A 60,978-nucleotide genomic window follows, 5' to 3' on the forward strand; every position below is an offset into this window, starting at 1 on the left:
GAAAGTCCAAAGGAAAATTTACAGCGAATGCAAGGAACTTAGAAAACTCAACTTGAAAACGGCGCAAACGCTTTCCATTTAATCTACATCCCTTAAAATTGATCAGTAACTCTGTTTGGTAGGTAATCTTATTTAGGTAGTGCGAATTTTTCCGAAGCCAAATATTTTAAGGGAAGTTAGTTGACGGACTGGCTAAGATCACCTACAAAAATGAATTTTATATAGTTTTAAAATGAGCCCTCGTGACAAAGTTTCAGCCAAGGTCTACAGTATCATTATGAAATTGAGTTTGTGCGGTAAAAAAATAAAAAGCAAACGTGTTTTAAATATCCAGTTCCATGTACGAATTTTTTCGAAGCTAAATAGGTCAAGATAGAAAAGTCATTTCCTCGCATCTGTTAGAAATTTTAAGGTTGTTATAAGGCAATGGTGCAAGAACGATTAGCGAATTTTTATGCTTTTTGTTTTTTAATCTAGAGCTTTGTCGAGAACTGAATTTCGTCAGCAGTTTCAGTGACAGAGCCTTCAACAAAAGCATCATCAGAAACGTAACGGTACAGGAGGAAGACCTGTGTCAGTGGAAGTGTTTTCTGGATGATACATGTAAATCCTACAACCTTGGACCACCTCAAGTGGGAGAAGAAGGAAAACGAGTTTGTGAACTTAGCAGCTCTCACCATGTTTTGCACCCAGAATATCTTGTGTCAAGACATGGCTTTATTCACCGCTCATCAGTGGTAAGGTTATTAGGGTGACTGAAAGATTCCGAAGATATTTACTTCTCATATCAGGAGAGCAAAACTGAAATTTCAATTCTTGAAATATCATGGATAATGTTCATTTTGGTGTTAATTCTGAAAATTGTTTTGATTCATTAGTTTAGATTGCATAACTCAGTAGATTAACAATAGTTTCTGTTTAAAAGTTTAGTAAAGACACTATACTTTTTTCTAAGAGTAGCACAAGGATGTTCTTAACGTATTTAATTATCGTATGAGGAGAATAAAACTGGAATTAATCGTATTGTGTGATCATCCTGGTGACAAACTTTACACGAGTCTTACAGCCAATAATATCACGGCTGAACTGACCAATCAACATCAACGGACCAGCCAGTTATAACATCATCGACTGACAACAACTTTTCACTTGACTCTGAAGATGACTTCCGCTCAGGTTGTCAGTCACCAACAACAGTTCTTCTCAGAACTACTCTGACCCGGATGATCACACAATACGACTTACTGATACTCCTGGGTTCAAACCATTTACTATAAAACTGGAATTGTTAAACTATTGTCATTGTGGTAGCATAGAGAAACAAGAAAACATATTCATTAAATAAAACATAATTTGGAAAAATGTGTTTCTTGTATCTCCAAATTTATTCAGTATAAATGAAACTTATAATGTCTGTAAAGCCTCCACGGCAAAATTGTTGTATTTCAGTGACAATCCTGTGCCAATTATGACGTCATACATTCTAAAAAGTCCGCCATCTTAGATCCGCAATCTTAGATTTCATTTTTCAACATTTTTCAACAAAAGATCTCCAAACTTGATTTCAAAAAACTGAGAAAAAACACGAGAATTCAAAAACTTTCCAAAAGGATTTTAGTCTGCACTCTTCATATAAACCAAAATCCACGGAAACTAAAAATCAACCTTAACAAAGTGGTGCCGTATGGTACCTGGAAAATTGTGTGTGTCTGAAACTGTTGAACTGATCTAGTAATCTCGAAAGCCATTGCGATGAGTCACAAAGTCTAGTTTTTGTGTGTTTGCTTGTTTTCTAGCCGAGGTCTCGGTTCAAACTAAAACATACCTCAGTTGTGGAAATTAAAGGGACTGTATCACGGATTTTAGCCAAATTAGGCATAGGAAATGACCAACAAATTCTGTGGAATATAAAAATAACCTCTTTTAACAGTGAAGGAACATTTCAATCACACAGCAAATACAAAAGAAGGTACGGATGGCCAAAAGTGACGAAGATTGAAATGGATTGCGATATGGGTTATTGAAATATTGTTGGGCTGAACAGTTTTCAAAGTTAGTCCTGTTTACTTGAAACACTAAATTATAACGCCCGGGAGACACATTTGGTTGCAACGAAGCTATGGTTTTGTCATTTAGATCCATAGAATTAATTTCTTTGCAAGCATTTCTAAATGCAAATTACTTTTTGCAAATTACTTGCTATGAATCTTTTAAATTACTTGCTATGAATCTTTTTAAAAGATTCATAGCAAGTAATTTGCAAAACGTAATAAAATAAACTTAACTCAGCCGTGACACAGTCCCTTTAATACATGCAGGTCTCGGGATTGTTTTTCTCCGCACTTCGTCTCGCGGTCTCGGATTCTAAATCAAGGGGCTCGGAGTCTCGACCAGTCTCGGATTTTACTATTCGACACCCCACCCAATTTCGATACACGTAGAGTATATACATAGAAACCTCAAGTGACGTGATAACCAAGAACTGAAAAGACACTTCTTCACTTCTTTTCTATCTTTTATTGACAGAATCCCTGTGGTGTTCCTTGTCCGGAGAAGCAATCATGTTTGTCAGCTGATAACACAGCAACATATTCCTGTTTGTGTGCTGATCCTGGATTCACGGGAAATACATGCTCTGAAGGTTAATGTGTTAAAAATATTTTCTGTCGTCTGGCAAATGAAGAAAAGAAATGTCCAGAGCCTTTCAGAATTTCGTGGCAGTGCTTTGTGTGTTTTATTGTTGATAACAAATACATTGCTTTCCAAAACTAAATAAAGATGATCAATTTCGTTGTTGGGTGCTACAATGATGTTACAAGTTAACGAGGACTGAGATCCCCAGTAAGGGAATAACCTGCTAGTTAAAATTATTTACAGTTTGTTTATTCGGCGTTGTTGTATTGCATACACCGTCCGTATGGTAAAAGCTTGTAAAGGTAATTTTCCCTAAACATTTCAATTGATTCAGCCACCTTCTGCACTACCTACAATGGGATCGGATCTCTTGGATCGTTCGTTGTGCACGCGTTCAAGTTGGTTGTATTCGGGGAAAAATGTAATTTTCGAAAGCATTTTTTTAAAATTTCCTTAGCTTCTAGAGGAATAAAGCCCTGTATACTGAAAAGTGTATCCACTGTGTTTTTAGATATAGATGAATGTGCGGCTAAGACGCATGACTGTGCGCTGAAGCTAACTGTACAAACACCGCAGGCTCGTTCATTTGTACGTGCCTTGACGGATACCGGGGAAACGGCAAAACTTGTGAAGGTACATAAATAAGAAAATAACTTAGGCCAATACTCACTACTTTGGAACCAAAAAACAATGGTTTACCCAACAAGGTATTTTTCAGATTTGCAAGCCGTCATACTGTATTCCTGGTTAGATCAATCCAGCATGAAATCTTTAAAATTTCTTCGTAAATAAAAGCATAACAATTTCTTTATCGTCTTCAAATTCACACTATAGCTCCTATTTGTGTGTCTGTTTTGGAATGATGTCTTTTAAAGGTCAAATAAAGCTCGAGTAACGCTCAGATTGGTTTCGCGTTGAGGATTAATTCAAATTTTCCGACCAGCATCCCAGCCTCCTAACATTGGAGTCTCTCCGGGAATGAAGCTTTTACTCGACCACCAGCAGTCGTTTTATTTCCTGAGTTTGATATCCCTATTCATGAGGGTTACTAGATGTGTTTGGGCAGTAATCAACTTTGCGGGAGCATTAACAAGACTATTCCTAGGATATAATAGAAAATAATTGACTTTATTAGAGGACCATTCTCACAACCAACTATTATCTATTTACTTGGACATTCGTCTACTCATTTCTGGAGTACAAACAAACAAAACAAAACTAAAATCAAAATTAGCACTGCTGTGCTAATTGAGGACACTGTAAATAAATAAACAAATTTTGTAAATGGAAGAGAAACTTGTTAAAAATATTCGAACTGGAAGGAGGCTGGCCAGTTGGCTATTAAGTGGCTATTTACAAAGCATGTTACCCGATATAGACGCTGAAGAAGAGATTTACAAAAAAATGCACTTCTCTAAATATTTTCAACAGATAATGATGAATGTCTAACAGACGAGCACGACTGTAACTCAGCTGAGGCGTGTGTGAACACGATTGGTAGTTTCACGTGCTCTTGTACTGAGGACGAAATTCAGGATGGGGACACATGTGTTGGTAAAACTTCTCTTTCTAAAAATAAGTGATTCATTATATGGGTCGCAAAGAAAAGCTGAGAGAGGCTAGAATTTCAATGTTCTCGTAGTCAAATTAGCAGCAAATTAGCAGCAATTTATTTCCTCATATAATATACTGTGGTTCCCTGTGTGGTGTTCCAGACTCTATCTATTTGCGCAGTGCCGGGACTAAAGAAAGTAAGAGGAATAGTGGCCTAATGGTTAGTGATTTGGAGTCTGGATCGAGCAGTCCAGGTTGAAGCGCTGACTTGGGTCATTCTGTTGAATCCTTGGGTCAGCACGTTTCTCTTGCACCGGTGAAAAAATAAGCGCGTGACATAGCTCGCTTTACGCCACGGAAACCAGGATGAGCTTCGGCATTGTCCAGCCGGTCGGAGAGAGTTAAACGTACTGAAACGATCTTTTGTGTATCTGCAGGATTTCCTTTTACTGGAAGCTCGATGGCACGGACCGACTTCTCAAGTAAGAACGTGATTTAAATTAACTGACCTGCTGCTTTTGAGAGTAAATTGGTTATTTTGTAAAAGTATAGTTAATGTTTTTTTCGTTGATTTCAATGGCGATTAAGGCAGCTTAAGGCAGTACCGTAAAAGAGTGTATTAACTGAATAACAACTTTATGTAGTAACGTAATTTGTAATTATAGGTAACGTCTTGTTTGACTTTTCTTGCAGTTTAAGCGGGACTGCAAAATTCGATGAGCAGAATGGACTAACAGTACTTTACCTGGACGGTAATCCATTGACGTATGCCGAGACGCCAGCTATTCCGATCCACAACACAGACCTGACAATAGCCGCATGGATCAAGTTGATGTCGTTGCCTACGATCCATATACCGATTTACGGCGACTGGTCGGTTACTCCATCATTCAGAATTGCCATTACTCCTCCGGGTAAACTATGTGTGCAAGCTATAAGGGCTGTCAATGATGGAGATGTTTTTCCACGTTGCTTTAGCTTTAGGTAAGCCCGCAACGCGCCCAACAGCTGACGGCGCGCATGTGCCGTCCTCAAAACTACACCTCAAGCGACAAGGAGTTCTTAAATTGACGAGGGTAAATAGAGTGTAGATTCTACGTGCAGGGCAAAACGAAATAAGATCGTTGCGAAATTTGACTCTTCAAAGGTAGTAATCATAACTATAATCAGTCAAAACCTGAAAACGGCTGAAACCTTCCGCTCCACAAACGATTATACGACTCAAATTTCGAATGTTCCGTCGATTGACACCCTCTCTACCCTAAAAATTATACGTGGGCGACAGCATAACAGGAGTGACTATATACCGTGGAACTACTTACTGAATTTTCGAAGGTGATATTTAACAATTATTCCATGAAAGTGCGTTGGATATGAGTTGGCTATAACTATCTCATGTTCAACACGAGCGAGTGGAATAATTTTTTTTATTTAAATTAAAACACCCACAGAATTGCAATATTTGAGCTCCCTGGCTGTTCTCACGGACGAGAACACCTTCCATATTTGTGGTCTATTGTATATGAGCTCATGTACCATGGCCCATAAGCTAAACAAAACTCAGGAATTGCAATATACTATCACAGGGAGCAGAGGAGCCAAATTCGACCTTTGCAAATATTAAAATGTTCGATCTATTTCGTAGGGCTTGTCATACGGTATCCGATCTTTTTGTTTACGCGACGGTCAAGCCAGCGGGAATCCTGTTGCGCTTGGCGTAGACGCAACCTCAATGACCGTGGGCGCCACAAGATCGTCTCTTTTTCTTCTCGGCACTTCGTGCCTCGCTCGGAAAGCCTCGGGCAACGAACAAATAGAATTACGCAACAGACTATTGAAAGAGTTTCCCGCTGGCTTAACCGTCGCGTAAACAGAAAGATCAGATAACGTATGACAAGCGCTATGAAATAGATCGAACATTTTAATATTCACAAAGGTCGAATTTGGCTCCTCTGCTCCCTGTGATACTATTGCTAGTTTTTAATAATTCCGGATACAATGATACTCAGGGGAAATTTGCGGGATGCTTGTTGTGTGCGCATTTTTGAAACCTTCCAGTCATGTTAGGCAGTAGTTGCAAAGACGATGTGCTATTAATAGACTTCAAAGAGTTTAGCGAATAAGCTAATAAGAAAAAGTAAGGAAGATTTATAGTCAGTGTGCGCTCATATATTGGCATATATTGATACTTGTTGATGGAAAGCCGGATGGTGTGGGTTTTACGGTATTTTTATTATAAAGGAGTTTGAATTACCTTAGGGCCTGTTTACATGGAGGGAGGGTGCCCCGGCTAACCGAGTTACCCGGCTAGAAGGGATAAAACCTAGCCCGCCTTTACATGCAGAATTCACAACCCTTCTACCCGAGATGAGACAGCGTCATTGAAGCGTGTCACGGCGTGGGAAAACAATGTAGCTCCAAATGATTGAAGAAAAATATGACTTTTTACTGAATAATCAAGGCTTTTCGTCTTCAAACCTATTTTAATTTGATGTGCAAGTTCTCAGAAATTTACTGCGTTCATTTTTGGCGAAATTCAATCGAAATTCAACCGTATTTGGCCACAAATTGAAATTAAATTTGTTGTGTCGTGAATTAGGATAATCATTCCCACGAAAATTTCGAATTAATTAGCTGTTGCTCAAAGAAATATTTCCAGCCGACCGATAAAACTAATTTTGATCAAATAGCAATGTTTGGGTCCAGAATTTATACATTTTATGCCATTAACTTCAAATTTAGTTTAAAAACACGCGCGAAAACTTATCCCGGCAAGCCGGGATAGCTCGGGCATAACCGTTTACATGGCAAAAAGGTATCCCGCCTAGAAGGGTGCCCCGGGCAAGTAGACCGAGTGCCCCGACAAGGCGGGTTACCCTTCTAGCATGTAAAGGCTTTAATACGTTTTCTTAAGAAACGTATGAAAAGTTGGCTCGCCCAGGGTAGCTCGGTTAGCCGGGTAACTCGGTTAGCCGGGGCACCCGCCTTCCATGTAAACAGGCCCTTAAGGTTGCTATTTTTAGCGACTACTAATTTTAGCGATTTTTTTCTGAGCAAGATTTAGCGACTATTAAATTTAGCGATTTTCCGAAAATTAAAAAAAAAAAAACAATTTTAATATATATATGTCTGAATTTATCAAAAAGGGGTCTAAATTTGGCATGGTTTTGTTGTGGTTTTTATGTTAATTTTATCTTTGGTTTAAATTTTTTTCAAACCAGTTTGATTTTTAATTTTCATTGTCTTACATTCATTATCACAATGTGAAACAAAGGGAAATAGAAATCAAACTGGTTTGAAAAATATTAAGCCAAAGACAAAGTTTAACCACAACAGTTATATTCTGCTTTTCCTGAGTGGAAAGTTCTTTAATCTGCTATTTAGCAGGAGAGGGAAGAAATCCGGTTAGCACTAGCTAACTATCCAAGTGACTACTTTGGTTATCTATTAATAAAAGCAGCTATCTTTTGTCAGTCACAGCTTGCTACACCATGAAATTCTACACTGATTGGACAAATTTTGGACTCCGCGGGCCCTGCTGTCGTCGGCCTTCAAGCCAGCCGCACGCGTAAAAATTGAGGGGGGGCTCCGTCACCGGAGGCTGTGCTGGTTAGCTTAGTCAATGACCTAACAGCCCAAGGGAGACCAGGGTCAGTCATTGATTTGTGGGCTTGCTGGGGGGGGGGGGTGGTCCTAGTAAGGGTTTGGTCACTTTCCAAAAGTGAGATTTTGGGGCTGAAATTAAGTCTTTGAACTTCCAGGTGGCGGCTGCGTGCAGGGTTGAGAAGCTGCCATGAGGCTTTCGCACACAAGCAAGGTTGGTGTGCATGCTAACAAGTGGCAGTTTGCTTTTGATTGATTGATTGACAAGGCCGGTGCTTTTGCTGAAAAAAGTGCAGAGCAGGCTTTGTGGTCTTGACCCGGTTTTGATAAATTCAGACATATATATAGCTAAGATGGAAATAAATGTTCAACAAAAGAACAAAGTCACTTGAAATTGAACGTACATTATCATTGTCAGAAAGAACAAAAGTGAATTGCAAACAAATGTTAGAAAGTGGGTCCTCGTCAGGGAAATCAGTCATATTCTCCACGATGCCGGCGATCCCAGCTCTCTCCCAACCCTTCTTAATTGTTGCCCAACCTTCTGACGTTGTCATACAGTTGAACAGGGTCACTATATTTAATTTTGTATTCCTCTGGCGGGTGGGGGTAATAATTTAACGCGTATTAAATTTGACCGAGATAAATTTTAGCGATTTTAGCCCAACTCGCTAAAATCGCTAAAATTAGTAGCCGCTAACAGTAGTTACCTTAAGGTAGTTTGACACACCTCTGACCCAAATGAAGGCTAAAAACCTAAATGCAGGCTTTCCACGAGCCAACTGACCTTGCCTTCTGTGACGCAAAGCAAAATAACGATCTACCAAAGGACACCAAACAAATCACCAATACTTTAAAGACATTTAAGACAGTGATCACTTCCTGAGCAACTTGCTCTGTTTTTGTACGATATAGCCTTACCTTTCTTGTCATGTACTTATATTAATATATATACATTTAATTCTAGCTTAATTTTTATATTAATATTTTGTGTTTATAATGTGGTAGAATAGCCCTCATTAGGGAGCCTCAAAAAAGTGTATGTACCGTATTTTCTCGATTTAACGACGCCGGTGACCCCGATTAAACGCCGGCCTCGTATAAACGCCGGGTCAAAACTGCTATTTTTTAAATAAACGCCGGGGGCGTTTAATTGAGGTCCGGGCGTTTATTTGAAGTCGAGCTAACACTGATATAACTTATTTCTTTGTACCCAAAAAATTTACCCTCTCTTATAGTGTTCATGTTTGTCACAAATCTTGATTGCAACATACACGTGCCGTATGCAATACTGTACCTTTCGGTAATAATCATCCATAGAGACACAGGGAGAGTTTGTCAAGGCGGGACGAAGGGAAAAAATCGTCCCAACTTGAAAAACTACCCCTGGGTCTCCGAGAATTGGTAGTGATGGATAAATCAACCTGAAAAAATGACAGAAAATTGCACTTCGTTAATAAACGCCGGGCCCCGATTAAACGCCGGCTTCAAGTAAAAGCCGGGTCCACCAAGCCAAGTTCGAAATAAACGCCGGGGGTGTTTAATTGAGAAAATACGGTATGTGTGTATGTTTGAATTATATCCCATATAAGGCAGCCTCATTGTCTATTGCAGTAATCTCATAAACGTCCCAACGGATAAATGGATTCACGTAGCGATGACTTGGAAACGCGGAGACAGTGGTAAATTGAAAATTTATGCAAACGGAGACAAGAAAGTTGAACTTGTTGTCGATGGAAATGCAATTCTCGATTTCAAGAATTCGGGGCGTTCAGTTTACGACATTGGTTTGAGGAAGGATGCTGGAGAGACAATACACGCATACATTAGCGATCTTGTCATCTTCAATCGCGAGCTTCCAGAACAAGAACTGAAAGAGCAGTGGGTTCTCAATCACGCACTTTACAACTTTATTTAACTATTATAACGCAGGGACACTCTATATTTAAATTGCAGGTCTCCTCAGCCTAGTGCCTAGGCGTTCTCTTCCAACTCGATCGGGCACGAAAATTCATGACGTCACCGAGTGGACACACAACGGTTTTTCAGGCCTTTAACTTTCGCTCGCCCGTGAGAGGAAGAGAACGTCAAGGAACAAGGTTGCGTTTTCCTAAAGTATACAGTTCTGATTTGTCAATTATAGCGCAAGAGATAACAGAGACCTTCAGACCGGAGTATGAGTGCTAGTACGAGATCGACTACGGCCCCGTTTACACGGGTCCGGACAAATTTTTGCACGGACAAAAACTTGCACGGTTCCACCTTGCGTTTACACGGGACCGGCGGAACTGGACGAATTTTTGAACGGCTAAGTGTGCAAGTTTGGGACCTGAAAAAAGCAGGTCAACTTTTTGACCGGCACGGTTCCATATTTCGTACGGACCCGTGTAAACACCCGAACCGTGCAACTTTTTGCTCAGATAGCGTTGTTAAGGCCTGGAATCTAGTTATGTTTTGCCTGGTTGCCTATCGAAAATGAAACATTTTGTTCCATTTTGTTAAATTTAAGACAAAAGAAACAAATGCAGATATGAGGAGACGAGCGGCAGCAGCATGCATCGCTATTTTGGCCGGATTAGGCGGGCTTTTGCAGTACACGTTGCTGCAAATGGCTTTTGTTTCCGATCTTCTTCATCGATCGAGGCATCTTACACGTTTGAATTTCTTTGTGAGGAAAAAGTCACGGGCCAGAAAGCCAAAGCCAAAGTTTTTGTCTGCCGCCATGTTTGATTTGTCGCGTACTGCATCAGCTGCAACATGATTGGCTTAAAACATTAGCGATAACCAATCACAACAGAGACGTAAAAAAGCCATTCACATGCCGCGACTGGTCTAAAATTTGCACGGATCCGTGTAAACACCACTGCAATCTGTAACAGAATTTGCACGGATCCATGTAAACAGGCGGTCCAGGAACAAAATTCGTCCATGCAAAAATTTGTCCGGACCCGTGTAAACGGGGCCTACGAGTACTACTTTCGAATCCAGTCTAGTTTCGTTCCCAGAGCCCTTGGGGGTCCTCACTCCTCACTAATTGCTGTCTAGTTAAAAAGAAGACTATCGGCATGAGACTTTATGAATTGTGATGATCAAAACTGCATAAGCACTGGGTTTGAAAAGTCGTATAGTACTCCGATCTGAAGGTCGCTAATAACTCCAAATTAGCAGCAAATAAATTGTTGAGGTTTTCTTTTCAAATTGTTTTCGCTTTTTGGTTAATTATTTTGTAAAATTTCACGAAGCATTAATTAAATTTACGATATTTAGTCAGCGTTTGCGGTTAACCTTTACACCTTTTCACCGATAACTGTAAATACAGGAGTATTTGTATTACACAAGACTGGTTTAACAGGCTCCGTTATTCTTCCTGTCCACGCAAAAGACTCAAAAATGGGGGAAAGCCAGGATACCGGGAAAAGAAAGTGTTGAATCATAAATTTCTTCATATAAGATATTTTTAGGATATAGTATCGCTGCACTCGTCATTTCTATTTTGGCTTGTCCTTCGGGCTCGCCAAAAAAATGCAAGAGTCGTAATAATATACAGGAATTGTTCACACTTTAATGTCTAAGAAGATAAATGTAACCACCTTAACTCATAATGGCGCATTAGGGCTTTCCGATCTAGCGGAAAATCAGGCCGATTTTCCGCTCACTTAAAGCGACGCGTGCACTTTAATATACGTGTGCTTGAATATCACAACTTGTCGTTACTTTTAATTTGACAGACCTTTTAAATTCAAATTCAAATCAGGACGGTAAACAAATAACTGCACAGATAATTTGTTTGCGAACTGAAATTTTGTTCTCCAGTTGGGACTCTATCTTCGTTTGTTAATATTCAAAACCCGTTTATAAAAAATTCATACACAGTCACTACGTACTACTCTTCTTTTGTTTAATTTTCAACATTGACATTCTGAAATTTAAAAAAAACCGTACATATATGTCAAACCATGTTGCATTAAAGCCAACTGAACCTAATTTCTTAATCTTCGCGCTTGACATTCATCTTCGCGCTTGCCAGATAAACAAAAAAGAAAAGAAAAGAAAAGGACTACTATTTTCATAGGTATGTTCGCACCGCAGTGCCATGGCCTCGCGTGCTACATAAATTAGCACCTTTTGCCTTTAGATGCCGCTGTATTGAGCACAGTATTTTTAAGTTCTCTCGACTTTAGGGCGTTCTCATATGCGTTCGTGCTCCAAAAGTTCAGTTTAGCTACTGTTTTGCCCCTCTCTCCTGCCCTCAGCGACGGAAACTTCCATCCTGCTTCGATCCTTCGAATGCGCGGAAATTATTTTCGCTCATATCTTAGTATCTCCACGTGTACCACAGAGGTGCAGCATGACATAGTAAATTCTTTTTCTGTTCTACAGGCTTTGACAACAATGAAAAGCCATTTCTTTTAAAAAATGGTTAATAAAGCTATTGTTCTATAAAGTAATGGAAGAACAATACCTTCCACTTCCGTTGATTTTCCGATTTTTTTAGAAGAAAGTCCCTCATTCACTTGGGAATTATCAGCGCACAAAATGCTGTGTTTAATTGTAAACCACTTTTGAACAACAACAAAAATCTTCTCTCGCGTTATATTGTAAAACTAATGTCACTTGGGATTTATATAAGAAGTATTTGCTTATTTTCCTTCGGATAACAGTTCGTTTCTTTTTTTCAATCAACTAATTAAAATTGCGTTAATGCACCTAAACGCTGGTCCTAGAAAAAGTTTGATTAGCATTTTTTGACATATCTTGACAACTTTTGTAATGGGTTCCGCTTGATCCGACCAATCAAAATCTCGGAATTCACTAGAGGGGTATTTGACACGGTGGCATGGCTGCGGCGTAAACTCCAACATAAACACTTCTGAATATCTTCTGTTGGTCAAATCAAACGAAATCTATGAAGAGCTTGTCAAAAAAATATCAAAAACTTGGCAACGTTGATAACCCATTACGATATACCATTGTAATAATTTATTATGTATTTATGAGAAAACGTTACTGAATCGACAAGTGTAAACACAGCTTTTGAAAGCTCCAGAGATCGATCAATAAAACTCAATAATACCTTACATGTCAACTGCATGTCCTGTCGTGCTTTAATAAAGATTTTTTTCAAACAGTCTTAAAAACAATGTCTATAATAATAAAGCAGTATTATTTTAATCATAACGTGATCGAATTAAGAGCAAAATCTTTTGTATTGAAATTCAATACAAGAGTTCCTGTTTAGAGATAATTATTAAGGAACTTTTCAGCGTGTCTTCAAGGATGGCACATCAGCGAACGATGAACTTTAAATTATTAAACTAGCTAAACCGGATCGTGCCCTCTACAGCCATAGCTACCAGCTTTGTGGACAATTTTAAGGGCTGAGATTCTTTTCTCCTGACGTTCGTTAAATTGATATTTTTTGCTTTTCAAAATAGAGTAAAGAAGAAGAAAAGAAAGTGTTAATATTTAGATTAAGAAATTTGACTTCAATTCTTTAAAATTTAAAATTAATTCTGCTAATTAAAAATTTATAAGTAACAATGGAAAACACCAGCTGTTTTCCCAAAAGTTAAAAGAATTGCTCTACACACGAAAGAGTGTATTTCCCTGCTGACATTGATGAGAAATACAACATGTGATTCTAGATAAGAGTGAGTGATTTCACAGTCAAAACTACTCTTACAAACATGAGAAGGCGGTATTCCTCGGTTCTAGCAATTGCTGTGTTTTTCTTTTGGGGAATTTGGCTTCACTGCATCTTAGTTGCGACCCAAGGTAAGTAAAATTAAACAACTACAGCTGTTGACAGAAAAAAATTAAGAATCGATTTCATTCTGAGCTTTTTTCTATAAACTCGCAACTAAATTAAGAGAGCTGTTAAAAGTCTATCTAAATTCGATTGCGCTACATAATGAAATACACATCTCGCGTTTTTAGACAGTTTTAAACATAAAAACATGAGTAAGATCTTTTGGTAGTTGTTTTGTTTACATAATCAGCTAATATTTTCGAGAAACCGATTTTAAGGGAAATAATTTGACACACGTTCTTGTACAAGTTCTATAACATATTTGGCACCATTTTTAGGCAAGGGCGTCTTTCTATTTATATGTTACATAGCTTTTAAATTTAACCTCTTGAAGAAATTTTAGTGGTAAAACTGATGGAAAGCAAACTTATCTCTATATCAAGTCTCTTGACTTAATATCTGATTTACCTGCGTATACAAATTCCTTTAAAAGTTTGGTACTACAAAGATGAAATCAAGTTTAATATTGTTTTATCAAAGTGCAATGTTGGTACGCAAGTTTATTGCAGTGACTCAGGTTTACTACTTCCTAAGCGGTTCTTTTGTGCATGTTTTTTTCAATCCTTTTTTTCTCTTGTCCAGAGCTTTGTCGCGAGTTGAATTTCGTGGGCGTTTTTAGGGACAAAGCCTTCAACAAAAGCATCATCAGTAACGTTACCGTACAGGACGAAGAACTGTGTCAGTGGAAGTGTTTTCTGGATGACAGCTGTAAATCCTACAACCTTGGACCACCTCAGGTGGTAGAAAAAGGAAAACGAGTTTGTGAACTAAGCAGCTCTCACCATGTTTTACACCCAGAATATCTCGTGTCAAGACCTGGTTTTATTCACCGCTCATCAGTGGTAAGTTTATTTCTTAAAGGAGCTATGTCACGGTGATCTCGCAGATTTTTGGTCTAAACTGTTCTGAAATAAGTGATAGGCAACTAAACCCATAAAAAACATTATCTTTAATCATCTAAAGGGAGACATAGCCTTAATTTGCGCATAGGAATCAGCCTACGGCTATAAATATCGATTTTTTTTTATGATGCGCGGACACAACTTGAAAACGTTAGACTAACTTTTGCGAGTTGCATCCGTTTCCATCCGAGCCATCCGGAGCAAAAGATGCTAGTTAACAGTTTCATTGCTCTAATATAGCAATTTTAATAAAAGCGGACTATTATTTTTAGGTTTCCTGCGACACAAAAATCTGGTAAAATCCGTGAAATAGTCCATTTGAGACACTGAAAGATTTAACCTCATGCCCTTACGTGATTAGAGAGAGTGCTGTACAGTTTGGCGATAATCTTGAGAAAAGAGGAAACATTCTTTTAATCATATGCATAATTCGGAAAACTGCTTTGAAACATAATTTAATTTCGTAGCGTAAGTAGATAGTAAACTAGTTTGACAATCGTGCGATTCAGTGCTTAATTCACAGCTTTTCGCTAAATATAACCCGGTAATGGCGTTCTCGATAATTTAGTTGACTTAATTCAAGAAGAGTTCTGGTTGAGTCATGTTGGCCTGAACATTGTATCAATTATGCATACAATTACCAAGAAGTACTATCAGCCTCTCTCGCAAGTCATGATATGTTCTTTACGCAAGCACGGGTTTATTTCTTTACTTTTGACTATTCACCCTAGACAAAAAATGATACTATATCGGGTAGACTCTGTTTTGTAGAATAAGAAACTGGCAAAGAATTGTCTAATTGATTTTTTACCTTTTGACAGAATCCGTGCGGCGTTCCTTGCCCGGAAAAGAAATCATGCTTGTCAGCTGATAACACGGCAACATATTCCTGTTTGTGTGCTGATCCTGGATTCACGGGAAATACATGCACTGAAGGTTGATGTGTTCAAAATACTTTCTGTTTCTTTGTTGGATATTTTGCCTCATTATTGTGCATGATGTAACTAGTAACCTGATTTCAATAAGATAAAGAAAAGTCTAGAACTTTCCAAAACTTCTTAAAGCCTCTATAATAGGTCCGTTACATCTACTATGACAACACCGAAGCAAAAACCTATAGCACACAAACTAGCAAATTTAACAAAGCAGATATCGATTTCTCTTTGGCTTACAGTTCTAATCTTTATATTTACTAAAATAAAAATGGGGCACTATAATGAGCAGGGTACCCGAGTAGGCAAAACGAAACACTGATAAGAATGATCGAATCAGGACCTGAAAAACCATTGAACTAAAGAAATAACACTTTTTAATGAGGATAACAGTGTTTCTGTCAATAAAACAACAGAGGCACTGCCACACCGCGAAAAAAAGGAATAAAAATCAAGGCTCAATGTGGGGGAATTTTGCCCGCTTTAACTTGCAACGGGGGTAGCAAATGGCACCTGGAAAACTTTAAATCAAGACTTTTAATGTGATCTCGAAATCTCGAATGCCTTTGCAATGAGTTTTTGTGTGTTTGTTTCTGTTCGAGAGTCTCGAACTTTTTGCCGAAAGGTCCCGGAGCTTCGGATTGTTTTTTGTTTTTTTAGGTAGATGATTCACTGAGTTCAAATAAATGTATCTCAGTTATGGAAAAAAATACATGTTAGTCTCGCGGTCTCGGATTTTAAATCAATGAACTTGGCGTCTCGACCAGTCTCAGATTTTACCATTCCCCACCCCTTTTAGTGATTGCGCCAACTTTGCACAAAACGTGGAATGGGGTCAGCCTCTCTGGAACCATTCGTAGTGACAAGTGCTTTTAATAAGCTTGTACTCTAAGGAGAAACGTTATATAGTTTTCTGAAGCCCTTAGTTCCCAAAAATCTGTTGTACTTCTCAAAGTGTCCTTTATGTGTTTAGACATAGATGAATGTGCGGCTAATACGCATGATTGTGCTGCTGAAGCTGTCTGTACAAACACCGCAGGCTCATTCATTTGTACCTGTCTTGACGGATACCAAGGAAATGGCAAAATTTGTCAAGGTACAGAAATGAGCAAATAACTAAGGCTGACACTCATCACTTATGGATCAATTATTTGATCAGTTGGTTTCATAACTTAACCTCACTCGTTTTTTCTGTAATTATTCTAGACAATTCAATTAAATTTGTTCGAACTTTAATAATTTGTATACAACTGATATAAAATTCATAAAGTGAGACCAGATTTGTTGCCGGCCGGCAGTTATTTTATTTCCTCCGATATCTCGTTTCACGATGGATACTGTAGTATCAGTAATTCCTGGTAAAACCTTGCGAAATTTATAGCTGCATGGAACATTGAAAAAGACGACGGAAATTATCAGTGCGCCAATCAAACACTCATCATTCATTTATCCGCGCTTTCATGAATATTTCTTTCAGAGCTTGCCTTTATCTTTATATGAATTTTGACATAGAAATACTGATTCCTAAAATGCATTTATTCTAACATTTTCCAACAGACAAAGATGAATGCTCAACAGACGAACACAACTGTAATTCAGCTAAGGCTTGTGTGAACACGATTGGTAGTTTCACGTGCTCCTGTACTGAGGACGAAATTCAGGATGGGGACACATGTGTTGGTAACTAAAGACTTCTCTTCCTCTAAAACTAATTGATAAAAGATATCAGTGACTTACAAAGAAAATCCGGGACAGGCCTAAGTGGTCTGGTAGTCGTGGTAAAGGTTTATAGCAAAACTAATTTGTTTCCTAATATTTCAGTAACAGGTTTCAGAATGGTTATTCAGACCCTGTTTCTTGCTATGTGTTTGGTAAAGTAAAACCCTAATCAAACGGCAATGCAAGTAGACGCAAGTTGAAAACTTGCGTCTACTTGCGTCTCTGTTTGGCCAGGACTTGCGTGAAGTGCGTTGACTTGCGTACACTTGCTACACTTGCATTTACTTGCGTTCACTTTAGTCGAGACCAAATTTGCATTAAAGTTAATTTCACAGTTTGGCCACCCATCGGAAGTGAACGTATTTTGCAGTTAACTTCAAATACTGAATTGCTTTCTGCAAACTTGCGTGCACTTGAGACTAAACTTGAGTGTCCGTTTGGCCAGTCAGCGCAAGTCTGTACGCAAGTTGAACTTGCGACGACTTGCATCCACTTGCGTTATCGCTTGGCCAATGCTTAAGAGGGAGATTAGTAAGTTGGATATTTAATCCAAAAAAAAAAAAAGTTGGATATTTGATCAATTATTCCGGTTGGGGCCATTTGCAGGGACTTTGCTTCAAAAGTGCTTTTTTCCACTCTCTCCGCACAGGAATGTACAGAAACTCGGATAAGCGTCGACTTTTGCCCCGAGCCGGCTGTACAGACTTTAAGGTACTGAGAAAATCTGTTGTTTTTTTGCAGGATTTCCTTTCCACTGGAAGCTCGATAGTACGGACAAACTTCTTAAGTAAGACTATGATCTTTAACAAGTTAAATAATACTTAGTTTTAACTATGATACTTGTACTTTAATTTAAAAAAGTATTTGTTTTCTCTTGATGATAGATTACTCCAAGAACGTAGTATTTGGTTGGTCCAATAGTGTTAAATTTCATTTTTAATATACGGCTTAGTAGCTATTACAGTCGAAGAAAACAACGGAGACAACGGTGCAACGGTGCAAAGCAGTTGCACCTTGTTACCGATCACTGTAAATACATAAAGAAGAAAAAATTAAGTTGACTTTTCTTGCAGTTTAAGCGGGAATGCAAAATTTGATAACCAAGACGGAGTAAGAGTACTTTACCTGGACGGCACTCCATCGACGTATGCCCAGACACCAGCTATCCCGATCCACAGCACAGATCTGACCATTGCCGTGTGGATTAAGGTGGTGACGTCACCTTCATACAATCAACCTTTTTACAGCGACTGGTCGGATTCTCCATCATTCGCATTTGGTATTTTTTCCACCCAACTATGTGCCATTGCAAAAAGGGCTGTCGATTCCAGCATACTGTTTAGACCTTGCATAAAGTAAGTTCACCTTCGCGTGTGTAACGTAATCAAATTCCTATTTTCATTTTAAACTAAATTTAATAGACACTTTGCATAAATGGCGCCCAAATTTGCATTAAAATACTTAGTACATCCTTAGCCTCATGTGGATGTTTTTGGAAAAAGGATTTTTTTACGTGAGTCTGAGGCTAAGGATGTATATGTATTGTTATTCAAATGAAGACGCCATATGTAACACGTTAATGATGACTATGCTACTCATACTGAATGTTGTTGTTTATTATCCAACAAATAATTTTTCTTGAGCGCAATCTGTCTAAGGGCCTGTTTATATGGAGGAGAGTTGTCCCTGGTAGGAGGGTTACCCTCCATACCGAGCCACCCCGGGCGAGAGAGCTTTTCATACGTTTCTTTATAAATAGCTGCGAACTGTTTATATGAGAAATTGCAAAGTTGGCTCGGGGGGCAGGGTGACCCTGGGTGGAGGGTCACTCGCTTTGAAGGTAGGGTGACCCTGAGGAGCGAGCCAACTTTTTTCCATATAAACAGTTTGGTTATTTTTGCCTCGCCTACCAGGGACAAGTTGACACATACAGAGCATGCGCAAACGCTGCAGTCGACCAAAACAAAATTGCAGATACATTGAAATCGAAGTCGGCGGTAAATTTGTCCAAAAAAAATGGTCGTGGTCGACGTTTCAGCTTTCCTTATTAAAAAAGGCAGACATAATAGATGTTTCAAAACAACTCTCGCCAGTCTTTTGAACCGAGAGGGCCAAGTTTTGGCTCGGTCAACAGGGACAACTTTTTCATATAAACGCTCGGCAAAAGATAGCTCGGGGGAGAGGGTAACCCTCCTACCAGGGACAACTCTCCTCCATATAAACAGTAAGTCATGATCACTAACGTCACACAGCAAAAATTGGAGAATATCCGTTATTACTAAAAACTGGAGCATTCGATAATGCGTTTCCGGTGTTTTGATTACCTCAGCGACCTCGTATCTCATTCATTGAATATTATGTGTATCACGCCCGACAATGGCCGGAGAAAGAAGTTTCCGCGGTACAATAAAATGAAGTCATTTATGCAAAGGGTTTATGGTAGTATATATAGCAGTACAAGACGAGAAATACTATATCAAGCACAATTTGACCGTTCGCATGGGGCAGTAATCATAACCATAGTCATTATTAACGTGTTCGCAAATAAATTAAAATTTATAAATTTATGTTGCAAGTGCATGTTAAAAAGGGTATATGTACCATAAGATTGGCCTGAATTTCAGACATCCCTCTGTGCTCGCCTGCTTGCCAGAAGGGACGTCTGAACACATTTGGGCCTAATGCAGTCCGGTGACGTCACTACCCGAAAACCGGGTAGTGATTTTGATTGGTTGATTTAAAAATTATTTGCATAATTATGTGAAATTAAGACTGAATTTTACCGCGCGAGGATTGTAATTTGAAAACGTTTGGAAAGAGTTCGAAAGAGTTCACCTTCCCAGAAACGAATTTATTAGTCCTTTACCTTGCGTTTATTACTTTATTAGTTTACCTACGGATGAAGAATAGTAATGGAAATCGGTAGGTTTTAAGTTGGCGGCATTCGTCGCTTCGACATGCAGTGTTTTGCCAAATTTTTGTTTTTTCAACAAAGCAGCGCGACGCAGCCTGCAGCCTCGATGAGCCAGTGATTTCTTTACTCAGTGCCCACAGTCAAGTAGGATATTTTTGTATTGAATTCCGTTTCTTGATGCCTCTATAACCGTCTAAATTGTTTCATTTAAGTACTCACGAGTGTGTTGTATTTGTCCGCTGCGTAACATATTATATTTTGATCGTTAGATAAAAGCAAATCAGTTCAGATTAAATCGGTTCCGTAAAAGAATATAGCCTGCAATCGATTAAAGTCTCATTCATTTGTCTCAAGTTTTCAATAGTTTACTATTAAAACAATTTTATACCCTGTAATCCTTTATTGAAGCGATTTTTCTTTTACAATTTCATGGCCTCGACAGAAACTTTTCCGCATGAATTAAAACCAAAGAGTAGTGACGTCACCGGACGGCATTAGGCCCAAATGTGTTCAGACGTCCCTTCTGGCAAGCAGGCGAGCACAGAGGGATGTCTGAAATTCTGGCTACCATAAGATTCCAAGTTGCTAAAATGTTACACCCTAGTACACAAGGGATGCTATAACGGTCTATTGGGGTTGCTACTCATACTGAATGTCGTTGTTTATTATCTAACAAATAATTTTTCTTGAGTGCAATCTGTCCAAGTAAGTCACAAACATCACAATCCAAAATTGGGGAATATCCGTTATTACTAAAAACAGGAGCATTCGATAATGCATTTCCGGAGTTTTGATTGCCTCATCGAACTCGTATCTCTTTCATTGAATATTATGTGTATCACGCCCGACAATGGCCGGAGAAAGAAGTTGCCGCGGTAGAATTAAATGAAGTCGAAATAGAAAAACTGCTAGAAAATACAATGCAATATTTCCTTGTTGTTTTTAATATAACAATTATTTCCCTTGTGCTTTTTGGATATGAAGTGATTATCGTCCACTCAGAGCCACGCGCCTCGTTGTCTATCTATCATCTCGTAACTAACGCGCGCTCGTGGAATAATTGTTAATTTATATAATTATCAATCAATATTTTCCCGCGCGCGATTGGTTGAAACATGTCACGTGACGCAGAAAAATTTAGGAAATTTGCAATTAATGATATCTCAGAACTGATATTCCCCGGTTTTGATTTGCGTTTACGTATCCACTTCCAGTTTCGCCTTGAAAAATTGCTAAATTAAACAGAACTAAATGCTGTCAACCGACTGGCAAATATTTAAACCATTGACGTCAACAGCTTGGAGAGGAGGTCTACCAAAATATAAAATATACAAAAAAAATTGAAGAAAAAATGTTAACTTCTAGGAACAGATAATGGAGATTACTGTGTGTACATTTTATTTCGACTTGTGATGCTCATGGGAAAGTGATGGGCAGGATTTGTTTGAATAATGATAAAGGTAACCTCGTTCTTTTTTTGCAGTGACATAAAAGTCGAAACATATCAATGGATTCACGTAGCGATAACTTGGAAACGTGGGCATAGTGGTAAATTGAAAATGTACGCAAACGGAGACAAGAAATATGAACATGCTGTTGATGGAAATTCAAATTTTGATTTCAAGAACTCAGGGCGTTCAGTTTTTGAAATTGGCTTGAGAAAGGACTCTGGACAGACAATCCACGCATACCTAAGCAATCTCGTGATCTTTAATCGCGAGCTTCCAGAACATGAACTGAAAGATGAGTGGTTTCGCAGTCACGCACTCCACGAGTTTATCTAACTACTTAAACGCGGGGGCGCACTATAAAAGGGGATTTTAAAGCCTTTTCCTTTCTGCTCAATCAAAAGGTCTTATGCATGATAACGTCATATGCTCAAAATTTACCACCAAGCCTCGTTTAAGCGAATTATTCTCAACCCTCTGCCACCTTCATGCACTTTTCATGTGGGTATTGTTTTCAACTTTGCTGCTTTGGGAATTCGTCCATGATAAAATTTACAAGTTTGCACTTCGAAAGCGAGGCTTGGTGGTGAAACTAGCCAGTTTGCCGTAAACATGCGTAAGGGCTATTCGGCGCGAAATTTTTTGACGTCATCTAACGTCCGACACGCAATCAGTTCCCAGGCCTTTACCTTAGGTCGCCCGCGAGAGGTGTTGCGAGAGGAAGAGAATGTAACATTCTCGTCCCCATTGCCCTTTTCGGTTCTCTAAGCCGGCGAGACCTTGGTACCAGAAACGAAGGGTTCTGGGGACACAAACTTTCCAGTCCTGGATTCTAGGACTCTTCATGTTGGTAGTCATGATGTTTCAAAAGGATGTATGAGAGAGTCATTGCTTTTTTTCTTCCGTTTAAGAATTCTTTGTCTCAAACAGCCAATCAAAACAATCGAAATAATTTAAAAATCCTATGTCCTTAGAGCGCTTCATTTCTCGTGCCAAGGCTTCGCCGACTAAGAGAAGCGATAAGGGCTATTGGGACGAGAATGAAATCGTACTTCTAGGATTCTAGGAACTAGGCTGGTGAAGAAATGTGAAACACAAGAAGATAGAGTTTAAGACAGAATTGCTGCTGGCAATAGCACGAGAATTTGCGTAACTCACGGCATTGAAAGAAATTCCATTTTCCAGCTGCAAAACAAAAATGCAAATTTGATGGTGTGAAAAGTTATACACCAGGCCTGATCCTTAACAGTGAGTCCCCGCGTCTATTAATGCATGCAAACACTGTAAACAATGTAAACTTGAGTGTTAGTATAGCGATATGTTTTACATTTTTATGCTTACAAGATATATAAAAGTACTGCCTCAGACCACTGTTTAGCAAATTTTTTATATTTTCTGTGTTTGCACCAAAAAAATGTTTAGCGGTGGAGTCATTAAATTAAAAAGACCCGAGGGGCCCGGGCCCCTCCCCTAGATCCACCACTGGTGTTGTGTTCTTGAGTTAGAAACCTTACTCACACAGTGTCTTTCTCTACCTAGGAGTGATAATGTGTGCCAGCAAATTATTGGGGAAACCTGAAAAGCTGCTGGGAATTATTAACTCCGATCGACTAACATCCCATCATATCTAGGGAATATATTTAACCAAATATCATTGATTAAACTGGGGCAAGCACAGTGGGAATTTAAGGCAAAATATAATGTTCTTAGAATAAGCAGCTCACAAGGTTATGCAGCGATACGTGATGGTAACATGTACAGGACTGACTTGGGTCCAATTTGGTCTGTTTTTAAAAAGTACAAGTACTTTACAGTCTTATACTCTGGGCAATACTCCGGAGATAACTTGCTCTGGTGTTCAACTTGCTGAAATGTCAGTCACCAACAGAAGTCTCTTTCAGGAATACCCACACTCAGACGATCACCGTGCTAGATTAACTACTGATACTCCTGAGTTCAAACCTTTTTATGTCACGAGCGTCATCATAGACCAAATTGGACGACACGCAATTCTGTTGCAAATAATCATAACTTTAATAAAAATTGTGGCGTATGTAACAACAATATTTCACTACGTTACTCAATCACTCTGTTTTTAATATTTCATCAACCCTGCAAATAGCTCCTGATATTTTGCATAAGTAAACGTGATCTTCAACTACATGTTGAAGATCGAACTCTGTGTAAATACAGTTGAAGCTCTCTTAACGGACACTCTCGTAAGCGGACAGCTCTATTAACGGCCACCTTGTTTGAAACCCCGTTTTTACTCCCATACAAACTCTGTATTTTTACATTCTCGTAAGCGGACATTCCCATAAGCGGCCGCGGACACTTTCAGAGATTACGACTTAGACTTTTTCTTTGTTTTTAAGCTCCCGTAAGCGGACACCCAAAAGAAACTCCTATTAACAACCTCTGTATCTTGCTTATAGCTATCAACTTCACATCGCCGTTCGTCACAATGATTTTACAGTAATTACAGTACCATAGTTCAGTGTTTGTTTTATCGTCATCCACGTCCGGTTACATTTCAAAACACCACTTACATGCATATGCCCATTACGTTAGCTGGGCAAGCTCCCGTAGGCGGCCATCTATCCCCTACACTTCTAGTGGCCGCTTACGAGAACCATTCTCGTAAGCGGCCAGCTCCAGTAACGGACACTTTTTTCACGTTCCGAGGGTGTCCGCTTACGAGAGCTTCGACTGTAATTAAAAAAAAACTAAATAAGAAAGTCTTTTTCAAAAGGCCTCTTGCATCAGTAAGTCACGTTACCAATTAAAGTAAAACTAGTATCCGAAGCTGTATGATTACGAGCTTGATACAATAAGCTTGAATACAAATTGTCAGTCTAAAACTATTTAACGGTGAGATTTTATGACGGTTTGAACACTTCAGCTTGAAATGAAAATGTTTGTATGGAAGTGTAAAAGCCTTGCGATTCATATTTTTTCCTTTATATTTATCCCTTCTAAATGATACCTTTCCTATGTATAAACTGTAAGATGTACCAAGAACGTTAGGAAAATAACCATTACCAAAAAATTTCAGGCCAATAAACTGCAAGGGAGACATTTTACGGCAGTTCAGTTTGGCATATATGATTTTGTGAAAAAAACGAATAAAGCGTAACTTGATGGAAAGACTTGTTCTTCCACATAATCACAATTTCAAACGGCCACAAAATACTACCTTTTGAGCTATAAGCCTTAAAATTTGCATGCTAAATTATTTCTATACGCCCTTTCTATTCCAGATTATATTTCTCCATAAGCTTTTGATTCCGTACGTTTACAGAAAGTTGCTTTCGTGACCAACTGTTCGAAAAAGGGCTATTTTTCACTATGTAACCGTATTTGTCAGATTAAGCAGTTTTAAGCTGCGTTCACATTTAATCCGAAACATGTTTAGAATAAACATGTTTCAACGAAACATGTTTCACCTAAACATGCTTGTTATTGCATTGTTCACATTAGGTGTCAGTTTCAAACACGCATCATGCCTGGTGTGTAATTTATGCGGTTTCACGGTTCTTGCATAAATCTTTACACTTAAACCGTAAAAATGTAGTTCGAAATTACAATAAAGTTTCCATTAAATCTTTGTCTTTCTGTCTATTTTTAAGCCCCTCGATGAAACAGGGCTTTCAAGCGTTAAGCAAGAAGAGTTTTGTCAGAATTTGCGCTATCAGTCGGTAAAAGAAGATTTTTACTTTGTGAAGTTTGTTTTTGCATTGCAATGCTGCGTGCTTGTAGCCGCCGTCGTAAACTTTCGTGGCGATATTCTGCCAAATATTCTGCTTTCTACCCATCACCGATAATTCATATTGTATCGCTTTATTAGCCCATATTTGAAATAAACATTTGGTCACATAGAAGGCTCAAATTTGAAGCTTTTGGGCACTCGCCTCCTCACCGCATGTCCGCCATTTTTAACTTGTTTAGTCTGATCATGATTGAATCTACCTCGTAAGGTAGTTTCAATCATGATCAGACTATAAATCATGTTTCAATCATGATTCGCGCAATGCACTGCCTGATGTGAACACTTTTCACAACGAAACATGTTTCATTCGTAATGAGACTAATCATGTTTCGGCCTAGTGTGAACGCAGCTTTATTCAGCCTAGCAGGAAAAGCTGTAAACATGCACTATCATTGAGAAAATAAATTTTGAAAGGAGAAGCAAAATGTGAAGCGAGTTTTAAGGGATCGTTCCCTGGCGTCGCCAGTTTGATTGGTGTGTTTTAACAGCAATTTGAAAGCAAATGAAGCACATGCAAAGACGGTAACACATGCAAAATTATCCCAGCCGAACCATTTGTTTTGGAAGCCATTCCTACGTTTGTTCGAGCAGTATCAATTCTTCTGTTCTTCTTGTAGGGTAAAAGTTTTTCTTTTGGTATTTGAATTAAGCCATTTCGTTTTGGTAAGAGTACAACTTTTAACTTAGCTATGCGAAAAACAAATTCTGCTGTGTAAACGGATCGTAATGAAAATTTTTTAACCGTAGAAAAGAAAGCAGAATAATGAAATGTTTGCAGATTTTTGTTAAATTGCACGACACTGCTTTTCGATATATTTTTCTGGTTAGCTAACAATTCTATCTAAATGCCAGTCATCAAAATTAAGGAACTGTTCGTTCATTTTTAACCGTTCCTCGATTGCCTATTTCTTCTTTTTTGTGTTCTTCAAAATCTGTCTAATTTACCTAAACTATCCACTCCGTTAAATGAGATGTTCTGGTCTGTGGTCCTCCCTTTAAGCAGCAGCCACGAGGTTATTTGATCCCTGAAGCAGGCGTTTCGATGGTATCTATTTACAGTCAGCCAGGCAGAGAGCAGCAACGGTTATAGAAGGTTACCCATCCATTAAGCACTCGCGACGCCTGACAACTTCATCTCTGCATGCCGAAATAATGGGAACCACCTGTAAAACAATCCAAGAAAAGATCAAGTTAGACGCTGTTTCGAGGAGAATACCACCACAAACCTAAAATAATTCTCAGATATCCTTTACAGCAATATTTCAATGTTGTTAGGTCATTGAAACAGGGATTGGGTGACAAAGAGAGGGAGGAGCTATCCTTTTTATAGGACGAGAGGGCGAGATCTAGTTAAATTAAATTGTGGATAGGGAAGTTTTGAGTTACACAAAATGTTGAGTTATACCGTAGAAAACCGGTAACAAATAACTAGTTGCTTTGTAATCAAAATCTTTATTTAAGTCTGGCGGAATTCTGAATTTCGATAGCCCCGTGAAAAATTATCTGAAAAAAGGAGACTTCTCAGTTTTGTCGATTGAAAGTGTTTAAACATCTCTGTGGGCCGTTGCAGGTTTGCAAACATGAAGAGAGTGTAAACTACCGAATTTCAGAAACCAAAACTCGCTTCCCTTTTCTATCTTGATGATCAAATTAAAAAGGGTTTAGCGGAAATTCAACTAAAAGGGGTTTGTTTTATACCTAATACCTATTTATGAGCAAATAATGGGAGGAATCAAATTTAATCTTCTGACCATATGTAATTTTCCAGGTGGACTAGGTCACTCTTGAAAGACATACTGCAGCTTTGTCTGCAGCATTTCACGTTTGTTCTAATTTAATTTGTTTTATCTATTATGAACTTATGAAGGTGTGATGATAATTATACTCAAGTAATACTCACACCGATCGCAACAGCTGTCAATTAAACGTGACATCATCTCCAAGAAGTACAAACGCAGCCCAGTGTCTGAAATGTTTGTACACCGCTGACTCTCTTAACTTTTTGGCGGACAGGTGAAGAGCTTCGCTTGCACTCTTATTCTCCCGCATCAAACTCCTGTAGAACACGTTCATGAAGACTTTAGTAGCTGCATCGTTCACGGGCCACAAAGACATCAGAACGGAGCGAGCACCAGATCCAAGAAAGGCCCGAGCAATTCCGACAACTCCCTCCGCTGTCATGATCTTACCACGTCCACTATTGCAGCAGCTGAGTACCACCAACTTAGCCCTGATACCGACTTTTGCGATGTCCTCCATTGTCAGCATAAAATCTTCCTTGTTTGTTATTTCAGCAGTGCGTATGTTTGGTGTAAGGGCAATTTCTCCTCTCTCTGGATCACCATGGGCTGCAATATGTACCAACCCGACATCCTGGATCCTTTTTAACACCTCTTCCTTAGTAGCTTGCTCTCCAATCAGCTTAAAGTATGGTGCTCTGACATACCGGGAGACCATATCTGCCTCAACTCTGGCATTTGGTAGAGGTCGTAAAACTCCGACCTTTCCCTCAAACTCTACCAGGCCAACCGTCGGATCTCCCACAATCAATGCTCCAGTTTGAGAATGGTATTCTTTGGGGGAGTCTTGAATGACCTGAAGCGATGTGAGAGAGGGAATGAGGCGTATTCGACACTTTTCTGCCAAGCACTTTCCAGTGGAATCTTGCAAGGCTGCAAATGGGACCAAGAACATGCCTCCTTCGGGAATAATGATGATTTCTGGACCATTGATAAGACCAGAAACTGGCTCAATTATCATTTGGTATAATTTTTTTAGATTTGCCTCTCTTTCTTCTTCCTCGCTACCTCGGAAATGGTGCTGATTGGTTGCTTCACTTTGTTCCTCTGTAGTTGATGATTCCGCTTCGTAGATTGCTGACAATGATCGGTCTTCAAATTCTTCTCCGTCTTCTACAGGTAAGGATCTTAATGTTTTTGTAACCAGATCTTGTAAAGAAGTTTCTGTTTTATTAGCTGACAGTTCTGCTTCGAGCACGTTTGTGTTGAAGTTTATTTTGCCACCCTTTTCCACGAACCAGAGATAGATCTGCTTTGTGATGATGCTCATGAAAAGAAAATTATTTTGCTGCTTTTCTACGAGGCTTGTCAAAGAACTCAAAGTGAATTCACTTGTGTTGTTGGCCTCATGGATCGCAAAATTGGCGGCCATCAAGTCTACAAGTGCACGAGCCCGTCCTCGTTCTGCTGTGCAGAGGGCATCATCCACTTTTCCAAGAGAAATTAACAGTAAGGTCAGTCCCTTGTAAAACGAAATACTTTGATCATCTAATGAGAGCTTGTATTCATCTTTAAGAAACCCCCTTATATTTTCGTGACCTTTAATGCTCTCAAGGAAATAGTCGGATGCTTTTGAGAAGCTTTTCTCGTGAAAATGGCTCAAGCCCAAACCATATAGGACCAAGTGCTCTTTTCCTTTAAATCCAGCTTCTTTGAAGATTTTAAGTCCTTTTTCCAGGTAGCTGATTGATTCCTCATACTGGCCAAGTGAATACTGGACATTTCCAAGGTTGACATAGGATATTCCTTCTCCCGTTCTGTCTCCGATTTCTTTTCTGATTTCAAGAGCTTTCTCCTGAAAATGTATCGATAAACCATAGCGGCCAAGGGCATTGTTTATACTACCGAGATTGTTATATGATGCAGCTTCCCCTTCTCTGTCTTTTAATTCTTTGCAGATTTCAAGTGCCTTTTCTTGATATTCAATCGCTTTCTCATACTGGCCGAGGGCACGGTATAGGCCTGATAGGTTGCTGTACGAAGCTCCTTCTCCATGCCTGTGTTTGAGATCCTTTTCGATTTTCAGTGATTCCTCCTGATACTTTATTGCCTTCTCGTACTGGCAAAGCGCGAGATACACACCTCCAAGGCCACTATAGGCGGCCGCCTTACCACTTCTCCTGCCGGTCACTTCGCTTAAAAGAAGTGCTTTCTCGAAATATTCAATTGACGTCTCATATTGGCCAAGGGTCCTGTAATCGTGTCCAAGACTACGGTATGATCTTGCCTCCCCCAGCTTTTCACCAGTGGCTCTGCTGATTTCCATTTCTCTCTCATGATATTTGATCGACATCTCCATTTGCGTGCCAGAATCACTTAGATCAAGTTCCTCTCCTCTGACTGCATTGCTTATTCCACTAGACCTTTTTTGATACTCAAGAGATTTCTCGTAAAGGTCGTAAACATAATACACACACTGAGCAGGAGGTTCGTGAGATTGTCCTTCTTTTTTTCTTCCTTCGAAATCATTCTTGATCTCCAGGAGTTTCTTTTGGTAATTGACGGCTTCGTCGTGCTTTCCAAGTTCATTACACACGGTGTACAGATTCTCGTAAAATGTTTCTTCTTCTAGTAGGTCTCCAATTTCCCTGCTGATCTCCAGACCTTTTGTGTAACACACAATAAACATCTCAAGTTGGCCCAGAACATAATATGTATTGCCAAGGCTTTGGTAGGCCCTCAATTGTCCATTTGTGGAACAAGCTTCTTGAGAGACTCGTAACGCCTTCTGATGGAACGTTATGGACTTTTCATACTGACCAAGGGAATGACAAGTGTTTCCAAGGTTGCTGCACGATGCTGCTTCTCCCTGTTTGTCTCCAATCGCCTTGAAGATGTCAAGTGCTTTCTCATGATACTCAACTGATTTCTCCAATTGTTTTTTAGCATGGTAGATAGTACCTAAATTACTGTAAGAGGTTCCTTCTCTTTTGCGATCTCCAGCTGCTTTGCTAAATTCAAGTGCTTTCTCTTGGTGTTGGATTGATTCCTCGAACTTTCCGAAAAAATAGTTTATAGTGCCAAGTTCGTCATGAGATCTCATTTCTCCTTCTCTATTGCCGGCTTCGGTGCAGATTGTTAGCGCTTCCTTTTGGTTCTCAATGGACTTCTCATACTCGCCGGCATTTCTATACAGAAGGCTAAGGCTGCTGCAGCAAAACTCTTGCCCTTCTTTGTCTCCAATTTCTTTTTTGATGTTACGAGCTCTTTCGAAACAGTCGACTGAATTCTGATTTTGGCAAAAAATGTAGTATATCCTGCCAAGGTTTTTGTAAGATATTCCTTCTCGCACTTTATCGCCAACTTCTTTGTTGATAGCGAGTGCTTTCTTTTCGTACTCGGCCGACTTCTCATATTCGCCAATAGCATGGTATGCAATTCCAAGGTTGCTGTAGGATGTTCCTTCTCCTTGTTGGTCTTCAATTTCCTTGCAGATTTCAAGTGCCTTCTCTTGACATTCAATTGCTTTTCTTTGATGGCCAAGTAGTTGGTACACGCTGCCAAGATTGTTAAAGGATGTTCTTTCCCCTCTCTTGTCTCCAATTGCTTTACTGATTTCAAGACTTTTCCGGCAGGATTCAATAGAGTTCTGAAACTGGTTAAGTGCACAGTATGCGGAACCTAAATTGTTATGTGAGGTTGCTTCTCCTTGCTTATCACCAATGGCTTCCAGGATTTCAAGACTCTTACTATGATTTTCTACAGCCTTTTCGTACTGGCCAAGATCATAAAAGACATTTCCAAGTCGACTATATGAATCTCCCTCAGCCGTTCTGGCACCGATTGTTTTAAATATCTCAACTGCCTTCTCCCCACACTGAAATGACTTCTCAACCTTACCGACCGCATGGTACAAGGTACAGAGAACCCCGTAAGATCTTCCTTCTTTTAGTTTATCCCCAAGGACTATACTGATTTCCAGAGCTTTCTCTTTGTATCTGATAGAATTCTCGTATTGGTTAAGAGCTTTACACAAACTACTGAGCTTGCTGCAAGATAATTCTTCTCCTTTCTTGTCACACAGTGTTTCGCAGATAGCGAGTGCTTCCTCGTGATGCCCAATCGCTTCTTTATGCTGGCCAAGAGCTTCATGCACAGCAGCGAGGTTATTGCGTGTTTTTAGCTCCCCATGTTTATCACCCAGCGATTTAGCAATTTCAAGACTGCATTCATAATAGCTGATAGCTTTTTCAAACTGGCGTAGGGCATAGCAAGTCCTTCCTAAGACGTTGCAGGATGAGCTCTCTGCTTGTGGGTCTCCAATTTCTCTACTGATTTCAATGGCTTTCTCGTGACATTCGATCGACTGCTTGTTCTGGCCAAGAGCGTGATACACACTACTTAGATTGCTGTACAATTGTCGCTGTTGCTTCTTTTCACCTATCTCTTCGCTGATTTGGATAGCTCTCTTAAATTGACTGATGCATTTTTCATATTGGCCAAGATCATAGTGAATAAAACCGAGATTGATGTATGAAACAGCTTCTCCATGTCTGTCCCCGATGGTCTTTCTTATTTCAAGGGCTTTTTCTTCACACTCGACCGCCTTCTCATATTGCCCAAGAGCGAAACATACAGGACTCATGTTACTGTAGGATCCCATCTCTCCCAGCTTATTGCCAATTCCTGTGCTGATTTCGAGACTTTTTTCGAAATAATCATTTGCTTTTTCATACTGGCCTAATTTGCTATAAACAGTACCAAGGTTGTTGTAAGATGTCCCCTCCCCTCGTTTGTCGCCAATTTCCTTTCTGATAACCAGTGCCTTCTCGTGATTTTCGATTGATTCCTCATACTGACCTAGCTCGTAGTAGACGCTGCCAAAGTTGTTGTAGGATGCTGCTTCTCCTTGCCTATTACCAATCGCTTTTCTTAACTGAAGACCTTTCGCGTAGCAGTCCAATGCCTTTTGAAACTGGCCAACATCACTGTACGCACTACCAAGTTTGTTATAGGATTCTCCTTGTCCTTGCTTTTCTCCAATTGCTTCATAGATTTCAAGGGCTTTTTGCTGATACTCAATTGACTTCTCAAGCTGGCCAGTCGAATTATACACACCACCGATGCTGCTGTAAGCCGCCCCTTCAGACTGTTTATCCCCGATTTCGTGGCTAATTTCAAGGGATTTCTTTAATAAGTCAAGCGACTCTGGATAATTAGCAAGAGCATCGTGTACGTTCCCGAGGTTTAAATAGGCTCTTCCTTCTTCTAGTCTGTCTCCTATTTCTTTGTAGATCTTAATTCCCTTTTTAAAGTAGTACATGGATTTCTCATATTGGCTAAGGGCGTGATACAACGTGTCTAGGTTGTTGCAGATTATTCCTTCTCCCTGTTTGTCTCCAAGTGACTGAGCGATCTGGAGACCTTTTTCATAATACTCGAGACTTCTGTCGTATTGGCCAAGGGCATGATACGCTGCAGCGATGTTGATATACGATCTGCGTTTTATGTGCCTGCTTCCTATTTCTGTACTAATTTCGAGAGCATTCGTCGAATACTCAATCACTTTCTCATATTCACCAAGGGCATGATACACCGTTCCAAGACTGATATAAGACGTTCCTTCTCCTGGTTTGTTGTGGAGCTCTTTGCTTATTTCAAGACCTCTTTGTAAATACTCGATCGATTTATCATATTGGCCAAGAGCACGGTATATGTCCCCAAGGCTGTGGTAAGCGTTTCCTTCCCCTTTCCTGTCTTCGGTTTCTTCGCTTATCTTGAGCGCTTTTGTTTGGTAATCGAGAGATTTTTCATACTGGCTGAGAGCATGATAGACATTACCAAGGAGATTGTAAAACAGTCCCTGGTTGCGTCTGTCATCCAGAGTTTCTGCTATTTCTAGGCCTTTCTCGAAATTAGAGATCGCCTTGTCATAGTGGTCGGCAGCATAATACACCTCACCGAGTTCGTTGTACGACTCTCGTTGTAAACGTTTGTTGCCAATTTCTTTACTGATTATAAGCGCATTTTCAACATGCTCAACAGCTTTATCGTGGAGACCGAGAGAATAGTACGCCCCACCAAGATTACGGTGTGCTTTCCATTCTTCTTCCCTGTCTCCAGCTTCTTCGCTGGCTATAAGCGCTTTCTCAAAGTACTCAACGGATTTCTCATGCTTGCCAAGAGAATTATGGGCAGTACCAAGCTCGCTGCATGCATTTCCTTCTCCAGCTTTATTTCCACTTTCGTTATAAATCAAAAGAGATTTTTCGAAATATTTAATGGATTTTTCGTGTTGGCCGAGATCGTGGTAAGCGCTTCCGAGGTCAATGTAACATTTCGCTTCTTCTTCTTTGTTTACGGTTTCCTTGGAGATTTTTAAGGCTTCGAGTATTCTCTCCACTTCCTCCATGGCTAATTGTTCCTGTTCGATGAGAATGAAAATCAAGGTACTATTTGTACGTTTTCTACCGGAGCTTCAACTTGTTCTATGGAGGTGGAAAGTCGAAGCCATGTGGGAGTTGTTTCTAAATATGAACTGCCCTTAGAAAAACCAAAAAAGAAGCAAGATCACTTATCAAGCTATTCGGGCACAAGGCAACGAACACTGTTTAATTTGCTTTCCGAAACACTGCCGGTTTACATTTTGAACATAGGAATCGAACTGCCCTGGTGTATTTCTCTACTCGGAGATCTTTGTGAGGCGAAACGTTCTCCTCTTGTGGAGATTTCAGACGTTGTAGCACTTTTCGAAGAAATGATGGTATCAGGACGCTAAAGACAGGATGTACTACGACGTCCTTCAACCCCTCCATTTAGGAGCGGCTGTGTCTTCTAGATCTGTATGAGATAATACAGAGTGGCATGTTGCTAGTTAAAGAAACGTTGTTATCCATCTTTAAAGAAGATCAAATTTCAAGAAAATGGACTGTTATTTTGAATCCGCAATAGGTTGCCTCTATGAAAAGAAGAAGTGTAGGAAAATAGAAATGGAACAAATGCATTCAAACAGTGAAACACATCGGACAGGGTTTGGTCAAAAATGCAAGGACAGACATCTTGCTGCAAGCTTGAAAAATCACCAAAGATTTGGCATCAGACTTAATTCTGATACGGAAAGACACGTAAAATAGGAGGTCGCCGACCTACTACTGTTACAATATGTAGGGAGGGTATCTTGAAGCTTTCTTACGTAAGAGTCGCAGGGAGCACTTAACAATTTGCAGTTTTAAGGATCGAAGTGAGAGCTGGATTAAGGCACTTCAGTTGCCCCTCTTATAGGTTTAACGTAGAGGCATGATATAGAACAAGCAAAGAAGGTGCATGCGTCCTTTCGTAAAAGAGGTGCAGTTTACAGAAGTCTTTTTAAATACAACTTAATGCTGGAAGATATATTTACCTATTTTGGCAGGGCAAAGTGGCAAAAGATCAACTTGTTCCTGTCTTGACCTCTCTTTGATGGCGTTGTCAACTACACAGTTACTTCGGATTTTTTACGTAGGTTTTTTCCTATAAATTTACTGGCGATAAAGCGCGTTGTAAAAATTAATCGGAGGGTTATAAAATAAACAAGAAGCTTAAAGCCGGGCGGTTATGTCTAACTACCTTATTGACAAGGCAGGTACAGCGAAAACTTTTAAAATACCATTTAATTGAGTAATACACGAGTCTGTGGTTTGTTTGTCCAAGCTTGGACAAATTCCTGCTTAGGCTTTCAAATTTTTGTTTTGTTCTGAATACTGAATAACCTAGGTATTTTAAGATTATAGTTTTTACCTTAGTATAATGGAAGATTAGCTGAATAGCGCTATATAAATATTATTATTATTATTATTATTATTATTATTATTATTATTATTATTTTGCACTTAACAAAGTGCAGACTACTCATAAAATTTAAAACTGTTTCTCTGATAAGAAAACCAGAAAGAAAACAAAAGTCAAAGGTTGCACGATACAATCAAGCATATATTTTTATTCAACACCCCACCTCCCCCCGTTTCCCCTTTTCTTAGCCATTCACCTTTGAATCTCTCCCTTTCTACTCCCATCCCTCCCCCCCCCCCCATCCCCCTGCAGCCTTTGACTCTACTCTCTCCCATCACACTTCTACTCCTCACACTTCTCCCCCACTCTCCTCAGGAATTTTGTAGTGGCGCCAGCCGAGCAGCAGTTGGGTTAAGTAACTGTGACACACAAGTCCGAGGTTCGCATAAGTTATGCAGTTTCTGTGAGTTGAAGTAGTGTGTCAAAATGTTCTTCATCACCTAAGCTGCTTTTATCAACATGCCTGGATAAATTACTGATTAGGTTGAAAACGTTTGATGTGTTCCTAATCTTGAATAAATGAACTCAAACCAGTTGATTGGCATTACAAATGATCTCTGACCAAAACAAACAACAATTAGAAATACTTCGTTAAAACAAAGAAGCGTTTAAGGTTTTTAAAAAAATGTATCTTTCCAAAACAAAGAAAAAAGATGATCGAAAAAATTGGAAAGCTTTTAAGCTTTTAAACACGCGAAATCTTCAAGTGAAGTTGATTTTTCGATCGAAAAACCTGCCTATATATATGCTGCATTTTGGGAAGCAGTCACGCAAACGCCAGTTCTTGCTTGCGTGATTCATTGCAGGTAATTTCTCCATCGCCGTTCGGTTCCGACTGAAACTCAAAACCCTTGAATGAAAAACAAAAAAATATATTTATTTCTCGCTAGGAAGAATGGAGTCAGAAAATTACAGTATTGGTAGATCCTAGTCGAATAAAACGAGTCACATAAATATCAAGAAAAAAACTCTTCAAAACACAATTTCAAAATAAAATAAAAAGAGCATGCATTAGATCACGCGTATCAGATAACACCACACGTTAAATTTAATAGATGCTGTTCGTTTTAAAACCCTAAAAACGAATAAAACTAGTCATATAAATATCAAAAATAACAGAAAATCTTCAATGCAAAATTTCAAAAGTGAATAAAAAGACTAATCAGAGGCTCTATGAGCAAAGTCGTGAATGTGGTATATTATAAACTGATAGCCCAGAATAAGCCAAAATAGATTTTAAATGTCTGCTGACAAACGACATTTGTAATTGTCTATGAAATCTGTTAAACGTACGTCATAGTTGAGTCATGTTTAAAATTCTAGCTGGTAAGTGATAAATAACCCCATATTCTAACTGAAAACTAACCATCCAGTAGTCCATCGAGGCCTTCTAGCTAAGCAGCTAAGAAGTGAAGATTATTTCAGAGCTTAAAATAATAATGCTGAGAGAGACACGTATAGTGGTAACAAGATATGAGGTACCTTAAGATGCTGCGAAGCTGGTAATGGAAAGAAGCTAGGGAATTTTTTTTCACCAAACTGTTTCACATTTGCTAAAGGGTTCTTTAATTAATAACCAGGTAACTCAGCCATTTTATACAGGACAGTGGTATTATTCGACATACATTTTTCTCTGTTAAAGAATGGCAGATACTGTGACAGAAGGCAAATAATTAAAAGAAACTAACAGATGCCTCATACATGTGACTTCTAAGAATTGAAATTGGCAGGAAACAGTAAAGTCAACGTAATTTATTATCAATTTAGAGGCCTGATACATGTAACAAATGAAAACTGCTGCTTATTTCCTTTTCTGGTATCTTTACTTGCAACCAAAAAGTTTACTTTACCCCTTTACATGCCACCAAAATCATCAATGCATTTTAATCAGCCTTATTAATTCGTTTTTAAATAATCTCTATACATTGCCAGCCATCCTGCATAGATTTGGTGGCCATGTTGGATTAAAGGATCTGAACCTTAAAGCTTGTTTATCTTTTACTCTTTGTTTTCAGCAGTCAATAACAATAACTTCCAAATATTTTATTTTTCAAGCTGTACAGTCTGCTAAAAGTCAATTTATAGAGAGCAGTATTCACTGCTTGTGAAATGAGAGTAAATTTGAAATAAAATTCTTTTTCTGATCATGTGTTTCATACAAGTTACTGCAGGATGTTCATTCCAGCCCACACCTCTTGACAGCCTAGCCTCATGCAGAGTTCAGTGATGTGCTGTATTGCAGGTTAATATACAATCTTCGTTCACTGTCCAAAATCCACGCGCGCCATTGGTTAAAATAGATCACGTGATTTTGCTTTACCTGTCGTCAGCAAACTCCGACAGTGCAGTATTGACAATAATGCACAAAAATCGTGCATTATTGAAAGTGTCTTCAGCTACGAGGCTTGTAGAAGTGGAAGAAAAATATATTCCTCAAATTATCAACGTTCCAATACCAAACAAAATCGAAGAGGATAACAACTTGAAGCGCTTTCATGTTCAAAGGTAAACTTCAGCTCAATAAATACATTTTTGTGTGCGATTGACTTGCTTGTTGCTTGATTGTGAAAGCCATCGACTTGCTTTGAACAAGCTTCTCGCTGACTGTATTTATGAACGACCGCAGCTGATGAACAATTTTATGAACCATTTTAAGCTTTATTTCTGTACGGCTTATTTGTGATTTTTATATTATTGATCTAATCCTGTGTAATTATGTACTACACTTCTTACTTTTAAACTTTATTGTTTGAAGTTCGTTAATCGCTTGCAGTGTACTCAGATTGTATATTTATGGGTTAGAGACTGTTGTGAGTGTTTTGTTGACAAATACACGCACGCGCTGGCCGCACAATGAACGAGAAATTTTCAATACTGCACGAGGCGTAGCCGAGTGCAGTATTGAAAATTTTGAGTTCATTGTGAGGCCAGCAAGTGCGTGTATTTGTCAACAAAACACGAACGAACAGACTCTAACCCTTTTAATATACAATCTGAGTACACTGCATCGAACTGCAAGCGATCATCGACTTAACGAACTTCAAACAACAAACTTAATGTTTAAAAATAAGAAGTGTAGTAGTACATAATTACACGGGATTACATCAATAATATAAAAATCACAAATTAGCCGTACAGAAATAAAACTTAAAATGGTTCATAAAATCGTTCATCAGCTGTGGTCGTTAATAAATACAGTCAGCGAGAAGCTTGTTCAATGCAAGTCGATGGCTTTCACAATCAAGCAACTACAAGCAAGTCAATCGCACACAAAAATGTATTTATTGAGCTGCAGTTTACCTTTGAACATGAAAGCGCTTCAAGTTGTTATCCTCTTCGATTTTGTTTGGTATTGGATCGTTGATAATTTGAGGAATATACTTTTCTTCCACTTCTACAAGCTTTGAAGCTGAAGACACCTTCAATAATGCACGATTTTCGTGCATTATTGTCAATACTGCACTGTCTGAGTTTGCTGACGACAGGTAAAGCAAAATCACGTGATCTATTTTAACCAATTGCGCGCGTGGATTTTGGACAGTGAACGAAGATTGTATATTAATAAAAGGGTTAGAGTCTGTCCGTTCGTGTTTTGTTGACAAATACACGCACTTGCTGGCCTCACAATGAACTCGAAATTTTCAATACTGCACTCGGCTACGCCTCGTGCAGTATTGAAAATTTCTCGTTCATTGTGCGGCCAGCGCGTGCGTGTATTTGTCAACAAAACACTCACAACAGTCTCTAACCCATAAATATTGTTTTTGCGAATCTGTAAATTAATTCAAAATTCTATGTGCATTAAATTCTCCTACAAAAAGTGGTCAGATCACCCTCATGAACAAGTAAACATTTACATGAACACTTCTCGCAAAACCTCAACTGTTCAGATTGTTAAAAATCGCAAGATGAGGCATTTTTTAAAGAGAACGTTACAGCCTTCTGGCGGCCATCTTGGATCTCGTGTGGCGTAAAACTTCGAAATTCAAAATGCTCTATCTTAAAGACGGCGAATGCTATCGAGCTAAAAACCTTCAACAAGATATATATTAAGGACGTCTAATAGCCAGTGAAAAATAAAAGCTCAGGGGAATTGCGATTCTGGATTTTGAATTTTGATGACGTCACGTGAAAACCAAGAATACTGTGTTTACAAATGTAGTTTTGCCTTTAAAAGCAGAGCAAATTTATCATTCACATAAGGCTTGCTACCTAATGAGCTACGAATGCCAGAGGAAATTTTGATTTAAGTTTAAGTCACGAGATAGATGTACTTGGGAACTTCGTTAACGAGAGTGTGACAACGAATATAAAATATTACTAGATACAAAAACTTGACGAACGTGCAAATGAATGATCGACCGAAAGACAAAGCAAGCCAACTATAGATATCTCTAATTGTTTCGAAACGCATCAGTTAAATCTTGCTGAGTGAGACTAATTTGTAGCAGAAAATACAGCCTTATTTAGGGTGATTTATTACTTACCAACTATTTGATTGCATTTCAGTGAAAGATAATTTCATATCCGCGGACTTTCAAAATAAGCTATTGATCGGCGTGCAAGTTTCTTGCTTCCTTGGCCATCCTTTCCGTTGCATTGTGTGTAAATGTGGATTCGAGCACTGGCCTCACTAGAAAAATTCCTTCCAGGAAGGAAAAAATATTCGTATTCTCCTGATGTACATCCACAAGTTCGCATTACAACTTGGGAAACCACTCAAACCAGCCCTTGTCCACGTTCATCCGCCATTTTGAACTTAATTTAAACTTAATATAAAATTGCCAGGTTACCAAGGGAGTTTACACAAATTTAATTGAATTTCTCCAGCAGACCGCAATAAGTCGTTCATTGCATTCACGACTTAAAAATGGGCATGCATTAGATCACGCGTATCAGATAACAGATGCTGTTCGTTTTAAAATCCCAAAAATCCCAACTAAATGTGAAAAAAAAATTCAAGATGAGGCCAAGAATTACATTTGAATTGTAATAAATTCCCCCACTCCAAAACGCCCCAGGTTGGGATAAGATATGGGAAGAGGAGAGCTCGGAGGCGGAAAGGAGCGGGAGCTAAGGCGCAAAGGTAAGCCATCGCTGCGGGGAGGAGGGTGGGGCGACGATCTGATATCTTGCGTCCGCCGCGAAGAGAGGGAAAAACATGATAAAACGGGCCTATTTATACTAATTTAGCCAAAAATTATGCACAGTTGACTCCCTATCATACAGAAGCAGGGAAGTGAACAAGTAATATCCCAAAAGAATTAGGGGTGTTTGGGCTTTCAGTGAGAATAGCATTAAAATTTTGAATACTAAAAAGCCGTGAAATTAGCATGTTGTGATGAAATTTAATTAATTATCCGCGCCAAAGGGCAAGTTTTTCATTTTGCCGTCAATTATTTCACGTCGATGGCTTAACCGATCCTTTCAAAAATTCCTTTCTGGCCTGTAGAAATTATTATATAATAACTTTACATTTCCATTTTGTTTTCCGAGCTCTTGAAAAGTGTGCGAGTAAAGTTTTTACATCAAGAACCAAAATTAGGGCCGAATCGCACTAGCGGACAAATTTTGTAACAATTGGTAGATTTCAACATTAACGTGTCACTTGTTACAGAAAACAAGTGCGAGTGCGTTTTTTGAGACTTAGAACTTGTCCAACATTTCAGGAAAACAAAGAAGCAGTTGTCTTATGATTGGTCCGCGTTGCACGTGCGATAGATGTTGTCAAACAATTGCAAAGACAAGTGCGAACGACTTGTTGGACAAGGGCAAATTTTATCAAAACGGACAAATCATCAAAGGGGCCGATGTCCTGCCTCAAGGCAGGACAATTCATGACAAGTCGCATTCCCATGCCCCTCGTAATGCCAGATAACAATACATTGTTGATTGGCTATTGTGTTTGGCCCAAATTGCACCGAAAAACAACACGCACTCAAAAATTGTTGGGATAGTATGCACCGTGATGTGGCTCTCACTATCATAATCCAGCCACAAAATCTTTTCGCGAGAGGCAAAGCATATTTTTAAGTGAAGTGTTTCGGCCAAATGTAAGAATGAGAAAAGAAAAAGTTATCTTGAGACGACTCATTATTCTACTGCATAAGAAGACGCGTACTTTAAATGCGAATTGTTCGAGAATTTTTTACCGCGTTGTACTGCATATTTTATGTTTGCCCAAGACGGCCGTGCTGAGAAATGTACAGGGATGCCAGAAGCACGTGCAGCGCTATTGTACTAATAATTACACCTTTTGTTTTCTTCAAAATGTCTCTGACTTGTCGCGACAATTTTGTTTTTGTAAAAAATGTTATGACATTTAAAACTTGTCCGCTAGTGCGATTCGGCCCTAAGGTTATTTTGTTGTGCAAACATTCAATTCGTCCTTGACACACGACTTTGTTGGGCCAATGGTACACGGATGAAAATGGACCAAAGGAAAAAAAAGCTAAATGAAAAACATCTTCAAAGTGGAGTCTCGCCGAAAATCTCTTTGGCTACTAGCCGTTTTTAAAAGCAGAAGCTTGCTGCAAAAACATTGCGTGACTGACATAATGGTTTTTCATTTACAAAAAGTCGAACGCTTGGCTAACTCAAAAATATATATTTCACGCTTAACAGAAATCAGGGTATTAGATAAAATTTTAAATAGGAGAGTGATCTGCACCTGCTTAGTAAACATCAAAAGTGCGTAAGAAAGCGGCCGAGCGAACTATTACGACAAACAAGGTAAATATATGAGTATCAAAAACATCACACAGTCGGGTGCCTCAATCTATAAATAGATGTTGTTTGTTTCAAAAGCCTAATGCACCTATCAATGGTTTGCCCCGGGATGGGGGGGGGGGGCAACCCCAGGGGAATTTGAAATTTTTTGGAATCCAGAGTTAAATTCCCCACCCCTGGGCACCTAGTGAATGTCAAATTTCACATATCTCCTCTTAAATTTCTAACCCAGCAGACCATTTTAGATGTCAAAATCCCTACCCTGGGAAAACTTACGATGTCAAATTCCCGTAGGTTGCCCCCCCCCCCCCCCCATCCTGGGGCAAACCATTGATAGGTGCATAACACCGTAACTAAACGTGAACAAATGAAAAAAAGGAAAGAAAATTTCGACAATCTTTCAGCCTTGGTCATTATCCTCCAATATTCCAGCCGTCTGAAGGGGTTTATTTACTAAATAGTCCCCAACTGTAGCTGAACAGCAATGATAACCGCCTTTTAACAGAGTAGCAGAAAGAGTGAAGATTCGGGAGGTAATTTATGTAAATTAGACCTTGTGCCAGTGGCTACGAAAAGAGCGTCTTAAGGAACAATGAAGACTATGAAAAGTGGCCATCAGGGTACACAGAAACAACAGAAAATGAACCCGGAAGTGTGAAAATCCAAAAGTAATGTTAGTTACGTCAGAAGAAGTCTATAAATAATGACTGCTGCTCAGACAATGTATAATTTTTTAAACAGTTAGATTGATCAACCCTTATAGTGAGGATATATAACTGAAGCAAAATATAATACTTTCAAGTTATCAAAAAGAATTAACTAAAGAAGGTTAACTTCGGCAAATTCACTGCAAAATTATATGGGAAAACGTGAGCAATAACTGGTGACGTTCATGAGTTTCCCGAAATTTTCAGAATTTTATTGCCTTTATTTCTTAGAAAACTGCGCCATTTTCGGTGAATTCCGACTTAGAACGTTCATTTTTTAAAGCTGGAGATAGAGAAAAAAAAAAGCGGCTTTTCGAGCACAGAGATCAATCAGCTAAAAACTATCGTATTCTGTCATTGATTACGAGGTCTTGAATCAGATCATTGTAGGCAGTGTACATGTCTCCATGATTAATTTAAAATACGTCTCGAGCAAACCGAAATCAAAGAGGTAGCTTGTTTATACGTGATCATTTGCGCACAAAATTTTCAAACAGTGGTAAAGTTTATTCTTTTAAAAACTTACGCAACAAGTACTTTAAGAATGAAAATACAAAACATACAGGTAATCCTAAAAACTAACCTGAAAGAAAATTCAAGCCTCTTATGGCATCAATGTCTCCTCAAAGTAACTGAATTGCAAGAAATCAACTGATGGACCAAATAAACAGACGTATTAGATTATACAAATACAAGCTCATGGCTAGTTTCGAAACATTTCGTTAATTCTAAAATCGTATTTGAAAGGGAATGACATCTCTTTTGTTATCAAATGTGTACATATGTTTAAGGGCTTAACAGAGAATAATTTCACTATGTAATCGAAAGGTTTGCGACCGTTTTTAGTTCGGCCGATTGATTTAGCTCGAAAATTAACAAAATTAACTAGAACTAATTGAAGGAGACGAAATCAAATACTAACAGAAGGAACTGAATCTTTTGATGAAAACTGTACAGCACTGAGTAAACGCCATGCAAATGCATGCACTGTTTATACTTAATAAATCGACCGAATGAACTGGCGGAAGCTGACGCTTAAATTTTGAATTGTGGCTTGTATGGTTAAAAATATCAGTTTTGCAGCTTTATTTGGACTGGTAAATTGCTTATCGATTGCTTACACTAACTGTGAAGACGATCCAACCGAACAGTTCTCACCTCCAAACCTTCCTTTCATGAATTATATTTCAGAAGGCCATCGGAACCTTGCCTGGAGATAAAAGAAAGCAGTCTTTGTTTCAAGACAGTTTCATGCATCACTAAACTGAAATATTAAGGATTTGTAAGTTGGACCGAACTGTAGTACATTGAAAAAGCTTTCTTTGTTATTTAAAACTAACCTTTACGGAAGAATAAAGAATCCAACACTGCAGAATACGCCGCGCATAAATAACCACTGAAACCGAAAGTTTATTGGAAAACAGGAAGCAGTTCATGAATATTAAAGACGCTTTGTGACTTTCTCGATCCCAGGGTCTTCCAGAACGAATGACCGACGGTAGTTTTCACCGGAGCTCTATTGGACACTGCTGTGCATTTTATTAAACATTCTCGTCCTAGTCCTCAGAGCTGCTTGTCCCTCTCATTCTCGTCCCCATGGCCCTTTCGTTTCTCTTAGCCGGCTGAGCTTTGGCACGAGGAAACGAAGGGCTCTGGGGACACAGGATTTCCAGTCCTAGATTCTAGGACTTCCGGTCTTCATGTATGCAGTCATGAAGTTCCAAAAGAATGTATGAGAGAGTCGTTACGTTTCCGACTTCCGTTTAGGAATTCTTTGTTTCAAACAGCCAATCAAAAAAGTTCGAATTAATTCAAAAATTCTATGTCCCCAGAACCCTCCGTTTTCTCGTGCCAACCCGGCTAAGAGAAACGAAAGGGCTATGGGGACGAGAATGGTTCCTCTTAGCCAGCTGAGCCTGGGGCACGAGAAAAAAGTGGCCCTGGGGACACATGATTTGATTGGCTAGATCTTCAACAAAAGAAAGTCAAATTAAGCAAATCAAATCAACCGTTTTAAAACCCCTTTCTTTTGAGAGATTTTACTACGGTGGATTTGATTGGCTAAATTTAAATTCTCTTTGTTAAAAGTCTAGCCAATGTTCTTGTTCCTCATGCCCAGGTTCTGCTGGCTAAGAGGGACAAGCAGCTCTGGGGACGAGAATGAGGACGATGGGGGAGGTGCTTGGCATTTTGGGGGCCTGGGGCGACCTACATAGTGGTGTCTGGATACCGGAGCGTGCACAACGACGTCGACACAGAAACGGTAGCAAAGGTAAGCATTTCTTGCACCGGCAGCACTCTCGCCGAATTGAGAACCTTCGTCCTTTACCATGCAAGACCAAAAACTCCGAGAAACTGCGACCACGAAGACTGCGACTTTGCCTTAAAATTTGAGCAACAGCAGCTGTAGCTGAAGCTGTAGCTGTCAAGCTTTCTCCTGATTTCTGTATCACTTCATATTGTACATGCAGTTATTTGTTAAAAGAAAACAATAACAGTTGGTACTTTTCTTTCAAGACATAGCAGTGCCGGGAAACGGTGCAAATTCACCCAAAACTTTTTTTCTCGGAAAGTATTTATATTAATACGTGTACGCTTGTAGAATGCGAACAGAGGCGCATTTTGTGCCTGATGTTTTACGCTGCCGAGATATTTTTCCATTTTCTGAAAACATATCGCTGAGAAATATCTCGGCGGCGTGAAATATATAATATCAATTGAAAAATACGTCAGAGTATACATTCAACGACCGAAAAATGGTGAATCATCTGGAAATCATTGGGATTCTTTTAATTAGCATAATTTGCAAAACCTAGCTTTTGCTAGACCGATAGCCATTATCACTGTTTTCCCTTTCCCTTTAGCATGGCTAATAGAGGGAAATGGTTATGAAGTCCGTCAAACTTTTAAGGAGCAAACAAGATGCAAAGATTTATGTTGGAATATGGTCGAGTATCTACGACCGTGCACAATCTTTTGTTTTGCCCTTTAATAATCATTATGTATATACTACGTAACAGAAACCTGGGAAACGTTTCTACTGGTTAGATTCTCGGACAGAAGAAAACAAATATTTGTTTGTGCACGATCAAGGCCGCAAAAATGTGAACTAAACAAAGAATTTTGTCAAGCTTTATAACCATTCCACTCTATTGACTATGCCCTTAGCAACCATTCGTTTGCGACTGCGCACACTAGCTTGCCAGGCACCGCTATGTCGCACTTCCAAGTCCTTTCAAAAGGCAGTTTCTCTCCCCCCTCCCCCTCCCCCACCACCCCTGCCCGGTGCAAGAAGACCTTTCTCGGCCTCAAAGAGAGGTGTTGAAAAGTCTAAAAACCAAGTTCTGCCGTCCTGTGTTACTTAGGGTAATTTTATGAAACACTTTTTTTCTGTTCTGATCCGAGGCAGGGGGAAAGACGCGATAAACACCCTTATACTGTGACAGGGATTCTTCCCGTACTCGGAGATTGGAAGTCTGGGCCTGGTACTAATCTAGTTCCTTTGTACACCGTCTTGAGGTTGATGAGGTTCTGATTGGTCAAATTAGGAACCCAATTAGTTTTTTGTGATAAAGGGCCTGTTCGCACTACGCGAAATTTTGTTTGTTTTACAAAAAACATCTGTCAACACAAAGCTTTTTTAAGTGCGAACGATTTTTTTCACCCACCAAAATTTTCGCAAGAGCCACCAAACTTCAAAGATGCCTCGACTAGCTTTGGAGGCCGTGAAATTTTTGTCAGGCGAGAAAATCTATTGTTTCTTGACAGTTAACCTTCATCGAGTCATCAAATGTCAAAATTGATCCTAACCAAATCAATGTTTACGCCGCTATTTTATAGCGATAGCTTTCACAAAAGATGAATTATAGAGGAGAGAAACACCGATTCCCATTCGTTTGTACCGAATGCATCCTATCAAGTTGTTCAACTCTGCTTTAACTATATATATGGCTATCAATGCGACTCTCAGGCGGGCAAGTTACGGTCACAGCACTGTCAGTTCATGCCAGCGAGTTTACGATTCTCAACTCGCTACCCAGCAGCAGCTGCAGTTCTTCCAAAAAGAAGGCGCTTAAAATCATTCGAACGTTTCTTCCTGACTGAAACGAAAAAATGAAGGAACGCACACGAAACTTGGTTTCTATTTTGATTCGATTGATTTTTGTGGCTTCACATATAATTTGCATGTCTCAAGTGCGAACGCGCCCGCAAAAACCAAAAATTCGCAATAACAAAATTTTCAATTTTTTTGTAAACACCAAACCAAAATTTTCGTCCTAGTGCGAACAGGCCCAAAGTTCCCAAAAATGTCTTTAAATATTTTCGCGTGGCAACGCCATGGCGCACTTCACTGCATGAAAATGTACTTTTACTCATGGAAATCATGACAGACAAAAAAAAATCGACGGTTCCCTTCTATAAAAGTTATTTTTATTTTTAAGTCCCACCCCAAGGCTTTTAAGGCTTAAAAAAAACTGTTGCGAGCTTCACTGAGACTTAAACATCACAAGAATCATCTGATCAATCAGCTCTGATCTTTCATTTCGTTTACAGCATGCTTGTTCATGATGTCACATAACGGCATATATATTTCAATTTAAGTATACTCTCCTGATTAATGTCTAGGAAGCGAAATGTCTTAACGAATTAAGTTTTTCTGTTATTACTGAAGCAGGCGTTTTTAAAGTATGTATTTACAGTCAGCCAGGCAAAGGATGACAACGATTATGGAAGGCTATCCATCCCTTAAGCACTCACGAAACCTGACAACTTCATCTTTGCATGTGGAAATAACGAGAACCATAAGTTGTACTACCACCTGTAAAACAATACAAGAAAAGATAAAGTTAGAAAAAAATTACAAAATTTTCGTGATCAGCATCTTATGTCGAAATTGGTAGTGATTATGGCATTTACAAATGATACCTACTTTTTCCGAGACAAAACATTAAAGAAACTGTTGTCTCGAAGATTAGCTAGGACGCTGTTTTGAGGAGGATGCCGCCAATAACCCAAGACAATTCTCAGATATGCTTAAGAGCAATGCTTACATGCCATCAATTAAAATGCGGCTAGGAAACTTTTTAGTTACACCAAATGTTGAGTTATACCCTAAAAAAATCTTTACCAAATAACTACTTGTCTTATAATCAAAATCTTTATTCAAGTCTGGCCAATTTCAGAATTTCGATAGCGCCGTGAAAAATTATCTCCCAGTGTAAAAAGATAGTTCTTCTGTTGATAGCAAGTGTTCAAACCCCTCAGGTGTTCAAACACAAGGAAAGTGTATAGTACCGAATTTCAAAACCCGAAAATCGCTTTCCTTTTCTATCTTCATGATCAAATTAAAAAGGGTTTGGCGGAAATTTAAACTAAATCGGGTTTGTTTTATACCTTATACCTATTTATGAGCAAATAATGGGAGGAATCAAATTTAATCTTCTGACCATATGTAATTTTCCAGGTGGACTAGGTCACTCCAGAAAGACATACTGCAGCTTTATCTGCAGCATTTCACGTTTTTTCCAATTTAATTTGTTTTATCCATTACGAACTTATGAAGGTGTGATGATAATTATACTCAAGTAATACTCACACCGATCGCAACAACTGTCAATCAAACGTAACATCGTCTCCAAGAAGTACAAACGCAGCCCAGTGTCTGAAATGTTTGTACAGCGCTGACTCTCTTAACTTCTTGGCGGACAGGTGAAGAGCTTCGCTTGCACTCTTATTCTCCCGCATCAAACTCCTGTAGAACACGTTCATGAAGACTTTAGTAGCTGCATCGTTCACGGGCCACAAAGACATCAGAACGGAGCGAGCACCAGATCCAAGAAAGGCCCGAGCAATTCCGACAACTCCCTCCGCTGTCATGATCTTACCACGTCCACTATTGCAACAGCTGAGTACCACCAACTTAGCCCTTATGCCGACTTTTGCGATGTCCTCCATTGTCAGCATAAAATCTTCCTTTTTTGCCATTCCAGCAGTGCCTATGTTTGGTGCAAGGGCAATTTCTCCTCTCTCTGGATCACCATGGGCTGCAATATGTACCAATCCGACATCCTGGATTCTTTTTAACACCTCTTCCTTAGTAGCTTGCTCTCCAATAAGCTTAAAGTATGGTGCTCTGACATACCGGGAGACCATGTCTGCCTCAACTCTGGAATTTGGTAGAGGTTGTAAAACTCCGACCTTTCCCTCAAACTCTACCAGGCCAACGGTCGGATCTCCCACAATCAATGCTCCAGTTTGAGAATGGTATTCTTTGGGGGAGTCTTGAATGACCTGAAGCGATGTGAGAGAGGGAATGAGGCGTATTCGACACTTGTCTGCCAAGCTTTTTCCAGTGGAATCTTGCAAGGCTGCAAATGGGACCAAGAACATGCCTCCTTCGGGGATAATGATGATTTCTGGACCATTGATAAGACCAGCAACTGGCTCAATTATCATTTGGTATAATTTTTTAAGATTAGCTTCTCTTTCTTCTTCCTCGTTCCCCCTTAAATGGTGCTGATTGGTTGCTTCAGTTTGCTCGTCTGCTGATGATGATTCCTCTTCATAGATTGCTGATAATGATCGGTCTTCAAATTCTTCTCCGTCGTCTACAGGTAAGGATCTTAAAGTTGTTGTTACCAGACCTTGCAAAGAGGAGGTATCTGACAACTCTGTTTCAACAGCTTTAGAGGCGAACTTTATTTCTCCACCCTTTTCAACGAACCAAAAATAGACCTTTTTCGTTATGACGCTAATGAAGATAAAATCACCTTGCTGTTTATCCGACAGGCTTGCCAGTGAACTCAAAGTAAATTCACTTGTCACTTTCGTGACCTCCTGGATCCCAAAATTGGCAGCCATCAAGTCTACAAGTGCACGAGCTCTTCCTCGTTCTGCTGTACAGAGGGCGTCAGCTACTTTGCCAAGAGAAATTAGCAGCAAGGTAAGTCCCTTGTAAAAAGAAAAGCTTTGGTCATCTAGTGAAAGCTTGAATTCATCTTTAAGAGACTCCCTGATATTTTCGTGGCCTTTTATGCTCTCAAGGAAATAGTCAGACGCTTTCGTGAAGCTTTTATCGTGAAAATGACTTACACCCAGACTGTATAGGATCAGGTGTTCTTTACCTTTCATTCCAGTTTCTTTGATGATTTTGAGTCCTTTTTCCAGGTAGCTGATTGATTTCTCATACTGGCCAAGAGCATATTGAACATTTCCGAGGTTGACATAAGAAATTGCTTCTCCTTCTCTGTCTACAACTTCTTTTCTGATTTCAAGAGCTTTCTCGTGAAACCTTATTGAGGCATCGTATTGGCCACGAGCATTGTAGAAACTACCGAGATTGTTGTACGATAAAGCTTCCCCTTTTCTGTGTTTAAGTTGAATGCAGATGTCGAGTGCCTTTTCTTGATATTCAATCGCCTTCTCATACTGGCCAAGGACACGGTATAGACCTGCCAGGTTGTTGTAGGATGTTTCTTCTCCATCCCTGTCCTCCATCTCCTTATGAATTTCCAATGCTGCCGTCTGATACATCATTGCCTTCTCGTACTTGCCAAGGGTATAGTACACGTTACCAAGACCATTGTAGGCGGAACCCTCGGCTTGCCTACTACCAATCGCTTTGCTGATTTCAATAACTTTCTCGAAATATTCTATGGACTTTGTATATTGGCCAAGACCCATATAATCGCCTCCAAGCAAGTGGTACGATCTTCCCTCCCCCAGTTTGTTACCGGTTGCTCTGCTGATTTCCATTTCTCTCTCGTGATATTTGATGGACATCGCGCCAGAATCACTTGGACTGGGATCCTTGCCACTGACTGCACTGCCCATAGCGATGGACCTTTCCTGATACTCAGTAGACTTTTCATAAAGGTCGTAAACATAATAACACTGAGTAAAATGTTCGTGAGATGCACCTTCGTCTTCTCTTCCCTCGGTATCTTTCTTGATCTCCAACGCTTTCTCTTTGTATTTGGCAGCTTCCTCGTGCTTCCCAAGTGCATTACTCACGGTGCATAGATTCTGGTAGGATGTGATTTCTTCTTGTATGTCCCCAATTTTCTTGCTGATCTCCAGACTGTTGGTGTAACACACGATAGACTTCTCAAGTTGGCCCTGAACATTATATGCGCTACCAAGACTTTTGAAGGATCTCAATTGTCCCCTTGTGGCACAAATTTCTTTGCAGACTGCTAAGGCGTTTTGATGGTATGCGATAGAATTCTCATATTGACCAAGAGCACAAAAAGTGCTTCCAAGGTTACTGCACGATGCTACTTCTCCTTGTTTGTCTCCAATCGCCTTAAAGATGTCAAGTGCTTTTTCGTGATACTCAGCTGATTTGTCAAATTGTTTTTGAGCATGGTAGATAGTACCTAAATTACTGTAGGAGGTTCCTTCTCTTTTTCGATCTTCAACTGCTTTGCTTAATTCAAGTGCTTTCCCTTGGTGTTGGATTGATTTCTCAAACTGGCCGAAAACATAATTTGCGGTGCCGAGAGCATCGTGAGACCTCATTTCTCCTTCTCTATTGCCGAGTGCTGTACAAATTTCAAGGGCTTCCTCCTGGTTCTTAATCGACTTCTCATACTCGCCGGCATTGCTGTGCAAAAGGCTGAGGCTGCTGTGGCAAGCTTCTTGTCCTTCCTTATCTCCAAATTCTTTCTTGATGTCAAGACCTCTTTTAAAACAGTCCATTGAGTTCTGATATTGACCAAAAATGTAATAAATTCTGCCAAGATTGATGTAGGAAATTCCTTCTCGTACTTTATCGCCAATCTCTTTGTTGATGGCAAGTGCTTTTTTTTCGAACTCGACTGACTTCTCATATTCACCAAGGGCATGGTATGCAATGCCAAGGTTGCTGTAGGATGTTCCTTCTCCTTGTTTGTCATCAATTGCCTTGCTGATTTCAAGTGCCCTCTCTTGGTATTCAATTGATTTGCCGTGATGGCCAAGTTCATGGTAAACACTACCGATGTTGTTGCAGGATGTTATTTCCCCTTCCTTGTCCCCAATTGTTTTACTGATTTCGAGACTTCTGTGGCAGGATTCAATAGATTTCTGAAACTGGTTAAGTGCACAGTATGCGGTGCCCAAATTGTTGTTGGAGGTCCCTTCTCCTTGCTTGTCACCAATGGCTTCCCGGATTTCAAGACTCTTCTTATGATTTTCGACAGCCTTTTCGTACTGTCCAAGATCATAATAGACATTTCCAAGTTGGCTGTATGATCTTGCTTCGGCCTTTCTGGCACCGATTGTTTTACTGACCTCAATTGCTTTCTCCCTGCACTCGATTGATTTCTCATATTGACGAACAGCGTGATATGCGGTACCAAGAAGCTCATACGATTTTCCTTCCGCTAGTTTATCACCCAGGGCTTTACTGATTTCTAGAGCTTTCTCTCTGTAGCTAATACATTCCTCGTATTGGCCAAGAGACTGATAAAGACTACTAAGCTTGCTACAAGATGCTTCTTCTTCCTTCTTGTCGCAAAGTGTTTTGCTTATGTCAAGTGCTTTCTCGTGATGCTCAATGGCTTCATTTTTCTGACCAAGGGCCTGATATACAGTAGCGAGATTAGAGAAGGTTGTTTGTTCTCCTTGTTTATCGCCAAGGGCTTGCGTGATTTCAAGATTGCTTTGATAATAACTGATAGCTTTGTCATACTGGCGAAGGCCATACCACGTAGCTCCCAATGCGTTAGCGGACCTTCCTTCTGCCTTTTTGTCTCCAACTGCTCTACTGATTTTACCAGCTTTCTCGTGACATTCTATTGACTGTTTCTTCTGGCCAAGTGCGTCATATACATCGCCGAGATTACTGTACAATTTTCCTTGTTGGTTCTTGTCATCTATCAGCTCGCTCGCTTGGATAGCTTTCTTAAAATAGGTGATACATTGCTCAGCCTGTCCAAGAACACGGTAAAAACTTCCGAGATTAATGCATGAGGCAGCTTCTCCGCGTTTGTCCCCAATGGCCTCTCTTATTGCAAGTGCTTTTTCTTGGTGCTCCACCGCCTTTCCATATTGCCTGAGAGCGTAGTATAGAGAACTCAAGTTACTGTAGCATGCTGCTTCACCTTGCATGTCTCCAGTGGCACGGCTTGTTTCAAGTGCTTTCGTGTGGCACTCCTTCGATTTATCATACTGACCGAGAGCGCAGTATGCATAGCCCTGGTTGCTGTACGAAGCTGTCTCACCCCGCCTGTCTCCAATTTCTGCGCTGATTTTGAGACTTCTCTTGAAATAATCAATCGCTTTCTCATATTGGCCTAAATCGTTATAAACACTTCCGATGTTGTTGTAAGATGTCCCTTCCCCTCGTTTGTCTCCAATTTCTTTTCTGATAACCAGTGCCTTCTCGTGATTTTCGATTGATTTCTCGTACTGGCCGAGCTCGTAGTAGACGCTGCCAAAGTTGTTGTAGGATGCTGCTTCTCCCTGCCTATTACCGATCGCTTTTCTTATCTCAAGACCTTTCTCGTAGTGATCCAATGCCTTTTGAAGCTGGCCGAGATCACTATACACGCTACCAAGTTTGTTGTGGGATTCTCCTTGTCCTTGCTTTTCCCCAATTCCTTCATAGATTTCGAGGGCTTTCTCCTGACACTCAATCGACTTCTCAAGCTGGCCAAGTGAATTATACACACCACCGATGCTGCTGTAAGACGCCCCTTCGACTTGTCTATCTCCGATTTCCTTGCTGATTTCAAGGGATTTCTTCAATAAGTCAAGCGACTTTTGATAATTAGCAAGAGCATCGTGAACACTACCGACGTTTAGGTACGCTCTTCCTTCTCCTTGTCTGTCTTTTATTTCTTTGCAAATCTTAATTCCCTTCTCATAGCAGTTTATGGATTTCTCATACTGGCTGAGGGCATAATACAACGTGCCTAGGTTAGTGCAGATTGTTCCTTCCCCGTGTTTGTCCTCGACTGACTGGGAGATCTCGAGACCTTTTTCATAACATTCAAGGCATTTATCGTATTGACCGATGGCATGATACACTGCAGCCATGTTGCTGTAAGATGAGCCTTCCCCTCGTCTGTTTCCCATTTCTGAACTGATTTCAAGACTTTTCGTTGAGTACTCGATAGCTTTCTCGTATTCACCAAGGGCATGATACACCACGCCAAGACTACTGTAAGACTTTAACTCGCCTTGTTTGTAGTGGAGCTCTTTGCTTAATCCAAGTCCTTTTTCTAAATACTCGATGGATTTTTCATACTGCCCAAGGGCATGGTACACCTCTCCGAGGTTGTTGTAGGTGTTCCCTTCTCCTTTCCTGTCGCCCGTTTCTTTGCTAATCTTAAGAGCTTTCTCTTGGTAATCGATGGATTTCTCATACTGACTCAGAGCATGATAGGCGTTACCCAGAAGACTGTAAGACCGCCCTTGACCGCGTTTGTCTTCTAATGTTTGTCTGATTTCTAGGCCTTTATCGAAATGAAAAATCGACTTGTCATATGTGACCCTCCACGGGAAAACAGGGACAAAGGTGATATCACGCTCACAACACGCTTCCACTCTAAAACAATAGATTTCGATTTTAGCACGCTTAAAGCGTGTTCTGAAACTTGCCTCATTAGTAAAGCCTTTGTTTTACAGGACACACTAAACACAATAAAGCGTGCGTAGCCGAACAAAAAAGCGTGTCAAGCACACTAGGTGTGCTCGCTCGCACGCCTAGCGTGTTGTGCTCGCACGCCTAGTGTGTTGTGCTCGCACGCCTAGTGTGTTGGGCTGACCTAGTGTGTTCAGCACAACACACTAGGCATGCGAGCGAGCACTAAAAGCGTGTCCAGTCTACCTAACCTACCATTCCTTCGCGAAAACGAAAATACGAGGAAAAAACTTGTGTTGAAAGGGGTTATTGTTACGAATTTCAATTCTCGAGAAAACATCCAAGAAAGTTTTGCACCGTGTATAGTTCAGCAAAAGCTGCAATTCCAGTTCCTAAGGATTTCAATTTTCTTGTTCAGTCTTTTATAGCTTTTCGCTATGTTTTTTTTTTTCAGCGACGCCATTTTTGTATCGCGGCTAGAAGATTCGATTCCAGTATTTCGCGGCTTTTCTCTTGTACGATAGGAACGCCTGGTCTTTCACAGGCAATGACATATCTTTATATTTTTATTGGCTACCAGTTTTTGTGGGCCGAAAATCGTTGAATTTAGTTGACTCGCGAACAATTGGCACTCTTGAAACTCTCTTAGAACTAGATCGATTGGCAGTGTTTCGAGATGTCTAAGCGTGACTTCGAGTCGCACGCTAAGCGTGACTTTGAGTCGCATGCTAAGCGTGTCTTCGAGTCGCACGCTAAGCGTGACTTTGAGTCGCATGCTAAGCGTGTCTTCGAGTCGCACGCTAAGCGTGACTTCGAGCACACTTATCAAAACAAAAGGTTTAGCGTGCGAAACAAGGCTTGCGTGTCCTGCATTGTTGTAGTGATTAAATATGTGCATATCTGTGTCACAAGACACGCTAAGCGTGCTGTGTTAGCGTGTTGTGAGCGTGCTATCACCTTTGTCCCTGTTTTCCCGTGGAGGGTCACATATTGGCCCGCAGCATAATACACCTTACCGAGTTTGTTGTAAGATTTTCCTTCCAAAGGCTTGTTGCTAATTTCTTTACTGATCATAAGCGCCTTTTCAAAATGCTCAGTGGATTTATCGTGTAGACCGAGGGCATAACACGCCCCACCAAGATTGATGTGTGCTTCAACTTCTTCATGCCTGTCTCCTGCTTCTTCACTGACTGTAAGCGCTTTCTCGAAGTACTCAACAGATTTCTCATGCTTGCGAAGAGCATTATAGGCACCCCCAAGCTTGCTGTATGCATTCCCTTCTCCAGCGTTATTTCCAGTTTCGCTAAAAATCGAAAGAGATTTTTCGAAATATTTAATGGATTTCTCGTGTTGGCCGAGATCGTGGTAAGCACTTCCGAGGTCAATGTAAGAGTTTGCTTCTTCTTCTTTGTTTCCGGTTTCCTTGAAGTTTTGTAAGGCTTCGAGTATTCTTTCCACTTCCATGGCGAATCGTTCCTGTTTAATGATAATGAAAATCAAGGTACTATTTGTACGTTTTCTACCGGAACTCGATAGTTGTTTATTAAAATTGTTTCTTGGAGGTAAAAATCGTGTGGAAGTTATTGTTAGCTATGAACTGTTCTTAAAAACAAACAGGCAAGGTCACTAATCAAACTATTCGGCCAAAATAAAACGAGTACTGTTTATTTTGTTTCGCAAACCAAACAATGCCGCGGTTAACATTTTCAACATATAGAAACTGCGCGCGTGTCATTTAATTCCTCCACTTGGTGATCTTTTTGTGGAGAAATGATCTCCCATAGAGGCAATTTCAGACGTTTTTATAGCACTTTTCAATGAAACATCGGTATCAAAACGCTGGAGAAATAGGGTGTACTACAACGTCCATCAACCACTACATTAAAAGCCCCGTGTCTTCAAGATCTAACGCCGTTGTTGTAGCTGTAGAAAGTAGTTATCCCTCTTGAAAGAAGACCAGTTTTTAAGAAAATGAAATGTTATTTTGACGCCTGAAATAATACATGAAGGTGTTCTTTGTGAATCTGCTATAGGTTGCCTCTGTGGTTTACCATTATGTCCCTGGAATGAAACTATTATGAAACAAATGCATTCTTTCAGTGAATCGCATCCGTCAGAATCTGGATCAACATTCCGCAGTTAAAATGCAAGGGCAGACGTCTTATTATATCGAAGAAGCAGAGCAAGTGCATGCGCCCTTTCTTATGACAGCTATTCATGAAAAGGTACGTGAATAACTGAAGATCAACTTGTCCCTGACTTAACTTCCCTTATATGGCGTTGTCAGGTACAATTAAGATCCTACAACGCTATTTCTATTCCAAAGGGAAAAAAAGCGAAAAAGACAAGAAAGTTTAGCTCAACTGCAGCTACACAGCATAGTGAGGATGCCTGAAGCAAAATACTTTGAATGAATTTACTACAAAATTATATGGGAAAACGTTACCAATAACTGGCGAAGTCATGGGTTTCCCGAATTTTTTTGTCCATATTTCTTGGAAATCTGCGCCATTTTCGGTGAATTCAGACTGATAGAACGTTCATTTTAAAAGCTAGAGATAGAGAAGACAGTTGCCTTTCGACCACAAAACTAGAAGTCGGCCGGTTAAATAATTGTAATATCCTGTCATTTATTGCGAGGTCTTGAATCAGATCATTACATAGACAGTGTCTTCATGATAAAATTTTAAATGTATCGTGAGGAAACTACAATCCAAGAGCTACAGTATAGGCAGGGGAATTTTGCAGAACGCAGAACGCAGAACGCAAAATGATGGTCTAACCAACAAGTACAAGCTAACCACAAGCAAACCGGGCTGAAAGCTAACTGCAAGCAAACCGTACCCGCTGACTATTATTCTGCGTTTCTGCATTCTTGCTTTCTTCACCCGGTTTGCTTGTGGTTTGCTTTCACTCCGGTTTGTTTGCGGTTAGCTTTTGTTTGTTGTTAGAGCATCATTTTGCATTCTGCTTTCTGCAAAATTCCCCTGCCGCTACAGTCGCACAAAAATTCAATTCATCTTCTAAGATCTCACACAACAAGTATGTTTTGAATGAAAAGGTCAAACATACAGGCAATCCTAATAACATACCTGAAAAGAAATTCAGACCTCTAATGGCACCATTGTTTCCACGAAGTAACTGAAGTGCAAGAAATCAACTGATGGATCAAGTAAACAAACGTATTAGATTGATCAGACTTATAAAACATGCTCATGGCTAGTTTCGAAACATTTCATTAAGGCTGAAATTATGAATTCGTAATTCGAATTTGTAAGGTAACGATGACATCTCTTTTGTAATCAAATGTATAAATATGCTTGTGGGATTAATTGAGTGAATAATTTTACTCTGTAGTTGAAATGCCTGCGAGAGGTTGATTTGCGGAAATTAAAAAAGAAGAAGCCGATATCAAATACTTGCAGAAGAAACTTAATCTCCTGATAATAACTGTACAGCACTGAGTAAACGCCTTGCAAATCCATGTGTTGTTTATACTTGATAAATCGACCGAATGAATTGACGGAAGTTGATGCATAAAAATTAAATTTTTTTGGCTTGTGTGGTTAAGGTCAGTTTTGCTTTATTTGGACTGGTAAATTGCTTATCGATTGCTTACACTAATTGTGAAGACAAATACAGCAAATCTCACCTCAAATTCTTACGTCCTTTTATGAATTGTATTCCAGACGGCCAATGCTCTGTGTGGAACCTTGCCTGAAGATTAGAGAAAGCAGTCTTTTGTTTCAAGATAGTTTCACGTATCACTGAACTGAAATATTAAGGAATTGTGAGATGAACCGAAATGTAGTACATTGCGAAAGCTTCGATGTAGTTTAAAACTATTACCTGTACGGAAGAATAAAGAATCCAACGCTGCCGAATACGCCGTAAATAACCATTGAAACCGAAAGTTTATCGGAAAACAGGAAGCAGTTCATATATATTAAAACAGCCTCCCCGTGACGAACTCGTTCCCAGGGTCTTCCAGAGCGATTGGCCGACCGAAGTTCACCAGATCCAAAGAATACTTTACAATAAAACATTTGATAAACATAAAGAACCGAACGTGATGAAATATTTAGCAATATGGCCATTTTTAAGGTCTCTAGGCTGCACGTCCAACTTTGTGGTGTTGTCTTAAAAGCCCAAAAAAGTAAAAAAAAAAGGTTGAGGCTGAATACAATTTAAATCTGAAAAATGTCCAAAGGTAACCTTCGGTAGAACACATCCTCTCCAGCGGTTAGCAATACTCCTAACTGGTCGCTTCATACTACTATCACTAGGATAAGCTCAAGCGGTATCTAACTTCGTTCTTGGGCGTTCTGTGAACTTAGAACGATCATATAATACAACTTTCCCGTACCCATGTATACACCTGGGTGAAAAGAGTTACTGTGAGAGTAAAACATCCCTCCCAAGAACGCAACACAATAACCCTGACCAGGGTTTGAACCCTGGTGAGGGTCATTGGCCACCAGTAGACCAGTAGGTCACCGCACCAAATATACTCCTGGGAAAGCTGATCCCCTCCCAGGGTAACCTGAAATCATGCCCTCCCTCCCTACTACTAAGCGGTGGGGGGGGGGGGGGGATGCCTGATCGCAGGTTACTCCCAGGGGTTTCAGGGAACAATGGAACATGGCCATAAATCAATTGGGAACAAGGTAAGAAAAGGAAAATAAAGCTGAGAACACCGGAGCAAAAGCTGTGTTTCTGATATTTTAGGGAACAGGGATCACAAAAATCGACAAAATACTTTTAGGGAACAAGGGAACACAAGGGAAATTTGGGGGGGACAAGGGAACATGGATCTCCTCAGGGGCTCAAAGTTGAAGCTGCCAGACCGAAAGAAAGACGCGAAGTGGTTGGATGTGCGCTGAGATATACAGGTAGACCACGCTTTAATTAAAGATACTGTGGCACACAGAAATTTGTTGTTTACACAGGACTCTTGCGAAGTGTTTTCTCATTTGACTGGTTCTCAACGCAAGGTTTGCAGGGACTTCTGCCAAACTCAGAGATTGGACACGAGGACCTGATAATAATTTAAAGCTATACACACACTAGGGGACTAGTGGTAACTGCGACTAGAATTTTGTTGCAAAATACGAGTATACACTAGGGGACTGGTCCCCGAAGCAAGTCCTTGCGACAAGTCCCTGCGAATAGTCCCCTAGTGTGTGCTGACCCAGTTTATGATTAAAACGCACACGAATCATGTGATCAATCAGCTCTTTTTTTTCGTATACAGCATGCTTGGTTATAATATCATATACGTATTCACACGATAACGGCACACACGTTCTAAGTATACTCTCCTGATTAGTTTCTAGGTAGCTAAATCGGTCCTGAGGTAGTAAAGTGTTCTGTTATAACTTTAGCGTAAAATCAACTTTTTTAACATATTATTACTTAATGATCTGTTCAAATGTATCGTAGTATTTTCTCGATCGGCAGCTAGGTTGTTTTATATACAATTATCCACCAACTCTTAACTATTTTGCTTCTAGGTATAAACATGCGCACGAACACGCAGTGAAGGCTGCGTCTTCTCCTAAACTTTGTTAATGGAACCCAGGCCACATTCATCTTTCCAAGCCTCAGTTGCAGTTGGATGTCTGACTTCGCACGCCATTGAAAACGGACTAGCAAGGAAGTCAGGGAAATGTTGCTTGTTCTCCTTCCTCCATTTGATTCGGCGATTTTGAAACCAGATTTTGATCTGTTATAATGACAAAAAAGGCATTCGAGTTATTAGCGCCTGTCACCAAAAATAATATAAGGTGAGGGTTTCGCGCAACACGGTCCCATAAGTTGTATAACAAATAAAAAATAAACGTAACGCCTTGAAATTAGGATTTTTGGGGGGAGTTACCGGCCTTTTCAGTTTTGCTTTTTTTTTAACCTGAAGAAGGCAGGTACATCCCAAAACGTCGGTGTTACATCAGACAATATCGCACTATAAAAAAAAAAAAACGACAACAATTTCTTTATAGAGCGGTTTTCATTTGAGTGTCGTAAAACCAAAACCAAGGTAATCACTCTCACCACTTACAAAGGACTTTTGTAGTCCAGCAAACCAATCAAAACCCGAAGCAAATACAGGTAGCCGGCGCAAAGTGCGGGAAAACGGAAGTGTGTGTAGACTGTCCACAGTCTCTGTATTTTTCAATTCAAAAAAAGCGAGAGAATCGGCGAGCGAAGCGAGCGTGAGCGCGCGGAGGGGGAGGAGGCGGGAGCGAACACCACCCACCCTCTCGCGCCTCCCGTTTTGCACTGGAATCCAGTTCTCTCGCCGTTCTTTCCCCGCGCTTGGTTTAACTTCTCATAGGATGAGAAACTGGCGCGAGTTTTTTAAGTTAATCACTTAGCGTAGTAATGCAAAGCTAACGCAAATGCAAGTTCGCTCAAGTGAAAAATGCTTTATCGTCGATGATTTGTTTTGAAATAAGGAACGAAGAGACGAGGTCCGGGTAGCGACGGATCTTGGCAACAAAGTCCCACTGAGAAAGACACAGTGAGTGCTAGTCCACAAAACGTTTTACACAGCGCAATAAAAAACAGATTGAAATATCACCTGTGTCTCAGAGAGGTTCAGTGCCTCGGCTAACTGCTGTCTTTCAGCGCCCACAATGTACTGCTGGTCAGCAAACTCTGATTCCAGTCGGCTCAGTTGCTCGCAAGTAAAGATGGTTCGCTTTCGACGCTTTTTCTTGTTGCCCGAATTGTAGCGCTGTTGCCTCGAATCATCTCTGGCTATATACAGAAACGTTATTCATTAGATCGCTTTCAGAAATTTAAATCTTATTATTATAGGCTTTGTTTCATTGTTTCAATTTCTGGGCTTTATAACATGCGCTAACCAATCATAAGGCATTTACTGTTGTAATTTAGCTGTGCAAATTAAAGCCAATCTTCGCTTCGCTAGATTTTTTTTCTTTTTTTTTTGTTGCGCTTGCCAGCGCTTATATATTTTTACTTCAAATAACGAGTATAGAGAACGGCTCGGGGATTCCCGAGAGTTTCGTTTGATAATTTATTGACCATTGTTGCAAGACTGCTTTTATATAAGCAATTTTTGTTGTAATATACAAATACACGTATAATATTTCAGATTTCA

At 39.8% G+C, this 60,978-nt stretch overlaps 4 protein-coding genes and 1 pseudogene across 5 annotated transcripts in view; 2 read left to right on the forward strand and 3 right to left on the reverse strand.

The window, feature by feature from the left end:
* Positions 1 to 12,826, forward strand: part of LOC144631391 (uncharacterized) — a 13,935-nt pseudogene extending 1,109 nt beyond the window's left edge. Inside the window, exons 2-8 of the transcript XR_013566725.1 lie at positions 478 to 737; positions 2,527 to 2,641; positions 3,146 to 3,267; positions 4,066 to 4,213; positions 4,626 to 4,670; positions 4,882 to 5,172; positions 9,406 to 12,826. The product of XR_013566725.1 is annotated as an uncharacterized LOC144631391 (transcript). The remainder of the gene's footprint in view (positions 1 to 477; positions 738 to 2,526; positions 2,642 to 3,145; positions 3,268 to 4,065; positions 4,214 to 4,625; positions 4,671 to 4,881; positions 5,173 to 9,405) is intronic.
* A 585-nt stretch (positions 12,827 to 13,411) lies between these two features.
* On the forward strand, positions 13,412 to 22,222 carry LOC144631061 (uncharacterized). Its single transcript, XM_078489442.1, has 8 exons — positions 13,412 to 13,566; positions 14,183 to 14,442; positions 15,324 to 15,438; positions 16,408 to 16,530; positions 16,992 to 17,114; positions 17,895 to 17,940; positions 18,227 to 18,508; positions 21,551 to 22,222. Exons 1-8 carry the CDS (start codon positions 13,479 to 13,481, stop codon positions 21,849 to 21,851), a joined length of 1,338 nt encoding a protein of 445 aa, XP_078345568.1. The 5' UTR covers positions 13,412 to 13,478; the 3' UTR covers positions 21,852 to 22,222.
* A 1,370-nt stretch (positions 22,223 to 23,592) lies between these two features.
* LOC144630678 (uncharacterized) lies at positions 23,593 to 43,718 on the reverse strand. Its single transcript, XM_078489051.1, has 5 exons — positions 43,627 to 43,718; positions 43,445 to 43,496; positions 42,870 to 42,937; positions 27,185 to 33,447; positions 23,593 to 26,447 (listed from the first exon to the last, which is right to left on the reverse strand). The coding sequence occupies exon 4, from the start codon at positions 33,433 to 33,435 to the stop codon at positions 27,202 to 27,204; it is 6,234 nt and encodes a 2,077-aa protein (XP_078345177.1). The 5' UTR covers positions 33,436 to 33,447; positions 42,870 to 42,937; positions 43,445 to 43,496; positions 43,627 to 43,718; the 3' UTR covers positions 23,593 to 26,447; positions 27,185 to 27,201.
* Positions 43,719 to 46,700: 2,982 nt separating this feature from the next.
* On the reverse strand, positions 46,701 to 55,328 carry LOC144631382 (uncharacterized). The gene is made up of 3 exons (XM_078489808.1): positions 54,847 to 55,328; positions 47,883 to 53,759; positions 46,701 to 47,105 (listed from the first exon to the last, which is right to left on the reverse strand). Exons 1-2 carry the CDS (start codon positions 55,317 to 55,319, stop codon positions 47,900 to 47,902), a joined length of 6,333 nt encoding a protein of 2,110 aa, XP_078345934.1. The 5' UTR covers positions 55,320 to 55,328; the 3' UTR covers positions 46,701 to 47,105; positions 47,883 to 47,899.
* Positions 55,329 to 58,855: 3,527 nt separating this feature from the next.
* Positions 58,856 to 60,621, reverse strand: LOC144647065 (homeobox protein H40-like; the record flags this gene model as incomplete). Its single annotated transcript, XM_078506812.1, has 2 exons — positions 58,856 to 59,580; positions 60,436 to 60,621. Coding segments are annotated over 2 exons (354 nt in total), but the record flags the coding sequence as incomplete, so codon positions are not given.
* Between the last annotated feature and the right edge of the window lie 357 nt (positions 60,622 to 60,978).

The sequence above is a fragment of the Oculina patagonica genome, chromosome 1, assembly GCF_052425735.1.
Source record: "Oculina patagonica isolate OP01 chromosome 1, crgOcupat, whole genome shotgun sequence".
Taxonomy (NCBI): domain Eukaryota; kingdom Metazoa; phylum Cnidaria; class Anthozoa; order Scleractinia; family Oculinidae; genus Oculina; species Oculina patagonica.

Coding starts and splice junctions, on each gene's coding strand:
- LOC144631061 (XM_078489442.1), top strand. CDS start 13,479: ATGAGAAGGCGGTATTCCTCGGTTCTAGCAATTGCTGTGTTTTTCTTT. Junction 16,531..16,991: donor AAATGGCAAAATTTGTCAAG/GTACAGAAATGA, acceptor ATTTTCCAACAG/ACAAAGATGAATGCTCAACA. Junction 17,941..18,226: donor AGTACGGACAAACTTCTTAA/GTAAGACTATGA, acceptor CTTTTCTTGCAG/TTTAAGCGGGAATGCAAAAT.
- LOC144631382 (XM_078489808.1), bottom strand. CDS start 55,319: ATGGAAGTGGAAAGAATACTCGAAGCCTTACAAAACTTCAAGGAAACC. Junction 53,760..54,846: donor GTGTATTATGCTGCGGGCCA/ATATGTGACCCT, acceptor GTGGAGGGTCAC/ATATGACAAGTCGATTTTTC.
- LOC144630678 (XM_078489051.1), bottom strand. CDS start 33,435: ATGGAGGAAGTGGAGAGAATACTCGAAGCCTTAAAAATCTCCAAGGAA.